The following is a 72089-nucleotide window of genomic DNA, read 5'->3' on the forward strand; positions in this document are numbered from 1 at the left end:
TAGTTGTCGATTATTCACTTTTAAGCCGACTTTGGTGGCTATGACATGACCTAGGACCATAAGATTTTGCATGAAAGGAGGACTAGCAGCCGCGTTGCACGGGAGAATGTGAAAAGTGTTCATATGTAGTAAAAACCTGAGACATCCGTCCGTTTTCGTCATTAGTTATCGAATCGATTTAAAGCCAGATCGTCACATTGGTCTCTTTTCTCTCTGAAACGGTTACACTTATCGTCTGGAAAGCTATGACGCGTGCTGCGGTATGCGGAGACACTAAAAGCTCCATAGTAGAACACAGAAGAAGCTTCTAAGTTGAAGTAATAGCCAGTAAGAAGTAGTACAATTCAAGTTTTAGTTGTCGATTATTCACATTTTAGCCGGCTTTGGTGGCTTGGACATGACCTAGGACCTTAAGATTTTCCATGAAAGGAGGACTAGCAATCGCGTTGCACGGGAGAATGTGAAAGGTGTTCATATGTAGTAAAAACCTATGAAATCCGTCCGTTTTCGCCATTTGTTCTCGAATCGCCTTAAAGCCAGATCGTCACATTGGCCGCTCTTCTCTCTGAAACAGTTACATTTATTGTCTACAAAGCTATGTCGCGTGCTGCGGTATGCGGAAACACTAAAAGCACCATAGTAGAACACAGAAGAAGCTTCTATGTTGAAGTAATAGCCAGTAAGAAGTAGCACAATTGAATTTTTAATTGTCGATTATTCACTTTTTTGCCGGCTTTGGTAGCTTGGACATGACCTAGGACCTTAAGATTTTGCATGAAAGGAGGACTAGCAGCCGCGTTGCACGGGAGAATGTGAAAAGTGTTCATAAGTAGTAAAATCCTGAGAAATCCGTCCATTTTCGTCATTTGTTATCGAATTGACTTCAAGCCAGATCGTCACATTTTCCATTCTTCTCTCTCAAACGGTTACATTTATCGTCTGCAAAGCTATGTCGCGTGCTGCGATATGCCGAAACACTAAAAGCACCATAGTAGAACACAGAAGGAGCTTCTAAGTCTAAGTAATAGCCAGTAAGAAGTAGTACAATTCAAGTTTTAGTTGTCGATTATTCACTTTTTAGCCGGCTTTGGTGGCTTGGACACGCGGTGGAACCTTAAGATTTTGCATGAAAGGAAGACTAGCAGCCGCGTTGCACGGGAGAATGTGAAAAGTGTTCATATTAGTAAAAACCTGAGAAATCCGTCCGTTTTCGTCATTTGTTATGGAATCGACTTAAAACCAGATCGTCTCATTGGCCCCTTTCCTCTCTGAGACGGTTACATTTATCGTCTGCAAAGCTATGTCGCGTGCTGCGGTATGCGGAGACACTAAAAGCACCATAGTAGAACACAGAAGAAGCTTCTAAGTTGAAGTAATAGCCAGTAAGATGTAGTACAATTCAAGTTTTAGTTGTCGATTATTCACTTTTTAGCCGGCTTTGGTGGCTTGGACATGACCTAGGACCTTAAGATTTTGCATGAAAGGAGGACTAGCAGCCGCGTTGCACGGGAGAATGTGAAAAGTGTACATATGTTGGAAAAACCTGAGAAATCCGTCCCTTTTCGTCATTTGTTATCGAATCGACTTCAAGCCAGATCGTCACATTGGCCGCTCTTCTCTCTGAAACGGTTACATTTATCGTCTGCAACGCTATGTCGCGTGCTGCGGTATGCCGAAACACTAAAAGCACCATAGTAGAACCCAGAAGAAGCTTCTAAGTTGAAGTAATAGCCAGTAAGAAGTAGTACAATTCAAGTTTTAGTTGTCGATTATTCACTTTTTAGCCGGCTTTGGTGGCTTGGACATGAGGTTGAACCTTAAGATTTTGCATGAAAGGACGACTAGGAGCCGCGTTGCACGGGAGAATGTGAAAAGTGCTCATATGTAGTAAAAACCTGAGAAATCAGTCCGTTTTCGTCATTTGTTATCGAATCGACTTAAAGCCAGATCGTCACATTGGCCGCTCTTCTCTCTGAAACGGTTACACTTAACGTCTGCAAAGCTATGTCGCGTGCTGCGATATGCGGAAACACTAAAAGCACCATAGTACAACACAGAAGAAGCCTCTAAGTTGAAGTAATAGCCAGTAAGAAGTAGTACAATTCAAGTTTTAGTTGTCGATTATTCACTTTTTAGCCGGCTTTGGTGGCTTGGACATGACCTAGTACCTTAGGATTTTGCATTAAAGGAGGACTAGCAGCCGCGTTGGACGGTAGAATGTGAAAAGTGTTCATATGCAGTAAAAACCTGAGAAATCCGTCCGTTTTCTTCATTTGTTATCGAATCGACTTAAAGCCAGATCGTCATATTGGCCATTCTTCTCTCTCAAACGGTTACATTTATCGTCTGCAAAGCTATGTCGCGTGCTACGGTATGCCAAAACACTAAAAGCACCATAGTAGAACACAGAAGGAGCTTCTAAGTTGAAGTAATAGCCAGTAAGAAGTAGTACAATTCAAGTTTTAGTTGTCGATTATTCACTTTTTAGCCGCCTTGGTGGCTTGGACATGACCTAGGACCTTAAGATTTTGCATGAAAGGAGGACTAGCAGCCGCGTTGCACGGGAGAATGTGAAAAGTGGTCATATGTAGTAAAAACCTGAGAAATACGTCCGTTTTCGTCATTTGCTATCGAATCGACTTAAAGCCAGATCGTCACATTGGTCTCTTTTCTCTCTGAAACGGTTACACTTATCGTCTGGATAGTTATGTCGCGTGCTGCGGTATGCGGAGACACTAAAAGCTCCATAGTAGAACAGAGAAGAAGCTTCTAAGTTGAAGTAATAGCCAGTAAGAAGTAGTACAATTCAAGTTTTAGTTGTCGATTATTCACTTTTTAGCCAGCTTTGGTGGCTTGGACATGACCTAGTACCTTAAGATTTTCCATGAAAGGAGGACTAGCAGCCGCGTTGTAGGGGAGAATGTGAAAGGTGTTCATATGTAGTAAAAACCTAAGAAATCCGTCCGTTTTCGCCATTTGTTATCGAATCGCCTTAAAGCCAGATCGTCGCATTGGCCGCTCTTCTCTCTGAAACGGTTACATTTATTGTCTACAAAGCTATGTCGCGTGCTGCGGTATGCGGAAACACTAAAAGCACCATAGTAGAACACAGAAGAAGCTTCTATGTTGAAGTAATAGCCAGTAAGAAGTAGTACAATTGAATTTTTAATTGTCGATTATTCACTTTTTTGCCGGCTTTGGTAGCTTGGACATGACCTAGGACCTTAAGATTTTGCATGAAAGGAGGACTAGGAGCCGCGTTGCACGGGAGAATGTGAAAAGTGCTCATATGTAGTAAAAACCTGAGAAATCAGTCCGTTTTCGTCATTTGTTATCGAATTGACTTCAAGCCAGATCGTCACATTTTCCATTCTTCTCTCTCAAACGGTTACATTTATCGTCTGCAAAGCTATGTCGCGTGCTGCGATATGCCGAAACACTAAAAGCACCATAGTAGAACACAGAAGGAGCTTCTAAGTCTAAGTAATAGCCAGTAAGAAGTAGTACAATTCAAGTTTTAGTTGTCGATTATTCACTTTTTAGCCGGCTTTGGTGGCTTGGACACGCGGTGGAACCTTAAGATTTTGCATGAAAGGAAGACTAGCAGCCGCGTTGCACGGGAGAATGTGAAAAGTGTTCATATTAGTAAAAACCTGAGAAATCCGTCCGTTTTCGTCATTTGTTATGGAATCGACTTAAAACCAGATCGTCTCATTGGCCCCTTTTCTCTCTGAGACGGTTACATTTATCGTCTGCAAAGCTATGTCGCGTGCTGCGGTATGCGGAGACACTAAAAGCACCATAGTAGAACACAGAAGAAGCTTCTAAGTTGAAGTAATAGCCAGTAAGATGTAGTACAATTCAAGTTTTAGTTGTCGATTATTCACTTTTTAGCCGGCTTTGGTGGCTTGGACATGACCTAGGACCTTAAGATTTTGCATGAAAGGAGGACTAGCAGCCGCGTTGCACGGGAGAATGTGAAAAGTGTACATATGTTGGAAAAACCTGAGAAATCCGTCCCTTTTCGTCATTTGTTATCGAATCGACTTCAAGCCACATCGTCACATTGGCCGCTCTTCTCTCTGAAACGGTTACATTTATCGTCTGCAACGCTATGTCGCGTGCTGCGGTATGCCGAAACACTAAAAGCACCATAGTAGAACCCAGAAGAAGCTTCTAAGTTGAAGTAATAGCCAGTAAGAAGTAGTACAATTCAAGTTTTAGTTGTCGATTATTCACTTTTTAGCCGGCTATGGTGGCTTGGACATGAGGTTGAACCTTAAGATTTTGCATGAAAGGACGACTAGGAGCCGCGTTGCACGGGAGAATGTGAAAAGTGCTCATATGTAGTAAAAACCTGAGAAATCAGTCCGTTTTCGTCATTTGTTATCGAATCGACTTAAAGCCAGATCGTCACATTGGCCGCTCTTCTCTCTGAAACGGTTACACTTAACGTCTGCAAAGCTATGTCGCGTGCTGCGATATGCGGAAACACTAAAAGCACCATAGTACAACACAGAAGAAGCCTCTAAGTTGAAGTAATAGCCAGTAAGAAGTAGTACAATTCAAGTTTTAGTTGTCGATTATTCACTTTTTAGCCGGCTTTGGTGGCTTGGACATGACCTAGTACCTTAGGATTTTGCATTAAAGGAGGACTAGCAGCCGCGTTGGACGGTAGAATGTGAAAAGTGTTCATATGCAGTAAAAACCTGAGAAATCCGTCCGTTTTCTTCATTTGTTATCGAATCGACTTAAAGCCAGATCGTCATATTGGCCATTCTTCTCTCTCAAACGGTTACATTTATCGTCTGCAAAGCTATGTCGCGTGCTACGGTATGCCAAAACACTAAAAGCACCATAGTAGAACACAGAAGGAGCTTCTAAGTTGAAGTAATAGCCAGTAAGAAGTAGTACAATTCAAGTTTTAGTTGTCGATTATTCACTTTTTAGCCGCCTTGGTGGCTTGGACATGACCTAGGACCTTAAGATTTTGCATGAAAGGAGGACTAGCAGCCGCGTTGCACGGGAGAATGTGAAAAGTGGTCATATGTAGTAAAAACCTGAGAAATACGTCCGTTTTCGTCATTTGCTATCGAATCGACTTAAAGCCAGATCGTCACATTGGTCTCTTTTCTCTCTGAAACGGTTACACTTATCGTCTGGATAGTTATGTCGCGTGCTGCGGTATGCGGAGACACTAAAAGCTCCATAGTAGAACAGAGAAGAAGCTTCTAAGTTGAAGTAATAGCCAGTAAGAAGTAGTACAATTCAAGTTTTAGTTGTCGATTATTCACTTTTTAGCCAGCTTTGGTGGCTTGGACATGACCTAGTACCTTAAGATTTTCCATGAAAGGAGGACTAGCAGCCGCGTTGTAGGGGAGAATGTGAAAGGTGTTCATATGTAGTAAAAACCTAAGAAATCCGTCCGTTTTCGCCATTTGTTATCGAATCGCCTTAAAGCCAGATCGTCGCATTGGCCGCTCTTCTCTCTGAAACGGTTACATTTATCGTCTACAAAGCTATGTCGCGTGCTGCGGTATGCGGAAACACTAAAAGCACCATAGCAGAACACAGAAGAAGCTTCTATGTTCAAGTAATAGTCAGTAAGAAGTAGTACAATTGAAGTTTTAATTGACGATTATTCACTTTTTTGCCGGCTTTGGTGGCTTGGACATGACCTAGGACCTTAAGATTTTGCATGAAAGGAGGACCAGCAGCCGCGTTGCACACGAGAATGTGAAAAGTGTTCATAAGTAGTAAAATCCTGATAAATCCGTCCATTTTCGTCATTTGTTATCGAATTGACTTCAAGCCAGATCGTCACATTTTCCATTCTTCTCTCTCAAACGGTTAAATTTAGGGTCTGCAAAGCTATGTCGCGTGCTGCGATATGCCGAAACACTAAAAGCACCATAGTAGAACACAGAAGGAGCTTCTAAGTTGAAGTAATAGCCAGTAAGAAGTAGTACAATTCAAGTTTTAGTTGTCGATTATTCACTTTTTAGCCGCCTTGGTGGCTTGGACATGACCTAGGACCTTAAGATTTTGCATGAACGGAGGACTAGCAGCCGCGTTGCACGGGAGAATGTGAAAAGTGGTCATATGTAGTAAAAACCTGAGAAATACGTCCGTTTTCGTCATTTGCTATCGAATCGACTTAAAGCCAGATCGTCACATTGGCCGCTTTTCTCTCTGAGACGGTTACATTTATTGTCTGCAAAGCTATGTCGCGTACTGCGGTATGCGGAGACACTAAAAGCACCATAGTAGAACATAGAAGAAGCTTCTAAGTTGAAGTAATATTCAGTAAGAAGTAGTACAATTCAAGTTTTAGTTATCGATTATTCACTTTTTAGCCGGCTTTGGTGGCTTGGACATGACCTAGGGCCTTCAGATTTTGCATGAAAAGAGGTCTAGCAGCCGCGTTGCATGGGAGAATGTGAAAAGTGTTCATATGTAGTAAAAACCTGAGAAATCCGTCCGTTTTCGTCATTTGTTATCGAATCGACTTAAGCCAGATCGTCACATTGGCCGCTTTTCTCTCTGAGACGGTTACATTTATCGCCTGCAAAGCTGTGTCGCGTGCTGCGGTGTGTGGAGACACTAAAAGCACCATAGTAGAACACAGAAGAAGCTTCTAAGTTGAAGTAATAGCCAGTAAGAAGTAGTACAATTCAAGTTTTAGTTAACGATTATTCACTTTTTAGCCGGCCTTGGTGGCTTGGACATGACCTAGGACCTTAAGATTTTGCATGAAAGGAGGACTAGCAGCCGCGTTGCACGGGAGAATGTGAAAAGTGTTCATATGTAGTAAAACCCTGAGAAATCCGTCCGTTTTTGTCATTTGTTATCGAATCGACTTAAAGCCAGATCGTCACATTTTCCGCTTTACTCTCTGAGACGGTTACATTTGTTGTCTTCAAAGCTATGTCGCGTGCTGCGGTATGCGGAGACACTAAAAGCACCATAGTACAACACAGAAGAAGCTTCTAAGTTGAAGTAATAGCCAGTAAGAAGTAGTACTATTCAAGTTTTAGTTGTCGAATATTCACTTTTTAGCCGGCTTTGGTGGCTTGGACATGGCCTAGGACCTTAAGATTTTGCATGCAAGGAGTACTTGCAGCCGCGTTGCACGGGAGAATGTGAAAAGTGTTCATATGTAGTAAAAACCTGAGAAATCCGTCCGTTTTCGTCATTTCTTATCGAATCGACTTAAAGCCAGATCGTCACATTGGCCGTTCTTCTCTCTGAAACGGTTACATTTATCGTCTGCAAAGCTATGTCGCGTGCTGCGGTATGCGGAAACACTAAAAGCACCATAGTAGAACACAGAAGAGGCTTCTAAGTTGAAGAAACAGCCAGTAAGATGTAGTACAATTCAAGTTTTAAATATCGATTATTCACTTTTTAGCCGGCTTTGGTGGCTTCGACATGACCTAGGACCTTAAGATTTTGCATGAAAGGAGGACTAGCAGCCGCGTTGCATGGGAGAATGTGAAAAGTTTTCATATGTAGTAAAAACCACAGAAATCCGTCCGTTTTCGTCATTTGTTATCGAATCGACTTAAAGCCAGATCGTCACATAGGCCGCTTTTCTCTCTGAGACGGTTACATTTATCGTCTGCAAAGCTTATTCGCGTGCTGCGGTATGCGGAGACTCTAAAAGCACCATAGTAGAACACAGAAGAAGCTTCTAAATTGAAGCAATAGCCAGTAAGAAGTAGTACAATACAAGTTTTAGTGTTCGATCATTCACTTTTTAGCCGGCTTTGGTGGCTTGGACATGACCTAGGTCCTTAAGATTTTGCATGAAAGGAGGACTAGCAGCCGCGTTGTATGGGAGAATGTTAAAAGTGTTCATATGTAGTAAAACCCTGAGAAATCCGTCCGTTTTCGTCATTTGTTATCGAATCGACTTAAAGCCAGATCGTCTCATTTTCCGCTTTACTCTCTGAGACGGTTACATTTGTTGTCTTCAAAGCTATGTCGCGAGCTGCAGTATGCGGAGACACTAAAAGCACCATAGTAGAACACAGAAGAAGCTTCTAAGTTGAAGTAATAGCCATTAAGAAGTTGTACAATTCAAGTTTTAGTTGTCGATTATACACTTTTTAGCCGGCTTTGGTGGCTTGGACATGACCTAGGACCTTAAGATTTTGCATGAAAGGAGGACTAGCAGCCGCGTTGCATGGGAGAATGTGAAAAGTGTTCATATGTGGTAAAAACCTGAGAAATCCGTCCGTTTTCGTCATTTGTTATCGAATCGACTTAAAGCCAGATCGTCAAATTGGCCGCTTTACTCTCTGAGACGGTTACATTTATCGTCTGCAAAACTATGTTTCATGCTGCGGTATGCGGAGACACTAAAAGCACCATAGGAGAACACAGAAGAAGCTTCTGAGTTGAAGTAATAGCCAGTAAGAAGTAGTACAATTGAAGTTTTAGTTGTCGATTATTCACTTTTTAGCCGGCTTTGGTGGCTTGGACATGATCTGGGACCTTAAGATTTTGCATGAAAGGAGGAATGGCAGCCGCGTTGCACGGGAGAATGTGAAAAGTGTTCATATGTAGTAAAAACCTGAGAAATCCGTCCGTTTTCGTCATTTGTTATCGAATCGACTTAAAGCCAGATCGTCACATTGGCCGCTTTTCTCTCTGAAACGGTTACATTTATCGTCTGCAACGCTATGTCGCGTGCTGCGGTGTGCGGAGACACTAAAAGCACCATAGTAGAACACAGAAGAAGCTTCTATGTTGAAGTAATAGCCAGTAAGAAGTAGTAGAATTCAAGTTTTAGTTGTCGATTATTCACTTTTTAGCCGGCTTTGGTGGCTTGGACATTAGGTGGAACCTTAAGATTTTGCATGAAAGGAAGACTAGCAGCCGCGTTGCACGGGAGAATGTGAAAAGTGTTCATATGTAGTAAAAACCTGAGAAATCCGTCCGTTTTCGTAATTTGTTATCGAATCGACTTAAAGCCAGATCGTCACATTGGCCGCTCTACTCTCTGAAACGGTTACATTTATCGTCTGCAAAGCTATGTCGCGTGCTGCTGTATGCGGAAACACAAAAAGCACCATAGTAGAACACAGAAGAAACTTCTAAGTTGAAGTAATAGCCAGTAAGAAGTAGTACAATTCAAGTTTTTGTTGTCGATTATTCACTTTTTAGCCGGCTTTGGTGGCTTGGACATGACCTAGGACCATACGATTTTGCATGAAAGGAGGACTAGCAGCCGCGTTGCACGGGAGAATGTGAAATGTGTTCATATGTAATAAAAACCTGAGAAATCCGTCCGTTTTCGTCATTTGTTATCGAATCGACTTAAAGCCATATCGTCAGATTGGCCGCTTTTCTCTCTGAGACGGTTACACTTATCGTCTGCAAAGCTATGTCGCGTGCTGCGGTATGCGGAGACACTAAAAGCACCATAGTAGAACACAGAAGGAGCTTCTAAGTTGAAGCAATAGCCAGTAAGAAGTAGTACAATTCAAGTTTTAGTTGTCGATTATTCACTTTTTAGCCGGCTTTGGTGGATTGGACATTACCTAGGACGTTAAGATTTTGCATGAAGGAGGACTGGCAGCCGCGTTGCACAAGAAAATGTGAAATGTGTTCATATGTGGTAAAAACCTGAGAAATCCGTCCGCTTTCGTCATTTGTTATCGAATCGACTTAAAGCCAGATCGTCACATTGGCCGCTTTTCTCTCTGAGACGGTTACATTTATCGTCTGCAAAGCTAAGTCGCGTGCTGCGGTATGCGGAGACACTAAAAGCACCATAGTAGAACACAGAAGATGCTTATAAGTTGAAGCAATAGCCAGTAAGAAGTAGTACAATTCAAGTTGTAGTTGTCGATTATTCACTTTTTAGCCGGCTTTGGTGGCTTGGACACCACCTAGGACCTTAAGATTTTGCATGAAAGGAGGACTTGCAGCTGCGTTGCACGGGAGAATGTGAAAAGTGTTCATATGTAGTAAAAACCTGAGAAATCCGTCCGTTTTTGTCATTTGTTATCGAATCGACCTAAAGCCAGATCGTCACGTTGGCCGCTCTTCTCTCTGAAACGGTTACATTTATCGTCTGCAAAGCTATGACGCGTGCTGCAGTATGCGGAAACACTAAAAGCACCATAGTAGAACACAGAAGAAGCTTCTAAGTTGAAGTAATAGCCAGTAAGAGGTAGTACAATTCAAGTTTTGGATGTCGATTATTCACTTTTTTGCCGGCTTTGGTGGCTATGACATGACCTAGGACCATAAGATTTTGCATGAAAGGAGGACTAGCAGCCGCGTTGTATGGGAGAATGTGAAAAGTGTTCATATGTAGTAAAAACCTGAGAATTCCGTCCGTTTTCGTCATTTGTTATCGAATCGACTTAAAGCCAGATCGTCACATTGGCAGCCTTTCTCTCTGAGACGGTTACATTTATCGTCTGCAAAGCTATGTCGCGTGCTGCGCTATGCGGAAACACTAAAAGCACCATAGTAGAACACAGAAGAAGCTTCTAAGTTGAAGAGACAGCCAGTAAGATGTAGTACAATTCAAGTTTTAACTATCGATTATTCACTTTTTAGCCGGCTTTGGTGGCTTCGATATGACCTAGGACCTTAAGATTTTGCATGAAAGGAGGACTAGCAGCCGCGTTGTATGGGAGAATGTGAAAAGTGTTCATATGTAGTAAAAACCTGAGAAATCAGTCCGTTTTCGTCATTTGTTATCGAATCGACTTAAAGCCAGATCGTCACATTGGCCGAATTTCTCTCTGAGACAGTTACATTTATCGTCTGCAAAGCTATGTCGCGTGCTGCGGTATGCGGAGACACTTAAAGCACCATAGAAGAACATAGAAGAAGCTTCTAAGTTGAAGTAATAGCCAGTAAGAAGTAGTACAATTCAAGTTTTAGCTGTCGTTTATTCACTTTTTAGCCGGCTATGGTGGCTTGGACATGACCTAGGACCTTAAGATTTTGCATGAAAGGAGTACTTGCAGCCGCGTTGCACGTGAGAATGTGAAATGTGTTCATATGTAGTAAAAACCTGATAAATCCGTCCGTTTTCGTCATTTGTTATCGAATAGACTTAAAGCTAGATCGTCACATTGGCCGCCCTTCCCTCTGAAACGGTTACATTTATCGTCTACAAAGCTATGTCGCGTGCTGCGGTATGCGGAAACACTAAAAGCACCATAGTAGAACACAGAAGAAGCTTCTATGTTGAAGTAATAGCCAGTAAGACGCTGTACAATTGAAGTTTTAGTTGTCGATTATTCACTCTTTAGCCGGCTTTGGTGGCTTGGACATGACCAAGGACCTTAAGATTTTGCATGAAAGGAGGACTAGCAGCCGCGTTCCATGGGATACTGTGAAAAGTGTTCATATGTAGTAAAAACCTTAGAAATCCGTCCGTTTTCGTCATTTGTTATCGAATCGACTTGAAGCCAGATCGTCACATTGGCCGCTTTTCTCTCTGAGACGGTTACATTTATCGTCTGCCAAGGTATGTCGCGTGCTGCGGTATGCGGAGACACTAAAAGCACCATAATAGAACACAGAAGAAGCTTCTAAGTTGAAGTAATAGCCAGTAAGACGTAGTACAATTCAAGTTTTAGTTATCGATTATTCACTTTTTAGCCGGCTTTGGTGGCTTTTACATGACCTAGGACCTTACGATTTTGCATGAAAGGAAGTCTAGCAGCCACGTTGCATGGGAGAATGTGTAAAGTGTTCATATGTAGTAAAAACCTGAGGAAACCGTCCGTTTTCGTCATTTGTTATCGAATCGACTTAAAGCCAGATCGTCACATTGGCCGTTCTTCTCTCTGAAACGGTTACATTTATCGTCTGCAATGCTATGTCGCGTGCTGCGGTATGCGGAAACACTAAAAGCACCATAGTAGAAAACAGAAGAAGCTTCTAAGTTGAAGAAACAGCCAGTAAGATGTAGTACAATTCAAGTTTTAATTATCGATTATTCACTTTTTAGCCGGCTTTGGTGGCTTGGATATGACCTAGGACCTTAAGATTTTGCATGAAAGGAGGACTAGCAGCCGCGTTGCACGGGAGAATGTGAAAAGTGTTCATATGTAGTAAAAAACTGAGAAAACCGTCCGTTTCCGTCATTTGTTATCGAATCGACTTAAAGCCAGATCGTCACATTGGCCGCTTTTCTCTCTGAGATGGTTACATTTATCGTCTGCAAAGCTAAGTCGCGTGCTGCGGTATGCGGAGACACTAAAAGCACCATAGTAGAACACAGAGGAAGCTTCTAAGTTGAAGCAATAGCCAGTAAGAAGTAGTACAATTCAAGTTGTAGTTGTCGATTATTCACTTTTTAGCCGGCTTTGGTGGCTTGGACACCACCTAGGACCTTAAGATTTTGCATGAAAGGAGAACTTGCAGCTGCGTTGCACGGGAGAATGTGAAAAGTGTTCATATGTAGTAAAAACCTGAGAAATCCATCCGTTTTTGTCATTTGTTATCGAATCGACTTAAAGCCAGATCGTCACGTTGGCCGCTCTTCTCTCTGAAACGGTTACATTTATCGTCTGCAAAGCTATGACGCGTGCTGCAGTATGCGGAAACACTAAAAGCACCATAGTAGAACACAGAAGAAGCTTCTAAGTTGAAGTAATAGCCAGTAAGAGGTAGTACAATTCAAGTTTTGGATGTCGATTATTCACTTTTTTGCCGGCTTTGGTGGCTATGACATGACCTAGGACCATAAGATTTTGCATGAAAGGAGGACTAGCAGCCGCGTTGTATGGGAGAATCTGAAAAGTGTTCATATGTAGTAAAAACCTGAGAAATCAGTCCGTTTTCGTCATTTGTTATCGAATCGACTTAAAGCCAGATCGTCACATTTTCCGCTTTACTCTCTGAGACGGTTACATTTGTTGTCTTCAAAGCTATGTCGCGTGCTGCGGTATGCGGAGACACTAAAAGCACCATAGTACAACACAGAAGAAGCTTCTAAGTTGAAGTAATAGCCAGTAAGAAGTAGTACTATTCAAGTTTTAGTTGTCGAATATTCACTTTTTAGCCGGCTTTGGTGGCTTGGACATGGCCTAGGACCTTAAGATTTTGCATGCAAGGAGTACTTGCAGCCGCGTTGCACGGGAGAATGTGAAAAGTGTTCATATGTAGTAAAAACCTGAGAAATCCGTCCGTTTTCGTCATTTCTTATCGAATCGACTTAAAGCCAGATCGTCACATTGGCCGTTCTTCTCTCTGAAACGGTTACATTTATCGTCTGCAAAGCTATGTCGCGTGCTGCGGTATGCGGAAACACTAAAAGCACCATAGTAGAACACAGAAGAGGCTTCTAAGTTGAAGAAACAGCCAGTAAGATGTAGTACAATTCAAGTTTTAAATATCGATTATTCACTTTTTAGCCGGCTTTGGTGGCTTCGACATGACCTAGGACCTTAAGATTTTGCATGAAAGGAGGACTCGCAGCCGCGTTGCATGGGAGAATGTGAAAAGTGTTCATATGTAGTAAAAACCACAGAAATCCGTCCGTTTTCGTCATTTGTTATCGAATCGACTTAAAGCCAGATCGTCACATAGGCCGCTTTTCTCTCTGAGACGGTTACATTTATCGTCTGCAAAGCTTATTCGCGTGCTGCGGTATGCGGAGACTCTAAAAGCACCATAGTAGAACACAGAAGAAGCTTCTAAATTGAAGCAATAGCCAGTAAGAAGTAGTACAATACAAGTTTTAGTTGTCGATTATTCACTTTTTAGCCGGCTTTGGTGGCTTGGACATGACCTAGGTCCTTAAGATTTTGCATGAAAGGAGGACTAGCAGCCGCGTTGTATGGGAGAATGTTAAAAGTGTTCATATGTAGTAAAACCCTGAGAAATCCGTCCGTTTTCGTCATTTGTTATCGAATCGACTTAAAGCCAGATCGTCACATTTTCCGCTTTACTCTCTGAGACGGTTACATTTGTTGTCTTCAAAGCTATGTCGCGAGCTGCAGTATGCGGAGACACTAAAAGCACCATAGTAGAACACAGAAGAAGCTTCTAAGTTGAAGTAATAGCCATTAAGAAGTTGTACAATTCAAGTTTTAGTTGTCGATTATACACTTTTTAGCCGGCTTTGGTGGCTTGGACATGACCTAGGACCTTAAGATTTTGCATGAAAGGAGGACTAGCAGCCGCGTTGCATGGGAGAATGTGAAAAGTGTTCATATGTAGTAAAAACCTGAGAAATCCGTCCGTTTTCGTCATTTGTTATCGAATCGACTTAAAGCCAGATCGTCAAATTGGCCGCTTTACTCTCTGAGACGGTTACATTTATCGTCTGCAAAACTATGTTTCATGCTGCGGTATGCGGAGACACTAAAAGCACCATAGGAGAACACAGAAGAAGCTTCTGAGTTGAAGTAATAGCCAGTAAGAAGTAGTACAATTGAAGTTTTAGTTGTCGATTATTCACTTTTAGCCGGCTTTGGTGGCTTGGACATGATCTGGGACCTTAAGATTTTGCATGAAAGGAGGAATGGCAGCCGCGTTGCACGGGAGAATGTGAAAAGTGTTCATATGTAGTAAAAACCTGAGAAATCCGTCCGTTTTCGTCATTTGTTATCGAATCGACTTAAAGCCAGATCGTCACATTGGCCGCTTTTCTCTCTGAAACGGTTACATTTATCGTCTGCAACGCTATGTCGCGTGCTGCGGTGTGCGGAGACACTAAAAGCACCATAGTAGAACACAGAAGAAGCTTCTATGTTGAAGTAATAGCCAGTAAGAAGTAGTAGAATTCAAGTTTTAGTTGTCGATTATACACTTTTTAGCCGGCTTTGGTGGCTTGGACATTAGGTGGAACCTTAAGATTTTGCATGAAAGGAAGACTAGCAGCCGCGTTGCACGGGAGAATGTGAAAAGTGTTCATATGTAGTAAAAACCTGAGAAATCCGTCCGTTTTCGTAATTTGTTATCGAATCGACTTAAAGCCAGATCGTCACATTGGCCGCTCTACTCTCTGAAACGGTTACATTTATCGTCTGCAAAGCTATGTCGCGTGCTGCTGTATGCGGAAACACAAAAAGCACCATAGTAGAACACAGAAGAAACTTCTAAGTTGAAGTAATAGCCAGTAAGAAGTAGTACAATTCAAGTTTTTGTTGTCGATTATTCACTTTTTAGCCGGCTTTGGTGGCTTGGGCATGACCTAGGACCATACGATTTTGCATGAAAGGAGGACTAGCAGCCGCGTTGCACGGGAGAATGTGAAATGTGTTCATATGTAATAAAAACCTGAGAAATCCGTCCGTTTTCGTCATTTGTTATCGAATCGACTTAAAGCCATATCGTCAGATTGGCCGCTTTTGTCTCTGAGACGGTTACACTTATCGTCTGCAAAGCTATGTCGCGTGCTGCGGTATGCGGAGACACTAAAAGCACCATAGTAGAACACAGAAGGAGCTTCTAAGTTGAAGCAATAGCCAGTAAGAAGTAGTACAATTCAAGTTTTAGTTGTCGATTATTCACTTTTTAGCCGGCTTTGGTGGATTGGACATTACCTAGGACGTTAAGATTTTGCATGAAGGAGGACTGGCAGCCGCGTTGCACAAGAAAATGTGAAATGTGTTCATATGTGGTAAAAACCTGAGAAATCCGTCCGCTTTCGTCATTTGTTATCGAATCGACTTAAAGCCAGATCGTCACATTGGCCGCTTTTCTCTCTGAGACGGTTACATTTATCGTCTGCAAAGCTAAGTCGCGTGCTGCGGTATGCGGAGACACTAAAAGCACCATACTAGAACACAGAAGAAGCTTCTAAGTTGAAGCAATAGCCAGTAAGAAGTAGTACAATTCAAGTTGTAGTTGTCGATTATTCACTTTTTAGCCGGCTTTGGTGGCTTGGACACCACCTAGGACCTTAAGATTTTGCATGAAAGGAGGACTTGCAGCTGCGTTGCACGGGAGAATGTGAAAAGTGTTCATATGTAGTAAAAACCTGAGAAATCCGTCCGTTTTTGTCATTTGTTATCGAATCGACCTAAAGCCAGATCGTCACGTTGGCCGCTCTTCTCTCTGAAACGGTTACATTTATCGTCTGCAAAGCTATGACGCGTGCTGCAGTATGCGGAAACACTAAAAGCACCATAGTAGAACACAGAAGAAGCTTCTAAGTTGAAGTAATAGCCAGTAAGAGGTAGTACAATTCAAGTTTTGGATGTCGATTATTCACTTTTTTGCCGGCTTTGGTGGCTATGACATGACCTAGGACCATAAGATTTTGCATGAAAGGAGGACTAGCAGCCGCGTTGTATGGGAGAATGTGAAAAGTGTTCATATGTAGTAAAAACCTGAGAATTCCGTCCGTTTTCGTCATTTGTTATCGAATCGACTTAAAGCCAGATCGTCACATTGGCAGCCTTTCTCTCTGAGACGGTTACATTTATCGTCTGCAAAGCTATGTCGCGTGCTGCGCTATGCGGAAACACTAAAAGCACCATAGTAGAACACAGAAGAAGCTTCTAAGTTGAAGAGACAGCCAGTAAGATGTAGTACAATTCAAGTTTTAACTATCGATTATTCACTTTTTAGCCGGCTTTGGTGGCTTGGATATGACCTAGGACCTTAAGATTTTGCATGAAAGGAGGACTAGCAGCCGCGTTGTATGGGAGAATGTGAAAAGTGTTCATATGTAGTAAAAACCTGAGAAATCAGTCCGTTTTCGTCATTTGTTATCGAATCGACTTAAAGCCAGATCGTCACATTGGCCGAATTTCTCTCTGAGACAGTTACATTTATCGTCTGCAAAGCTATGTCGCGTGCTGCGGTATGCGGAGACACTTAAAGCACCATAGAAGAACACAGAAGAAGCTTCTAAGTTGAAGTAATAGCCAGTAAGAAGTAGTACAATTTAAGTTTTAGCTGTCGTTTATTCACTTTTTAGCCGGCTATGGTGGCTTGGACATGACCTAGGACCTTAAGATTTTGCATGAAAGGAGTACTTGCAGCCGCGTTGCACGTGAGAATGTGAAATGTGTTCATATGTAGTAAAAACCTGATAAATCCGTCCGTTTTCGTCATTTGTTATCGGATAGACTTAAAGCTAGATCGTCACATTGGCCGCCCTTCCCTCTGAAACGGTTACATTTATCGTCTACAAAGCTATGTCGCGTGCTGCGGTATGCGGAAACACTAAAAGCACCATAGTAGAACACAGAAGAAGCTTCTATGTTGAAGTAATAGCCAGTAAGACGCTGTACAATTGAAGTTTTAGTTGTCGATTATTCACTCTTTAGCCGGCTTTGGTGGCTTGGACATGACCAAGGACCTTAAGATTTTGCATGAAAGGAGGACTAGCAGCCGCGTTCCATGGGATACTGTGAAAAGTGTTCATATGTAGTAAAAACCTTAGAAATCCGTCCGTTTTCGTCATTTGTTATCGAATCGACTTGAAGCCAGATCGTCACATTGGCCGCTTTTCTCTCTGAGACGGTTACATTTATCGTCTGCCAAGGTATGTCGCGTGCTGCGGTATGCGGAGACACTAAAAGCACCATAGTAGAACACAGAAGAAGCTTCTAAGTTGAAGTAATAGCCAGTAAGACGTAGTACAATTCAAGTTTTAGTTATCGATTATTCACTTTTTAGCCGGCTTTGGTGGCTTTTACATGACCTAGGACCTTACGATTTTGCATGAAAGGAAGTCTAGCAGCCACGTTGCATGGGAGAATGTGTAAAGTGTTCATATGTAGTAAAAACCTGAGGAAACCGTCCGTTTTCGTCATTTGTTATCGAATCGACTTAAAGCCAGATCGTCACATTGGCCGTTCTTCTCTCTGAAACGGTTACATTTATCGTCTGCAATGCTATGTCGCGTGCTGCGGTATGCGGAAACACTAAAAGCACCATAGTAGAAAACAGAAGAAGCTTCTAAGTTGAAGAAACAGCCAGTAAGATGTAGTACAATTCAAGTTTTAATTATCGATTATTCACTTTTTAGCCGGCTTTGGTGGCTTGGATATGACCTAGGACCTTAAGATTTTGCATGAAAGGAGGACTAGCAGCCGCGTTGCACGGGAGAATGTGAAAAGTGTTCATATGTAGTAAAAACCTGAGAAAACCGTCCGTTTCCGTCATTTGTTATCGAATCGACTTAAAGCCAGATCGTCACATTGGCCGCTTTTCTCTCTGAGATGGTTACATTTATCGTCTGCAAAGCTAAGTCGCGTGCTGCGGTATGCGGAGACACTAAAAGCACCATAGTAGAACACAGAGGAAGCTTCTAAGTTGAAGCAATAGCCAGTAAGAAGTAGTACAATTCAAGTTGTAGTTGTCGATTATTCACTTTTTAGCCGGCTTTGGTGGCTTGGACACCACCTAGGACCTTAAGATTTTGCATGAAAGGAGAACTTGCAGCTGCGTTGCACGGGAGAATGTGAAAAGTGTTCATATGTAGTAAAAACCTGAGAAATCCATCCGTTTTTGTCATTTGTTATCGAATCGACTTAAAGCCAGATCGTCACGTTGGCCGCTCTTCTCTCTGAAACGGTTACATTTATCGTCTGCAAAGCTATGACGCGTGCTGCAGTATGCGGAAACACTAAAAGCACCATAGTAGAACACAGAAGAAGCTTCTAAGTTGAAGTAATAGCCAGTAAGAGGTAGTACAATTCAAGTTTTGGATGTCGATTATTCACTTTTTTGCCGGCTTTGGTGGCTATGACATGACCTAGGACCATAAGATTTTGCATGAAAGGAGGACTAGCAGCCGCGTTGTATGGGAGAATCTGAAAAGTGTTCATATGTAGTAAAAACTTGAGAAATCAGTCCGTTTTCGTCATTTGTTATCGAATCGACTTAAAGCCAGATCGTCACATTGGCCGCCTTTCTCTCTGAGACGGTTACATTTATCGTCTGCAAAGCTATGTCGCGTGCTGCGCTATGCGGAAACACTAAAAGCACCATAGTAGAACACAGAAGAAGCTTCTAAGTTGAAGAGACAGCCAGTAAGATGTAGTACAATTCAAGTTTTAACTATCGATTATTCACTTTTTAGCCGGCTTTGGTGGCTTGGATATGACCTAGGACCTTAAGATTTTGCATGAAAGGAGGACTAGCAGCCGCGTTGTATGGGAGAATGTGAAAAGTGTTCATATGTAGTAAAAACCTGAGAAATCAGTCCGTTTTCGTCATTTGTTATCGAATCGACTTAAAGCCAGATCGTCACATTGGCCGAATTTCTCTCTGAGACAGTTACATTTATCGTCTGCAAAGCTATGTCGCGTGCTGCGGTATGCGGAGACACTTAAAGCACCATAGTAGAACACAGAAGAAGCTTCTAAGTTGAAGTAATAGCCAGTAAGAAGTAGTACAATTTAAGTTTTAGCTCTCGATTACTCACTTTTTAGCCGGCTATGGTGGCTTGGACATGACCTAGGACCTTAAGATTTTGCATGAAAGGAGTACTTGCAGCCGCGTTGCACGGGAGGATGTGAAATGTGTTCATATGTAGTAAAAACCTGATAAATCCGTCCGTTTTCGTCATTTGTTATCGAATCGACTTAAAGCTAGATCGTCACATTGGCCGCCCTTCTCCCTGAAACGGTTACCTTTATCGTCTACAAAGCTATGTCGCGTGCTGCGGTATGCGGAAACACTAAAAGCACCATAGTAGAACACAGAAGAAGCTTCTATGTTGAAGTAATAGCCAGTAAGACGCTGTACAATTGAAGTTTTAGTTGTCGATTATTCACTCTTTAGCCGGCTTTGGTGGCTTGGACATGACCAAGGACCTTAAGATTTTGCATGAAAAGAGGACTAGCAGCCGCGTTCCATGGGATACTGTGAAAAGTGTTCATATGTAGTAAAAACCTTAGAAATCCGTCCGTTTTCGTCATTTGTTATCGAATCGACTTAAAGCAAGATCAACACATTGGCAGCTTTTCTCTCTGAGACGGTTACATTTATCGTCTGCAAAGCTATGTCGCGTGCTGCGGTGTGCGGAGACACTAAAAGCACCATAGTAGAACACAGAAGAAGCTTCTAAGTTGAAGTAATAGCCAGTAAGAAGTAGAACAATTCAAGTTTTAGTTGTCGATTATTCACTTTTTAGCCGGCTTTGGTGGCTTGGACATGAACTAGGACCTTAAGATTTTGCATGAAAGGAGTACTTGCAGCCGCGTTGCACGGGAGAATGTGAAATATGTTCATATGTAGTAAAAACCTGAGAAATCCGTCCTTTTTCGTCATTTGTTATCGAATCGACTTGAAGCCAGATCGTCACATTGGCCGCTTTTCTCTCTGAGACGGTTACATTTATCGTCTGCCAAGGTATGTCGCGTGCTGCGGTATGCGGAGACACTAAAAGCACCATAGTAGAACACAGAAGAAGCTTCTAAGTTGAAGTAATAGCCAGTAAGACGTAGTACAATTCAAGTTTTAGTTGTCGATCATTCACTTTTTAGCTGGCTTTGGTGGCTTCGACATGACCTAGGACCTTACGATTTTGCAAGATAGGAGGACTAGCAGCCGCGTTGCATGGGAGAATGTGAAAAGTGTTCATATGTAGTAAAAACCACAGAAATCCGTCCGTTTTCGTCATTTGTTATCGAATCGACTTAAAGCCAGATCGTCACATTGGCCGCTTTTCTCTATGAGACTGTTACATTTATCGTCTGCAAAGCTATGTAGCGTGCTGCCGTCTGCGGAGACCCTAAAAGCACCATAGGAGAACGCAGAAGAAGCTTCTAAGTTGAAGTAATAGCCAGTAAGAAGTAGTACAATTGAAGTTTTAATTGTCGATTATTCACTTTTTAGCCGGCTATGGTGGCTCGGACATGACCTAGGACATTAAGATTTTGCATGAAAGGAGGACTAGCAGCCGCGTTGCACTGGAGAATGTGAAAAGTGTTCATATGTGGTAAAATCCTGAGAAATCCGTCCGTTTTCGTCATTTGTTATCGATTCGACTTAAAGCCAGATCGTCACATTGGCCGCTCTTTTCTCTGAAACGGTTACATTTATCGTCTACAGAGCTGTGTCGCGTGCTGCGGTATGCGGAAACACTAAAAGCACCATAGTAGAGCACAGAAGAAGCTTCTAAGTTGAAGTAATAGCCAGTAAGAAGTAGTACAATTGAAGTTTTAGTTGTCGAACATTCACTTTTTAGCTGGCTTTGGTGGCTTCGACATGACCTAGGACCTTAAGATTTTGCATGAAAGGAGGACTAGCAGCCGCGTTACATGGGAGAATGTGAAAAGTGTTCATATGTAGTAAAAACCTGAGAAATCCGTCCGTTTTCGTCGTTTGTTATCGAATCGACTTAAAGCCAGATCGTCACATTGGCCGCTTTTCTCTCTGAGACGGTTACATTTATCGTCTGCAAAGCTATGTCGCGTGCTGCGGTGTGCGGAGACACTAAAAGCACCATAGTAGAACACAGAAGAAGCTTCTAAGTTGAGGTAGTAGCCAGTAAGAAGTAGTAGAATTCAAGTTTTAGTTGTCGATTATTCACTTTTTAGCCGGCTTTGGTGGCTTTTACATGACCTAGGACCTTAAGATTTTGCATGAAAGGAGGTCTAGCAGCCGCGTTGCATGGGAGAATGTGAAAAGTGTTCATATGTAGTAAAAACCTGAGAAATCCGTCCGTTTTCGTCATTTGTTATCGAATCGCCTTAAAGCCAGATCGTCACATTGGCCGCTCTACTCTCTGAAACGGTTACACTCATCGTCTGCAAAGCTATGTCGCGTGCTGCGGTATGCCGAAACACTAAAAGCACCATAGTAGGACACAGAAGAAGCTTCTAAGTTGAAGTAATAGCCAGTAAGAAATAGTACAATTTAAGTTTTAGTTGTCGATTATTCTCATTTTAGCCCGCTTTGGTGGCTTGGACATGACCTAGGACCTTAAGATTTTGCATGAAAGGAGGACTAGCAGCCGCGTTGGACGGGAGAATGTGAAAAGTGTTCATATGTAGTAAAAACCTGAGAAATCCGTCCGTATACGTCATTTGTTATCGAATCGACTTGAAGCCAGATCGTCACATTGGCCGCTCTTCTCTCTGAAACGGTTACATTTATCGTCTGCAAAGCTATGTCGCGTGCTGCGGTATGTTGAAACAATAAAAGCACCATAGTAGAACACAGAAGAAGCTTCTAAGTTGAAGTAATAGCCAGTAAGAAGTACTACAATTCAAGTTTTAGTTGTCGATTATTCACTTTTTAGCCGGCTTTGGTGGCTTGGACATGACCTAGGACCTTAAGATTTTGCATGAAAGGAGTACTTGCAGCCGCGTTGCACGGGAGAATGTGAAATGTGTTCATATATAGTAAAAACCTGAGAAATCCGTCCGTTTTCGTCATTTGTTATCGAATCGACTTAAAGCCAGATCGTCACATTGGCCGATCCACTCTCTGCAACGGTTCATTTATCGTCTGCAAAGCTATGTCGCGCGCTGCAGTATGCGGAAACGCTAAAAGCACCATAGTAGAACACAGAAGAAGCTTCTAAGTTGAAGTAATAGCCAGTAAGAGGTAGTACAATTCAAGTTTTAGTTGTCGATTATTCACTTTTTAGCCGGCTTTGGTGGCTTGGACATGACCTAGGATGTTAAGATTTTGCATGAAAGGAGGACTGGCAGCCGCGTTGCACGGGAGAATGTGAGAAGTGTTCATATGTAGTAAAAACCTGAGAAATCCGTCCGTTTTCGTCATCTGTGATCGAATCGCCTTAAAGCCAGATCGTCACATTGGCCGCTCTACTCTCTGAAACGCTTACACTTATCGTCTGCAAAGCTATGTCGCGTGCTGCGGTATGCCGAAACACTAAAAGCACCATAGTAGAACACAGAAGAAGCTTCTAAGTTGAAGTAGTAGCCAGTAAGAAGTAGTACAATTTAAGTTTTAGTTGTCGATTATTCACATTTTAGCCGGCTTTGGTGGCTTGGACATGACCTAGGACCTTAAGATTTTGCATGAAAGGAGGACTAGCAGCCGCGTTGGACGGGAGAATGTGAAAAGTGTTCATATGTAGTAAAAACCTGAGAAATCCGTCCGTTTTCGTCATTTGTTATCGAATCGACTTAAAGCCAGATCGTCACATTGGCCGCTCTTCTCTCTGAAACGGTTACATTTATCGTCTGCAAAGCTATGTCGCGTGCTGCGGTATGCGGAAACACTAAAAGCACCATAGTAGAACACAGAAGAAGCTTCTCAGTTGAAGTAATAGCCAGTAAGAAGTAGTACGATTCAAGTTTTAGTTATCGATTATTCACTTTTTAGCCGGCTTTGGTGGCTTTTACATGACCTAGGACCTTAAGATTTTGCATGAAAGGAGGTCTAGCAGCCGCGTTGCATGGGAGAATGTGAAAAGTGTTCATATGTAGTAAAAAACCTGAGAAATCCGTCCGTTTTCGTCATTTGTTATCGAATCGACTTAAAGCCAGATCGTCACATTGGCCGCTTTTCTCTCTGAGACGGTTACATTTATCGTCTGCAAAGCTATGTCGCGTGCTGCGGTATGCGGAGACACTAAAAGCGCCATAGTAGAACAAAGAAGAAGTTTCTAAGTTGAAGTAATAGCCAGTAAGAAGTAGTACAATTCAAGTTTTAGTTGTCGATTATTCACTTTTTAGTCGGCTTTGGTGGCTTGGACATGACCTAGGACCTTACGTATTTGCATGAAAGGAGTACTTGCTGCCGCGTTGCACGGGAGAATGTGAAATGTGTTCATATGTAGTAAAAACCTGAGATATCCGTCCGTTTTCGTCATTTGTTATCGAATCGACTTAAAGCCAGATCGTCACATTGGCCGCTTTTCTCTCTGAGACGGTTACATTTATCATCTGCAAAGCTATGTCGCGTGCTGCGGTATGCGGAGACACTGAAAGTACCATAGTAGAACACAGAAGAAGCTTCTAAGTTGAAGTAATTGCCAGTAAGAAGTTATACGATTCAAGTTTTAGTAGTCGATTATTCACATTTTAGCCGGCTTTGGTGGCTTGGACATGATCTAGGACGTTAAGATTTTGCATGAAAGGAGGACTAGCAGCCGCGTTGCACGGGAGAATGTGAAAAGTGTTCATATGTAGTAAAAAATTGCGAAATCCATCCGTTTTCGTCATTTGTTATCGAATTGATTTAAAGCCAGATCGTCACAGTGGCCGCTCTTCTCTCTGAAACGGTTACATTTATTGCCTGCAAAGCTATGTCGCGTGCTGCGGTGTGCGGAGACACTAAAAGCACCATAGTAGAACACAGAAGAAGCTTCTAAGTTGAAGTAATAGTTAGTAAGAAGTAGTACAATTCAAGTTTTAGTTATCGATTATTCACTTTTCAGCCGGCTTTGGTGGCTTGGACTTGACCTAGGACCTTAAGATTTTGCATGAAAGGAGGTCTAGCAGCCGCGTTGCATGGGAGAATGTGAAAAGTGTTCATATGTAGTAAAAACCTGAGTAACCCGTCCGTTTTCGTCATTTGTTATCGAATCGACTTAAAGCCAGATCGTCACATTGGCCGCTTTTCTCTCTGAGACGGTTACATTTATCGTCTGCAAAGCTACGTCGCATGCTGCGGTGTGCGGAGACTCTAAAAGCACCATAATAGAACACAGAAGAAGCTTCCAAGTTGGAGTAATAGCCAGTAAGAAGTAGTACAATTCAAGTTTTAGTTGTCGATTATTCACATTTTAGCCGGCTTTGGTGGCTTGGACATGACCTAGGACCTTAAGATTTTGCATGAAAGGAGGACTAGCAGACGCGTTGCATGGGAGAATGTGAAAAGTGTTTATATGTAGAAAAACCTGAGAAATCCGTCCGTTTTCGTCATTTGTTATCGAATCGACTTAAAGCCAGATCGTCACATTGGCCGCTCTTCTCTCTGAAACGCTTAAATTTATCGTCTACAAAGCCATGTCGCGTGCTGCGGTATGCGGAAACACTAAAAGCACCATAGTAGAACAGAGAAGAAGCTTCTAAGTTGAAGTAATAGCCAGTAAGAAGTAGTACAATTCAAGTTTTAGTTATCGATTATTCACTTTTTAGCCGGCTTTGGTGGCTTTTACATGACCTAGGACCTTAAGATTTTGCATGAAAGGAGGACTAGCAGCCGCGTTGCACGGGAGAATGTAAAAAGTGTTCATATGTAGTAAAAACCTGAGAAACCCGTCCGTTTTCGTCATTTGTTATCGAAACGACTTAAAGCCAGATCGTCACATTGGCCGCTTTTCTCTCTGAGAAGGTTACATTTATTGTCTGCATAGCTATGTCGCGTGCTGCGGTATGCGGAGACACTAAAAGCACCATAGTAGAACGCAGAAGAAGCTTCTAAGTTGAAGTAATAGCCAGTAAGAAGTAATACAATTCAAGTTTTAGTTGTCGATTATTCACATTTTAGCCGGCTTTGGTAGCTTGGACATGACCTAGCACCTTAAGATTTTGCATGAAAGGAGGACTAGCAGCCGCGTTGCTCGGGAGAATGTGAAAACTGTTCATATGTAGTAAAAACCTGAGAAATCCGTCAGTTTTCGTCATTTGTTATCGAATCGACTTAAAGCCAGATCGTCAATTTGGCCGCTTTTCTTTCTGAGACGGTTACATTTGTCGTCTGCAAAGCTATGTCGCATGCTGCGGTCTGCGGAGACACTAAAAGCACCATAGGAGAACACAGAAGAAGCTTTTAAGTTGAAGTAAAAGAAAGTAAGAAGTAGCACAATTGTAGTTTTAGTTGTCGTTTATTCACTTTTTAGCCGGCTTTGGTGGCCTGGACATGACCTAGGACCTTAAGATTTTGCATGAAAGGAGGACTAGCAGCCGAGTTGCATGGCAGAATGTGAAAAGTGTTCATATGTAGTAAAAACCTAGGAAATCCGTCCGTTTTCGTCATTTGTTATAGAATCGACTTAAAGCCAGATCGTCACATTGGCCGCCTTTCTCACTGAGAAGGTTACATTTATCATCTGCAAAACTATGTCGCGTGCTGCGGTATGCGGAGACACTAAAAGCACCATAGTAGAACGCAGAAGAAGCTTCTAAGTTGAAGTAATAGCCAGTAAGAAGTAATACAATTCAAGTTTTAGTTGTCGATTATTCACATTTTAGCCGGCTTTGGTGGCTTGGACATGACCTAGCACCTTAAGATTTTGCATGAAAGGAGGACTAGCAGCCGCGTTGCTCGGGAGAATGTGAAAACTGTTCATATGTAGTAAAAACCTGAGAAATCCGTCAGTTTTCGTCATTTGTTATCGAATCGACTTAAAGCCAGATCGTCAATTTGGCCGCTTTTCTCTCTGAGACGGTTACATTTATCGTCTGCAAAGCTATGTCGCATGCTGCGGTATGCGGAGACACTAAAAGCACCATAGTAGAATACAGAAGAAGCTTCTAAGTTGTAGTAATAGCCAGTAAGAGGTAGTGCAATTCAAGTTTTAGTTATCGATTATTCACTTTTTAGCCGGCTTTGGCGGCTTTTACATGACCTAGGACCTTAAGATTTTGCATGAAAGGAGGTCTAGCAGCCGCGTTGTATGGGAGAATGTGAAAAGTGTTCATATGTAGTAAAAACCTGAGAAACCCGTCCGTTTTCGTCATTTTTTATCGAATCGACTTAAAGCCAGATCGTCACATTGGCCGCTTTTCTCTCTGAGACGGTTACATTTATCGTCTGCAAAGCTATGTCGCGTGCTGCGGACTGCGGAGACACTAAAAGCACCATAGGAGAACACAGAAGAAGCTTTTAAGTTGAAGTAAAAGAAAGTAAGAAGTAGCACAATTGAAGTTTTAGTTGTCGTTTATTCACTTTTTAGCCGGCTTTGGTGGCCTGGACATGACCTAGGACCTTAAGATTTTGCATGAAAGGAGGACTAGCAGCCGAGTTGCATGGCAGAATGTGAGAAGTGTTCATATGTAGTAAAAACCTAGGAAATCCGTCCGTTTTCGTCATTTGTTATCGAATCGACTTAAAGCCAGATCGTCACATTGGCCGCCTTTCTCTCTGAGAAGGTTACATTTATTGTCTGCAAAGCTATGTCGCGTGCTGCAGTATGCGGAGACACTAAAAGCACCATAGAAGAACACAGATGATGCTTCTAAGTTGAAGTAATAGCCAGTAAGAAGTAGTACAATTAAAGTTTTAGTTGTCGATTATTCACTTTTTAGCCGGCTTTGGTGGCTTGGACATCACCTAGGACGTTAAGATTATGCATGAAAGGAGGACTTGCAGCCGCGTTGCACGGGAGAATGTGAAAAGTGTTCATATGTGGTAAAAACCTGAGAAATGCTTGCGTTTTCGTCATTTGTTATCGAATCGACTTAAAGCCAGATCGTCACATTGGCCGCTTTTCTCTCTGAGACGGTTACATTTATCGTCTGCAAAGCTATGTCGTGTGCTGCGGTATGCGGAGACACTAAAAGCACCATAGTAGAACACAGAAGAAGCTTCTAAGTTGAAGTAATAGCCAGTAAGGAGTAGTACAATTGAAGTTTTAGTTGTCGATTATTAACTTTTTAGCCGGCTTTGGTGGCTTGGACATGACCTAGGACCTTAAGATTTTGCATGAAAGGAGGACTAGCAGCCGCGTTGCACGGGAGAATGTGAAAAGTGTTCATATGTGGTAAAAACCTGGGAAATGCGTTCGTTTTCGTCATTTGTTATGGAATCGACTTAAAGGCAGATCGTCACATTGGCCGCTTTTCTCTCTGAGACGGTTACATTTATCGTCTGCAACGCAATGTCGCGTGCTGCGGTATGCGGAGACACTAAAAGCACCATAGTAGAACACAGAAGAAGCTTCTAAGTTGAAGTAATAGCCAGTAAGAAGTAATACAATTCTAGTTTTAGTTGTCGATTATTCACATTTTAGCCGGCTTTGGTGGCTTGGACATGACCTAGGACCTTAAGATTTTGCATGAAAGGAGGACTAGCAGCCGCGTTGCACGGGAGAATGTGAAAAGTGTTCATATGTATCAAAAACCTGAGAACTCCGTCAGTTTTCGTCATTTGGTATCGAATCGACTTAAAGCCAGATCGTCACATTGGCTGCTCTTCTCTCTGAAACGGTTACATTTATCGTCTACAAAGCTATGTCGCGTGCTGCGTTATGCAGAAACACTAAAAGCATCATAGTAGAACACAGAAGAAGCTTCTATGTTGAAGTAATAGCCAGTAAGAAGTAGTACAATTGAAGTTTTAGTTGTCGATTATTCACTTTTTAGCCGGCTTTGGTGGCTTGGACATGAGGTGGAACCATAAGATTTTGCATGAAAGGAAGACTAGCAGTCACGTTGCACGGGAGAATGTGAAAAGTGTTCATATGTAGTAAAAACCTGAGAAATCCGTCAGTTTTCGTCATTTTTTATCGAATCGACTTAAAGCCAGATCGTCACATTGGCTGCTTTTCTCTCTGAGACTGTTACATTTATCGTCTGCAAAGCTATGTCGCGTGCTGCAGTCTGCAGAAACACTAAAAGCACCATAGTAGAACACAGAAGAAGCTTCTAAGTTGAAGTAATAGCCAGTAAGAAGTAGTACAATTCAACTTTTAGTTGTCGATTATTCACTTTTTAGATGACTTTGGTGGCTTGGACATGACCTAGGACCATAAGATTTTGCATGAAAGGAGGACTGGCAGCCGCGTTGCACGGGAGAATGTGAAAAGTGTTCATATGTAGTAAAAACCTGAGAAACCCGTCCGTTTTCGTCATTTGTTATCGAATCGACTTAAAGCCAGATCGTCACATTGGCCGCTTTTCTCTCTGAGAAGGTTACATTTATTGTCTGCATAGCTATGTCGCGTGCTGCGGTATGCGGAGACATTAAAAGCACCATAGTAGAACACAGAAGAAGCTTCTAAGTTGAAGTAATAGCCAGTAAGAAGTAGTACAATTCAAGTTTTAGTTGTCGATTATTCACTTTTTAGCCGGCTTTGGTGGCTTGGACATGACCAAGGACCTTAAGAATTTGCATGACAGTAGTACTTGCAGCCGCGTTGCACGGGAGAATGTGAAATGTGTTCATATGTAGTAAAAACCTGAGAAATCCGTCCGTTTTCGTCATTTGTTATCGAATCGACTTAAAGCCAGATCGTCACATTGGCCGCCTTTCTCTCTGAGAAGGTTACATTTATTGTCTGCAAAGCTATGTCGCGTGCTGCGGTATGCGGAGACACTAAAAGCACCATAGAAGAACACAGAAGATGCTTCTAAGTTGAAGTAATAGCCAGTAAGAAGTAGTACAATTCAAGTTTTAGTTGGTGATTATTCACTTTTTAGCCGGCTTTGGTGGCTTGGACATGACCTAGGACGTTAAGATTTTGCATGAAAGGAGGACTAGCATCCGCGTTGCATAGGAGAATGTGAAATGTGTTCATATGTAGTAAAAACCTGAGAAATCCGTCCGTTTTCGTCATTTGTTATCGAATCGACTTGAAGCCAGATCGTCAAATTGGCCGCTTTTCTCTCTGAGACGGTTACATTTATCGTCTGCAAAGCTATGTCGCGTGCTGCGGTATGCGGAGACACTAAACGCACCATAGTAGAACACAGAAGAAGCTTCTAAGTTGAAGTAATAGCCAGTAATAAGTAGTACAATTCAAGTTTTAGTTGTCGATTATTCACTTTTTAGCCGGCATTGGTAGCTCGGACATCACCTAGGACGTTAAGATTTTGAATGAAAGGAGGACTGGCAGCCGCGTTGCACGGGGGAATATAAAAAGTGGTCATATGTAGTAAAAACCTGAGAAATCCGTCCGTTTTCGTCATTTGTTATCGAATCGACTTAAAGCCAGATCGTCACCTAACCGCTCTTCTCTCTGAAACGGTTACACTTATCGTCTGCAAATCTATGTCGCCTGCTGTGGTATGCGGAGACACTAAAAGCACCATAGTAGAACACTGAAGAAGCTTCTAAGTTGAAGCAATAGCCAGTAAGAAGTAGTACAATTGAAGTTTTAGTTGTCGATTATTCACTTTTTAGCCGGCTTTGGTGGCTTGGACATGACCTAGGATAATAAGATTTTGCATGAAAGGAGGACTAACAGCCACGTTGCACGGGAGAATGTGAAAAGTGTTCATATGTAGTAAAAACCTGAGAAATCCGTCCGTTTTCGTCATTTGTTATCGAATCGTCTTAAAGCCAGATCGTCACATTGGCCGCTTTTCTCTCTGAGACGGTTACATTTATCGTCTGCAAAGCTATGTCGCGTGCTGCGGTATGCGGAGACACTAAAAGCACCATAGTAGAACACTGAAGAAGCTTCTAAGTTGAAGCAATAGCCAGAAAGAAGTAGTACAATTGAAGTTTTAGTTGTCGATTATTCACTTTTTAGCCGGCTTTGGTGGCTTGGACATGACCTAGGACCATAAGATTTTGCATGAAAGGAGGACTAACAGCCGCGTTGCACGGGAGAATGTGAAAAGTGTTCATATGTAGTAAAAACCTGAGAAATCCGTCCGTTTTCGTCATTTGTTATCGAGTCGACTTAAAGGCAGATCGTCACACTGGCCCCTTTTCTCTCTGAGACGGTTACATTTATCGTCTGCAACGCTATGTCGCGTGCTGCGGTATGCGGAGACACTAAAAGCACCATAGTAGAACACAGAAGAAGCTTCTAAGTTGAAGTAATAGCCAGTAAGAAGTAATACAATTCAAGTTTTAGTTGTCGATTATTCACATTTTAGCAGGCTTTGGTGGCTTGGACATGACCTAGGACCTTAAGATATTGCATGAAAGGAGGACTAGCAGCCGCGTTGCACGGGAGAATGTGAAAAGTGTTCATATGTAGTAAAAACCTGAGAAATCCGTCCGTTTTCGTCATTTGTTATCGAATCGACTTTAAGCCAGATCGTCACATTGGCCGCTCTTCTCTCTGAAACGGTTACATTTATCGTCTACAAAGCTATGTCGCGTGCTGCGTTATGCGGAAACACTAAAAGCACCATAATAGAACACAGAAGAAGCTTCTATGTAGAAGTAATAGATAGTAAGAAGTAGTACAATTGAAGTTTTAGTTGTCGATTATTCACTTTTTAGCCGGCTTTGGTGGCTTGGATATGAGGTGGAACCATAAGATTTTGCATGAAAGGAAGACTAGCAGCCACGTTGCACGGGAGAATGTGAAAAGTGGTCATATGTAGTAAAAACCTGAAAAATGCGTCCGTTTTCGTCATTTGTTATCGAATCGAATTAAAGCCACATAGTCACATTGGCTGCTTTTCTCTCTGAGACTGTTACATTTATCGTCTGCAAAGCTATGTCGCGTGCTGCGGTCTGCGGAGACACTAAAAGCACCATAGGAGAACACAGAAGAAGCTTCTAAGTTGAAGTAATAGCCAGTAAGAAAAAGTACAATATAAGTTTTAGTTGTCGATTATTCACATTTTAGCCGGCTTTGGTGGCTTGGACATGACCTAGGACCATAAGATTTTGCATGAAAGGAGGACTAGTTGCCGCGTTGCATGGGAGAAAGTGAAAAGAGTTCATATGTAGTAAAAACCTGAGAAATCCGTCCGTTTTCGTCATTTGTTATCGAATCGACTTAAAGCCAGTTCGTCACATTGGCCGCTTTTCTCTCTGAGACGGTTACATTTATCGTCTGCAAAGCTATGTCGCGTGCTGCGGTATGCGGAGACACTAAAAGCACCATAGTAGAACACAGAAGAAGCTTCTAAGTTGAAGTAATAGCCAGTAAGAAGTAGTACAATTCAAGTTTTAGTTGTCGATTATTCACTTTTTAGCCGGCTTTGGTGGCTTGGACATGACCTAGGACCATAAGATTTTGCATGAAAGGAGGACTAGCAGCCGCGTTGCACGGGAGAATGTGAAAAGTGTTCATATGTGGTAAAAACCTGATATATCCGTCCGTTTTCGTCATTTGTTATCGAATCGACTTAAAGGCAGATCGTCACATTGGCCGCTTTTCTCTCTGAGACGGTTACATTTATCGGCCGCAACGCTATGTCGCGTGCTGCGGTATGCGGAGACACTAAAAGCACCATAGTAGAACACAGAAGAAGCTTCTAAGTTGAAGTAATAGCCAGTAAGAAGAAATACAATTCAAGTTTTAGTTGTCGATTATTCACATTTTAGCCGGCTTTGGTGGCTTGGACATGACCTAGGACCTTAACATTTTGCCTGAAAGGAGGACTAGCAGCCGCGTTGCACGGGAGAATGTGAAAAGTGTTCATATGTAGTAAAAACCTGAGAAATCCGTCCGTTTTCGTCATTTGTTATCGAATCGACTTAAAGCCAGATCGTCACATTGGCCGCTCTTCTCTCTGAAACGGTTACATTTATCGTCTGCAAAGCTATGTAGCGTGCTGCGGTATGCGGAGACACTAAAAGCACCATAGTAGAACACAGAAGAAACTTCAAAGTTGAAGTAATAGCCAGTAAGAAGTAGTACAATTCAAGTTTTAGTTGTCGATTATTCACTTTTTAGCCGGCTTTGGTGGCTTGGATATGACCTAGGACCATAAGATTTTGCATGAAAGGAGGACTAGCAGACGCGTTGCACGGGAGAATGTGAAAAGTGTTCATATGTAGTAAAAACCTGAGAAATCCGTCCGTTTTCGTCATTTGTTATCGAATCGACTTAAAGCCACATAGTCACATTGGCCGCTCTACTCTCTGAAACGGTTACATTTATCGTCTGCAAAGCTATGTCGCGTGCTGCAGTATGCGGAAACACTAAAAGCACCATAGTAGAACACTGAAGAAGCTTCTATGTTGAAGTAATAGCCAGTAAGAAGTAGTGCAATTGAAGCTTTAGTTGTCGATTATTCACATTTTAGCCGGCTTTGGTGGCTTGGACATGAGGTGGAACCATAAAATTTTGCATGAAAGGAAGACTAGCAGCCACGTTGCACCGGAGAATGTGAAAAGTGTTCATATGTAGTAAAAACCTGAGAAATCCATCGTTTTCGTCAGTTGTTATCAAATCGTCTTAAAGCCAGATCGTCACATTGGCTGCTTTTCTCTCTGAGACGGTTACATTTATCGTCTGCAAATCTATGTCGCCTGCTGTGGTATGCGGAGACACTAAAAGCACCATAGTAGAACACTGAAGAAGCTTCTAAGTTGAAGCAATAGCCAGTAAGAAGTAGTACAATTGAAGTTTTAGTTGTCGATTATTCACTTTTTAGCCGGCTTTGGTGGCTTGGACATGACCTAGGATAATAAGATTTTGCATGAAAGGAGGACTAACAGCCGCGTTGCACGGGAGAATGTGAAAAGTGTTCATATGTAGTAAAAACCTGAGAAATCCGTCCGTTTTCGTCATTTGTTATCGAATCGTCTTAAAGCCAGATCGTCACATTGGCCGCTTTTCTCTCTGAGACGGTTACATTTATCGTCTGCAAAGCTATGTCGCGTGCTGCGGTATGCGGAGACACTAAAAGCACCATAGTAGAACACTGAAGAAGCTTCTAAGTTGAAGCAATAGCCAGAAAGAAGTAGTACAATTGAAGTTTTAGTTGTCGATTATTCACTTTTTAGCCGGCTTTGGTGGCTTGGACATGACTTAAGACCATAAGATTTTGCATGAAAGGAGGACTAACAGCCGCGTTGCACGGGAGAATGTGAAAAGTGTTCATATGTAGTAAAAACCTGAGAAATCCGTCCGTTTTCGTCATTTGTTATCGAATCGACTTAAAGCCAGATCGTCACATTGGCCGCTTTTCTCTCTGGGACGGTTACATTTATCGTCTGCAAAGCTATGTCGCGTGCTGCGGTATGCGGAGACACTAAAAGCACCATAGTAGAACACAGAAGAAACTTCAAAGTTGAATCAATAGCCAGTAAGAAGTAGTACAATTCAAGTTTTAGTTGTCGATTATTCACTTTTTAGCCGGCTTTGGTGGCTTGGATATGACCTAGGACCATAAGATTTTACATGAAAGGAGGACTAGCAGACGCGTTGCACGGGAGAATGTGAAAAGTGTTCATATGTAGTAAAAACCTGAGAAATCCGTCCGTTTTCGTCATTTGTTATCGAATCGACTTAAAGCCACATAGTCACATTGGCCGCTCTACTCTCTGAAACGGTTACATTTATCGTCTGCAAAGCTATGTCGCGTGCTGCAGTATGCGGAAACACTAAAAGCACCATAGTAGAACACAGAAGAAGCTTCTAAGTTGAAGTAATAGCCAGTAAGAAGTATTTCAATTCAAATTTAGTTGTCGATTATTCACTATTTAGCCGGCGTTGGTGGCTTGGACATGACCTAGGACCTCAAGATTTTGCATGAAAGGAGGACTAGCAGCCGCGTTGCACGGGAGAATGTGAAAAGTGTTCATATGTAGTAAAAACCTGAAAAATGCGTCCGTTTTCGTCATTTGTTATCGAATCGAATTAAAGCCACATAGTCACATTGGCTCCTTTTCTCTCTGAGACTGTTACATTTATCGTCTGCAAAGCTATGTCGCGTGCTGCGGTCTGCGGAGACACTAAAAGCACCATAGGAGAACACAGAAGAAGCTTCTAAGTTGAAGTAATAGCCAGTAAGAAGTAGTGCAATTTAAGTTTTAGTTGTCGATTATTCACATTTTAGCCGGCTTTGGTGGCTTGGACATGACCTAGGACCATAAGATTTTGCATGAAAGGAGGACTAGCGTCCGCGTTGCACGGGAGAATGTGAGAAGTGTTCATATGTAGTAAAAGCCTGAGAAATCCGTCCGTTTTCGTCATTTGTTATCGAATCGACTTAAAGCCAGATCGTCACATTGGCCCCTCTTCTCTCTGAAACGGTTACATTTATCGTCTGCAAAGCTATGTCGCGTGCTGAAGTATGCGGAAACCCTAAAAGCACCATAGTAGAACACAGAAGAAGCTTCTAAGTTGAAGTAATAGCCAGTAAGAAGTATTTCAATTCAAATTTAGTTGTCGATTATTCACTTTTTAGCCGGCTTTGGTGGCTTGGACATGACCTAGGACCTTAAGATTTTGCATGAAAGGAGGACTAGCAGCCGCGTTGCACGGGAGAATGTGAAAAGTGTTCATATGTAGTAAAAACCTGAGAAATCCGTCCGTTTTCGTCATTTGTTATCGAATCGACTTAAAGCCAGATCGTCACATTGGCCCCTCTTCTCTCTGGAACGGTTACATTTATCGTCTGCAAAGCTATGTCGCGTGCTGCGGTATGCGGAAACACTAAAAGCACCATAGTAGAACACAGAAGAAGCTTCTATGTTGATGTGATAGCCAGTAAGAAGTAGTACAATTAAAGTTTTAGTTGTCGATTATTCACTTTTTAGCCGGCTTTGGTGGCTTTTACATGACCTAGGACCTTAAGATTTTGCATGAAAGGAGGTCTAGCAGCCGCGTTGCACGGGAGAATGTGAAAAGTGTTCATATGTAGTAAAAACCTGAGAAATCCGTCCGTTTTCGTCATTTGTTATCGAATCGACTTAAAGCCAGATCGTCACATTGGCCGCTTTTCTCTCTGAGACTGTTACATTTATCTTCTGCAAAGCTATGTCACGTGCTCCGGTCTGCGGAGACACTAAAAGCACCATAGGAGAACACAGAAGAAGCTTCTAAGTTGAAGTAATAGAAAGTAAGAAGTAGTACAATTGAAGTTTTAGTTGTCGATTATTCACTTTTTAGCCGGCTTTGGTGGCTTGGACATGACCTAGGACCTTAAGATTTTGCATGAAAGGAGGACTAGCAGCCGCGTTGCATGGCAGAATGTGAAAAGTGTTCATATGTGGTAAAAACCAGAGAAATGCGTCCGTTTTCGTCATTTGTTATCGAATTGACTTGAAGCCAGATCGTCACATTGGCCGCTTTTTTTTCTGAGACGGTTACATTTATCGTCTGCAAAGCTATGTCGCGTGCTGCGGTATGCGGAGACACTAAAACCACCATAGTAGAACACAGAAGAAGCTTCTAAGTTGAAGTAATAGCCAGTAAGAAGTAGTAAAATTGAAGTTTTAGTTGTCGAATATTCACTTTTTAGCCGGCTTTGGTGGCTTGGACATGACCTGGGACCATAAGATTTTACATGACTAGAGGACTGGCAGCCGCGATGCACGGGAGAATGTGAAAAGTGTTCATATGTGGTAAAAACCTGATATATCCGTCCGTTTTCGTCATTTGTTATCGAATCGACTTAAAGCCAGATCGTCACATTGGCCCCTCTTCTCTCTGAAACGGTTACATTTATCGTCTGCAAAGCTATGTCGCGTGCTGCAGTATACGGAAACCCTAAAAGCACCATAGTAGAACACAGAAGAAGCTTCTAAGTTGAAGTAATAGCCAGTAAGAAGTATTTCAATTCAAATTTAGTTGTCGATTATTCACTTTTTAGCCGGCTTTGGTGGCTTGGACATGACCTAGGACCTTAAGATTTTGCATGAAAGGAGGACTAGCAGCCGCGTTGCACGGGAGAATGTGAAAAGTGTTCATATGTAGTAAAAACCTGAGAAATCCGTCCGTTTTCGTCATTTGTTATCGAATCGACTTAAAGCCAGATCGTCACATTGGCCCCTCTTCTCTCTGGAACGGTTACATTTATCGTCTGCAAAGCTATGTCGCGTGCTGCGGTATGCGGAAACACTAAAAGCACCATAGTAGAACACAGAAGAAGCTTCTATGTTGATGTGATAGCCAGTAAGAAGTAGTACAATTAAAGTTTTAGTTGTCGATTATTCACTTTTTAGCCGGCTTTGGTGGCTTTTACATGACCTAGGACCTTAAGATTTTGCATGAAAGGAGGTCTAGCAGCCGCGTTGCACGGGAGAATGTGAAAAGTGTTCATATGTAGTAAAAACCTGAGAAATCCGTCCGTTTTCGTCATTTGTTATCGAATCGACTTAAAGCCAGATCGTCACATTGGCCGCTTTTCTCTCTGAGACTGTTACATTTATCTTCTGCAAAGCTATGTCACGTGCTCCGGTCTGCGGAGACACTAAAAGCACCATAGGAGAACACAGAAGAAGCTTCTAAGTTGAAGTAATAGAAAGTAAGAAGTAGTACAATTGAAGTTTTAGTTGTCGATTATTCACTTTTTAGCCGGCTTTGGTGGCTTGGACATGACCTAGGACCTTAAGATTTTGCATGAAAGGAGGACTAGCAGCCGCGTTGCATGGCAGAATGTGAAAAGTGTTCATATGTGGTAAAAACCAGAGAAATGCGTCCGTTTTCGTCATTTGTTATCGAATTGACTTGAAGCCAGAACGTCACATTGGCCGCTTTTTTTTCTGAGACGGTTACATTTATCGTCTGCAAAGCTATGTCGCGTGCTGCGGTATGCGGAGACACTAAAAGCACCATAGTAGAACACAGAAGAAGCTTCTAAGTTGAAGTAATAGCCAGTAAGAAGTAGTAAAATTGAAGTTTTAGTTGTCGAATATTCACTTTTTAGCCGGCTTTGGTGGCTTGGACATGACCTGGGACCATAAGATTTTACATGAAAAGAGGACTGGCAGCCGCGATGCACGGGAGAATGTGAAAGGTGTTCATATGTGGTAAAAACCTGATATATCCGTCCGTTTTCGTCATTTGTTATCGAATCGACTTAAAGGCAGATCGTCACATTGGCCGCTTTTCTCTCTGAGACGGTTACATTTATTGTCTGCAAAGCTATGTCGCGTGCTGCGGTATGCGGAGACACTAAGAGCTCCATAGTAGAACACAGAAGAAGCTTCTAAGTTGAAGTAATAGCCAGTAAGAAGTAGTACCATTCAAGTTTTAGTTGTCGATTATTCACTTTTTAGCCGGCTTTGGTGGCTTGGACATGACCTAGTACCTTACGATTTTCCATGAAAGGAGGACTAGCAGCCGCGTTGCACGGGAGAATGTGAAAGGTGCTCATATGTATTAAAAACCTGAGAAATCCGTCCGTTTTCGCCATTTGTTATCGAATCGTCTTAAAGCCAGATCGTCACATTGGCCGCTCTTCTCTCTGAAACGGTTACTTTTATCGTCTACAAAGCTATGTCGCGTGCTGCGGTATGCGGAAACACTAAAAGCACCATAGTAGAACACAGAAGAAGCTTCTATGTTGAAGTAATAGCCAGTAAGAAGTAGTACAATTGAAGTTTTAGTTGTCGATTATTCACTTTTTTGCCGGCTTTGGTTTCTTCGACATGACCTAGTACCTTAAGATTTTGCATGAAAGGAGGACTAGCAGCCGCGTTGCATGGGAGAATGTGAAAAGTGTTCATAAGTAGTAAAAACCTGAGAAATCCGTCCATTTTCGTCATTTGTTATCGAATCGACTTAAAGCCAGATCGTCACATTGGCTGCTCTTCTCTCTGAAACGGTTACATTTATCGTCTGCAAAGCTATGTCGCGTGCTGCGGTATGCGGAGACACTAAAAGCACCATAGTAGAACACAGAAGAAGCTTCTAAGTTGAAGCAATAGCCAGTAAGAAGTAGTACAATACAAGTTTTAGTTGTTGATTATTCACTTTTTAGCCGGCTTTGGTGGCTTGGACATGAGGTGGAACCATAAAATTTTGCATGAAAGGAAGACTAGCAGCCACGTTGCACCGGAGAATGTGAAAAGTGTTCACATGTAGTAAAAACCTGAGGAATCCGTCCGTTTTCGTCATTTGTTATCGAAACGACTTAAAGGCAGATCGTCACATTGGCCGCTTTTCTCTCTGACACGGTTACATTTATCGTCTGCAACGCTATGTCGCGTGCTGCGGTATGCGGAGACACTAAAAGCGCCATAGTAGAACACAGAAGGAGCTTCTAAGTTGAAGTAATAGCCAGTAAGAAGTAATACAATTCAAGTTTTAGTTGTCGATTATTCACATTTTAGCCGGCTTTCGTGGCTTGGACATGACCTAGGACCTTAAGATTTTGCATGAAAGGAGGACTAGCAGCCGCGTTGCACGGGAGAATGTGAAAAGTGTTCATATGTAGTAAAAACCTGAGAAATCCGTCCGTTTTCGTCATTTGTTATCGAATCGACTTAAAGCCAGATCGTCACATTGGCCGCTCTTCCGTCTGAAACGGTTACATTTATCGTCTACAAAGCTATGTCGCGTGCTGCGTTATGCGGAAACACTAAAAGCACCATAGTATAACACTGAAGAAGCTTCTATGTTGAAGTAACAGCCAGTAAGAAGTAGTACAAATGACGTTTTAGTTGTCGATTATTCACTTTTTAGCCGGCTTTGGTTGCTTGGACATGAGGTGGAACCATAAAATTTTGCATGAAAGGAAGACTAGCAGCCACGTTGCACCGGAGAATGTGAAAAGTGTTCATATGTAGTAAAAACCTGAGAAATCCGTCCGTTTTCTTCATTTGTTATCGAATCGTCTTAAAGCCAGATCGTCACATTGGATGCTATTCTTTCTGAGACGGTTACATTTATCGTCTGCAAAGCTATGTCGCGTGCTGCGGTATGCGGAGACACTAAAAGCACCATAGTAGAACACAGAAGAAGCTTCTAAGTTGAAGTAATAGCCAGTAAGAAGTAGTAAAATTGAAGTTTTAGTTGTCGAATATTCACTTTTTAGCCGGCTTTGGTGGCTTGGACATGACCTGGGACCATAAGATTTTACATGAAAAGAGGACTGGCAGCCGCGATGCACGGGAGAATGTGAAAGGTGTTCATATGTGGTAAAAACCTGATATATCCGTCCGTTTTCGTCATTTGTTATCGAATCGACTTAAAGGCAGATCGTCACATTGGCCGCTTTTCTCTCTGAGACGGTTACATTTATTGTCTGCAAAGCTATGTCGCGTGCTGCGGTATGCGGAGACACTAAGAGCTCCATAGTAGAACACAGAAGAAGCTTCTAAGTTGAAGTAATAGCCAGTAAGAAGTAGTACCATTCAAGTTTTAGTTGTCGATTATTCACTTTTTAGCCGGCTTTGGTGGCTTGGACATGACCTAGTACCTTACGATTTTCCATGAAAGGAGGACTAGCAGCCGCGTTGCACGGGAGAATGTGAAAGGTGCTCATATGTATTAAAAACCTGAGAAATCCGTCCGTTTTCGCCATTTGTTATCGAATCGTCTTAAAGCCAGATCGTCACATTGGCCGCTCTTCTCTCTGAAACGGTTACTTTTATCGTCTACAAAGCTATGTCGCGTGCTGCGGTATGCGGAAACACTAAAAGCACCATAGTAGAACACAGAAGAAGCTTCTATGTTGAAGTAATAGCCAGTAAGAAGTAGTACAATTGAAGTTTTAGTTGTCGATTATTCACTTTTTTGCCGGCTTTGGTTTCTTCGACATGACCTAGTACCTTAAGATTTTGCATGAAAGGAGGACTAGCAGCCGCGTTGCATGGGAGAATGTGAAAAGTGTTCATAAGTAGTAAAAACCTGAGAAATCCGTCCATTTTCGTCATTTGTTATCGAATCGACTTAAAGCCAGATCGTCACATTGGCTGCTCTTCTCTCTGAAACGGTTACATTTATCGTCTGCAAAGCTATGTCGCGTGCTGCGGTATGCGGAGACACTAAAAGCACCATAGTAGAACACAGAAGAAGCTTCTAAGTTGAAGCAATAGCCAGTAAGAAGTAGTACAATACAAGTTTTAGTTGTTGATTATTCACTTTTTAGCCGGCTTTGGTGGCTTGGACATGAGGTGGAACCATAAAATTTTGCATGAAAGGAAGACTAGCAGCCACGTTGCACCGGAGAATGTGAAAAGTGTTCACATGTAGTAAAAACCTGAGGAATCCGTCCGTTTTCGTCATTTGTTATCGAAACGACTTAAAGGCAGATCGTCACATTGGCCGCTTTTCTCTCTGACACGGTTACATTTATCGTCTGCAACGCTATGTCGCGTGCTGCGGTATGCGGAGACACTAAAAGCGCCATAGTAGAACACAGAAGGAGCTTCTAAGTTGAAGTAATAGCCAGTAAGAAGTAATACAATTCAAGTTTTAGTTGTCGATTATTCACATTTTAGCCGGCTTTCGTGGCTTGGACATGACCTAGGACCTTAAGATTTTGCATGAAAGGAGGACTAGCAGCCGCGTTGCACGGGATAATGTGAAAAGTGTTCATATGTATTAAAAACCTGAGAAATCCGTCCGTTTTCGTCATTTGTTATCGAATCGTCTTAAAGCCAGATCGTCACATTGGCCGCTTTTCTCTCTGAGAAGGTTGCATTTATCGTCTGCAAAGCTATGTCGCGTGCAGCGGTATGCGGAGACACTAAAAGCACCATAGTAGAACACTGAAGAAGCTTCTAAGTTGAAGCAATAGCCGTCCGTTTTCGTCATTTGTTATCGAATCGACTTAAAGCCAGATCGTCACATTGGCCGCTTTTCTCTCTCAGACGGTTACATTTCTCGTCTGCAACGCTATGTCGCGTGCTGCGGTATGCGGAGACACTAAAAGCACCATAGTAGAACACAGAAGAAGCTTCTAAGTTGAAGTAATAGCCAGTAACAAGTAATACAATTCAAGTTTTAGTTGTCGATTATTCACATTTTAGCCGGCTTTGGTGGCTTGGACATGACCTAGGACCTTAAGATTTTGCATGAAAGGAGGACTAGCAGCCGCGTTGCACGGGAGAATGTGAAAAGTGTTCATATGTAGCAAAAACGTGAGAAATCCGTCAGTTTTCGTCATTTGGTATCGAATCGACTTAAAGCCAGATCGTCACATTGGCCGCTCTTCTCTCTGAGACGGTTACATTTATCGTCTACAAAGCTATGTCGCGTGCTGCGTTATGCGGAAACACTAAAAGCACCATAATAGAACACAGAAGAAGCTTCTATGTTGAAGTAATAGATAGTAAGAAGTAGTACAATTGAAGTTTTAGTTGTCGATTATTCACTTTTTAGCCGGCTTTGGTGGCTTGGATATGAGATGGAACCATAAGATTTTGCTTGAAAGGAAGACTAGCAGCCACGTTGCACGGGAGAATGTGAAAAGTGGTCATATGTAGTAAAAACCTGAAAAATGCGTCCGTTTTCGTCATTTGTTATCGAATCGACTTAAAGCCAGATCGTCACATTGGCTGCTTTTCTCTCTGAGACTGTTACATTTATCGTCTGCAAAGCTATGTCGCGTGCTGCGGTCTGCGGAGACACTAAAAGCACCATAGGAGAACACAAAAGAAGCTTATAAGTTGAAGTAATAGCCAGTAAGAAGTAGTAAAATTTAAGTTTTAGTTGTCGATTATTCACATTTTAGCCGGCTTTGGTGGCTTGGACATGACCTAGGACCATAAGATTTTGCATGAAAGGAGGACTAGTTGCGGCGTTGCATGGGAGAAAGTGAAAAGAGTTCATATGTAGTAAAAACCTGAGAAATCCGTCCGTTTTCGTCATTTGTTATCGAATCGACTTAAAGCCAGTTCGTCACATTGGCCGCTTTTCTCTCTGAGACGGTTACATTTATCGTCTGCAAAGCTATGTCGCGTGCTGCGGTATGCGGAGACACTAAAAGCACCATAGTAGAACACAGAAGAAGCTTCTAAGTTGAAGTAATAGCCAGTAAGAAGTAGTACAATTGAAGTTTTAGTTGTCGATTATTCACTTTTTAGCCGGCTTTGGTGGCTTGGACATGACCTAGGACCATAAGATTTTGCATGAAAGGAGGACTAGCAGCCGCGTTGCACGGGAGAATGTGAAAAGTGTTCATATGTAGTAAAAACCTGAGAAATCCGTCCGTTTTCGTCATTTGTTATCGAATCGACTTAAAGCCAGATCGTCACATTGGCCCCTCTTCTCTCTGAAACGGTTGCATTTATCGTCTGCAAAGCTATGTCGCGTGCTGCGGTATGCGGAGACACTAAAAGCACCATAGTAGAACACAGAAGAAGCTTCTATGTTGAAGTAATAGCCAGTAAGAAGTAGTACAATTAAAGTTTTAGTTGTCGATTATTCACTTTTTAGCCGGCTTTTTTGGCTTTTACATGACCTAGGACCTTAAGATTTTGTATGAAAGGAGGTCTAGCAGCCGCGTTGCACGGGAGAATGTGAAAAGTGTTCATATGTAGTAAAAACCTGAGAAATCCGTCCGTTTTCGTCATTTGTTATTTAATCGACTTAAAGCCAGATCGTCACATTGGCCGCTCTTCTCTCTGAAACGGTTACATTTATCGTCTACAAAGCTATGTCGCGTGCTGCGTTATGTGGAAACACTAAAAGCACCATAGTAGAACACTGAAGAAGCTTCTATGTTGAAGTAATAGCCAGTAAGAAGTAGTACAATTGAAGTTTTAGTTGTCGATTATTCACTTTTTAGCCGGCTTTGGTGGCTTGGACATGAGGTGGAACCATAAAATTTTGCATGAAAGGAAGACTAGCAGCCACGTTGCAGCGGAGAATGTGAAAAGTGTTCATATGTAGTAAAAACCTGAGAGATCCATCGTTTTCGTCATTTGTTATCAAATCGTCTTAAAGCCAGATCGTCACATTGGCTGCTTTTCTCGCTGAGACGGTTACATTTATCGTCTGCAAATCTATGTCGCCATCTGCGGTATGCGGAGACACTAAAAGCACCATAGTAGAACACTGAAGAAGCTTCTAAGTTGAAGCAATAGCCAGTAAGAAGTAGTACAATTCAAGTTTTAGTTGTCGATTATTCACTTTTTAGCCGGCTTTGGTGGCTTGGACATGACCTAGGACCATAAGATTTTGCATGAAAGGAGGACTAACAGCCGCGTTGCACGGGAGAATGTGAAAAGTGTTCATATGTAGTAAAAACCTGAGAAATCCGTCCGTTTTCGTCATTTGTTATCGAATCGACTTAAAGCCAGATCGTCACATTGGCCGCTTTTCTCTCTGGGACGGTTACATTTATCGTCTGCAAAGCTATGTCGCGTGCTGCGTTATGCGGAAACACTAAAAGCACCATAATAGAACACAGAAGAAGCTTCTATGTTGAAGTAATAGATAGTAAGAAGTAGTACAATTGAAGTTTTAGTTGTCGATTATTCACTTTTTAGCCGGCTTTGGTGGCTTGGACATGACCTAGGACCATAAGATTTTGCATGAAAGGAGGACTAGTTGCCGCGTTGCATGGGAGAAAGTGAAAAGAGTTCATATGTAGTAAAAACCTGAGAAATCCGTCCGTTTTCGTCATTTGTTATCGAATCGACTTAAAGCCAGTTCGTCACATTGGCCGCTTTTCTCTCTGAGACGGTTACATTTATCGTCTGCAAAGCTATGTCGCGTGCTGCGGTATGCGGAGACACTAAAAGCACCATAGTAGAACACAGAAGAAGCTTCTAAGTTGAAGTAATAGCCAGTAAGAAGTAGTACAATTCAAGTATTAGTTGTCGATTATTCACTTTTTAGCCGGCTTTGGTGGCTTGGACATGACCTAGGACCATAAGATTTTGCATGAAAGGAGGACTAGCAGACGCGTTGCACGGGAGAATGTGAAAAGTGTTCATATGTAGTAAAAACCTGAGAAATCCGTCCGTTTTTGTCATTTGTTATCGAATCGACTTAAAGCCAGATCGTCACATTGGCCTCTCTTCTCTCTGAAACGGTTACAGTTATCGTCTGCAAAGCTATGTCGCGTGCTGCAGTATGCGGAAACCCTAAAAGCACCATAGTAGAACACAGAAGAAGCTTCTAAGTAGAAGTAATAGCCAGTAAGAAGTATTTCAATTCAAATTTAGTTGTCGATTATTCACTTTTTAGCCGGCTTTGGTGGCTTGGACATGACCTAGGACCTTAAGATTTTGCATGAAAGGAGGACTAGCAGCCGCGTTGCACGGGAGAATGTTAAAAGTGTTCATATGTAGTAAAAACCTGAGAAATCCGTCCGTTTTCGTCATTTGTTATCGAATCGACTTAAAGCCAGATCGTCACATTGTCCCCTCTTCTCTCTGAAACGGTTACATTTATCGTCTGCAAAGCTATGTCGCGTGCTGCGGTATGCGGAAACACTAAAAGCACCATAGTAGAACACAGAAGAAGCTTCTATGTTGATGTAATAGCCAGTAAGAAGTAGTACAATTAAAGTTTTAGTTGTCGATTATTCACTTTTTAGCCGGCTTTGGTGGTTTTACATGACCTAGGACCATAAGATTTTGTATGAAAGGAGGTCTAGCAGCCGCGTAGCACGGGAGAATGTGAAAAGTGTTCATATGTAGTAAAAACCTGAGAAATCCGTCCGTTTTCGTCATTTGTTATCGAATCGACTTAAAGCCAGATCGTCACATTGGCCGCTTTTCTCTCTGAGACTGTTACATATATCGTCTGCAAAGCTATGTCACGTGCTGCGGTCTGCGGAGACACTAAAAGCACCATAGGAGAACACAGAAGAAGCTTCTAAGTTGAAGTAATAGAAAGTAAGAAGTAGTACAATTGAAGTTTTAGTTGTCGATTATTCACTTTTTAGCCGGCTTTGGTGGCTTGGACCTGACCTAGGACCTTAAGATTTTGCATGAAAGGAGGACTAGCAGCCGCGTTGCATGGCAGAATGCGAAAAGTGTTCATATGTGGTAAAAACCTGAGAAATGCGTCCGTTTTCGTCATTTGTTATCGAATTGACTTAAAGCCAGATCGTCACATTGGCCGCTTTTCTCTCTGAGACGGTTACATTTATCGTCTGCAAAGCTATGTCGCGTGCTGCGGTATGCGGAGACACTAAAAGCACCATAGTAGAACACAGAAGAAGCTTCTAAGTTGAAGTAATAGCCAGTAAGAAGTAGTACAATTGAAGTTTTAGTTGTCGATTATTCACTTTTTAGCCGGCTTTGGTGGCTTGGACATGACCTGGGACCATAAGATTTTACATGAAAAGAGGACTGGCAGCAGCGTTGCACGGGAGAATGTGAAAAGTGTTCATATGTGGTAAAAACCTGATAAATCCGTCCGTTTTCGTCATTTGTTATCGAATCGACTTAAAGCCAGATCGTCACATTGGCCGCTTTTCTCTCTGAGACTGTTACATATATCGTCTGCAAAGCTATGTCACGTGCTGCGGTCTGCGGAGACACTAAAAGCACCATAGGAGAACACAGAAGAAGCTTCTAAGTTGAAGTAATAGAAAGTAAGAAGTAGTACAATTGAAGTTTTAGTTCTCGATTATTCACTTTTTAGCCCGCTTTGGTGGCTTGGACATGCCCTAGGACCTTAAGGTTTTGCATGAAAGGAGGACTAGCAGCCGCGTTGCATGGCAGAATGTGAAAAGTGTTCATATGTGGTAAAAACCTGAGAAATGCGTATGTTTTCGTCATTTGTTATCGAATTGACTTAAAGCCAGATCGTCACATTGGCCGCTTTTCTCTCTGAGACGGTTACATTTATCGTCTGCAAAGCTATGTTGCGTGCTGCGATCGGCGGAGACACTAAAAGCACCATAGTAGAACACAGAAGAAGCTTCTAAGTTAAAGTAATAGCCAGTAAGAAGAAATACAATTCAAGTTTTAGTTGTCGATTTTTCACATTTTAGCCGGCTTTGGTGGCTTGGACATGACCTAGGACCTTAACATTTTGCATGAAAGGAGGACTAGCAGCCGCGTTGCACGGGAGAATGTGAAAAGTGTTCATATGTAGTCAAAACCTGAGAAATCCGTCCGTTTTCGTCACCTCTTATCGAATCGACTTTAAGCCAGATCGTCACATTGGCCGATTTTCTCTCTGAGACGGTCACATTTACCGTCTGCAAAGCTATGTCGCGTGCTGCGGTATGCGGAGACACTAAAAGCACCATAGTAGAACACTGAAGAAGCTTCTAAGTTGAAGCAATAGCCAGAAAGAAGTAGTACAATTGAAGTTTTAGTTGTCGATTATTCACTTTTTAGCCGGCTTTGGTGGCTTGGACATGACCTAGGACCATAAGATTTTGCATGAAAGGAGGACTAACAGCCGCGTTGCACGGGAGAATGTGAAAAGTGTTCATATGTAGTAAAAACCTGAGAAATCCGTCCGTTTTCGTCATTTGTTAACGAATCGACTTAAAGCCAGATCGTCACATTGGCCGCTTTTCTCTCTGGGACGGTTACATTTATCGTCTGCAAAGCTATGTCGCGTGCTGCGATATGCGGAGGCACTGAAAGCACCGTAGTATAACACAGAAGAAACTTCAAAGTTGAAGTAATAGCCAGTAAGAAGTAGTACAATTCAAGTTTTAGTTGTCGATTATTCACTTTTTAGCGGGCTTTGGTGGCTTGGATATGACCTAGGACCATAAGATTTTGCATGAAAGGAGGACTAGCAGACGCGTTGCACGGGAGAATGTGAAAGTGTTCATATGTAGTAAAAACCTGAGAAATCCGTCCGTTTTCGTCATTTGTTATCGAATCGACTTAAAGCCACATAGTCACATTGGCCGCTCTACTCTCTGAAACGGTTACATTTATCGTCTGCAAAGCTATGTCGCGTGCTGCAGTATGCGGAAACACTAAAAGCACCATAGTAGAACACTGAAGAAGCTTCTAAGTTGAAGTAATAGCCAGTAAGAAGTATTTCAATTCAAATTTAGTTGTCGATTATTCACTATTTAGCCGGCTTTGGTGGCTTGGACATGACCTAGGTCCTTAAGATTTTGCATGAAAGGAGGACTAGCAGCCGTGTTGCACGGGAGAATGTGAAAAGTGTTCATATGTAGTAAAAACCTGATAAATCCGTCCGTTTTCGTCATTTGTTATCGAATCGACTTAAAGCCAGATCGTCACATTGTCCCCTCTTCTTTCTGAAACGGTTACATTTATCGTCTGCAAAGCTATGTCGCGTGCTGCGGTATGCGGAAACACTAAAAGCACCATAGTAGAACACAGAAGAAACTTCTATGTTGAAGTAATAGCCAGTAAGAAGTAGTACAATTAAAGTTTTAGTTGTCGATTATTCACTTTTTAGCCGGCTTTGGTGGCTTTTACATGACCTAGGACCTTAAGATTTTGTATGAAAGGAGGTCTAGCAGCCACGTCGCGCGGGAGAATGTGAAAAGTGTTCATATGTAGTAAAAACCTGAGAAATCCGTCCGTTTTCGTCATTTCTTATCGAATCGACTTAAAGCCAGATCGTCACATTGGCCGCCTTACTCTCTGAGACTGTTACATATTTCGTCTGCAAAGCTATGTCACGTGCTCCGGTCTGCGGAGACACTAAAAGCACCATAGGAGAACACAGAAGAAGCTTCTAAGTTGAAGTAATAGAAAGTAAGAAGTAGTACAATTGAAGTTTTAGTTGTCGATTATTCACTTTTTAGCCGGCTTTGGTGGCTTGGACATGACCTAGGACCTTAAGATTTTGCATGAAAGGAGGACTAGCAGCCGCGTTGCATGGCAGAATGCGAAATGTGTTCATATGTGGTAAAAACCTGAGAAATGCGTCCGTTTTCGTCATTTGTTATCGAATTGACTTAAAGCCAGATCGTCACATTGGCCGCTTTTCTCTCTGAGACGGTTACATTTATCGTCTGCAAAGCTATGTCGCGTGCTGCGGTATGCGGAGACACTAAAAGCACCATAGTAGAACACAGAAGAAGCTTCTAAGTTGAAGTAATAGCCAGTAAGAAGTAGTACAATTGAAGTTTTAGTTGTCGATTATTCACTTTTTAGCCGGCTTTGGTGGCTTGGACATGACCTGGGACCATAAGATTTTACATGAAAAGAGGACTGGCAGCAGCGTTGCACGGGAGAATGTGAAAAGTGTTCATATGTGGTAAAAACCTGATAAATCCGTCCGTTTTCGTCATTTGTTATCGAATCGACTTAAAGCCAGATCTTCACATTGGCCGCTTTTCTCTCTGAGACTGTTACATATATCATCTGCAAAGCTATTTCACGTGCTGCGGTCTGCGGAGACACTAAAAGCACCATAGGAGAACACAGAAGAAGCTTCTAAGTTGAAGTAATAGAAAGTAAGAAGTAGTACAATTGAAGTTTTAGTTGTCGATTATTCACTTTCTAGCCGGCTTTGGTGGCTTGGACATGACCTAGGACCTTAAGATTTTGCATGAAAGGAGGACTAGCAGCCGCGTTGCATGGCAGAATGTGAAAAGTGTTCATATGTGGTAAAAACCTGAGAAATGCGTCCGTTTTCGTCATTTGTTATCGAATTGACTTAAAGCCAGATCGTCACATTGGCCGCTTTTCTCTCTGAGACGGTTACATTTATCGTCTGCAAAGCTATGTCGCGTGCTGCGATCTGCTTAGACACTAAAAGCACCATAGTAGAACACAGAAGAAGCTTCTAAGTTAAAGTAATAGCCAGTAAGAAGAAATACAATTCAAGTTTTAGTTGTCGATTATTCACATTTTAGCCGGCTTTGGTGGCTTGGACATGACCTAGGACCTTAACATTTTGCATGAAAGGAGGACTAGCAGCCGCGTTGCACGGGAGAATGTGAAAAGTGTTCATATGTAGTCAAAACCTGAGAAATCCGTCCGTTTTCGTCACCTCTTATCGAATCGACTTTAAGCCAGATCGTCACATTGACCGCTTTTCTCTCTGAGACGGTCACATTTATCGTCTGCAAAGCTATGTCGCGTGCTGCGGTATGCGGAGACACTAAAAGCACCATAGTAGAACACTGAAGAAGCTTCTAAGTTGAAGCAATAGCCAGAAAGAAGTAGTACAATTGAAGTTTTAGTTGTCGATTATTCACTTTTTAGCCGGCTTTGGTGGCTTGGACATGACCTAGGACCATAAGATTTTGCATGAAAGGAGGACTAACAGCCGCGTTGCACGGGAGAATGTGAAAAGTGTTCATATGTAGTAAAAACCTGAGAAATCCGTCCGTTTTCGTCATTTGTTATCGAACCGACTTAAAGCCAGATCGCCACATTGGCCGCTTTTCTCTCTGAGACGGTTACATTTATCGTCTGCAAAGCTATGTCGCGTGCTGCAGTATGCGGAAACACTAAAAGCACCATAGTAGAACACTGAAGAAGCTTCTATGTTGAAGTAATAGCCAGTAAGAAGTAGTGCAATTGAAGTTTTAGTTGTCGATTATTCACTTTTTAGCCGGCTTTGATGGCTTGGACATGAGGTGGAACCATAAAATTTTGCAGGAAAGGAAGACTAGCAGCCACGTTGCACCGGAGAATGTGAAAAGTGTTCATATGTAGTAAAAACCTGAGAAATCCATCGTTTTCGTCATTTGTTATCAAATCGTCTTAAAGCCAGATCCTCACATTGGCTGCTTTTCTCTCTGAGACGGTTACAATTATCGTCTGCAAATCTATGTCGCCTGCTGCGGTATGCGGAGACACTAAAAGCACCATAGTAGAACACTGAAGAAGCTTCTAAGTTGAAGCAATAGCCAGTAAGAAGTAGTACAATTGAAGTTTTAGTTGTCGATTATTCACTTTTTAGCCGGCTTTGGTGGCTTGGACATGACCTAGGACCATAAGATTTTGCATGAAAGGAGGACTAACAGCCGCGTTGCACGGGAGAATGTGAAAAGTGTTCATATGTAGTAAAAACCTGAGAAATCCGTCCGTTTTCGTCATTTGTTATCGAATCGACTTAAAGCCAGATCGTCACATTGGCCGCTTTTCTCTCTGAGACGGTTACATTTATCGTCTGCAAAGCTATGTCGCGTGCTGCGGTATGCGGAGACACTAAAAGCACCATAGTAGAACACTGAAGAAGCTTCTAAGTTGAAGCAATAGCCAGAAAGAAGTATTACAATTGAAGTTTTAATTGTCGATTATTCACTTTTTAGCCGGCTTTGGTGGCTTGGACATGACCTAGGACCATAAGATTTTGCATGAAAGGAGGACTAACAGCCGCGTTGCACGGGAGAATGTGAAAAGTGTTGATATGTAGTAAAATCCTGAGAAATCCGTCCGTTTTCGTCATTTGTTATCGAATCGACTTAAAGCCAGATCGTCACATTGGCCGCTTTTCTCTCTGGGACGGTTACATCTATCGTCTGCAAAGCTATGTCGCGTGCTGCGGTATGCGGAGACACTAAAAGCACCATAGTTGAACACAGAAGAAACTTCAAAGTTGAATCAATAGCCAGTATGAAGTAGTACAATTCAAGTTTTAGTTGTCGATTATTCACTTTTTAGCCGGCTTTGGTGGCTTGGATATGACCTAGGACCATAAGATTTTGCATGAAAGGAGGACTAGCAGACGCGTTGCACGGGAGAATGTGAAAAGTGTTCATATGTAGTAAAAACCTTAGAAATCCGTCCGTTTTCGTCATTTGTTATCGAATCGACTTAAAGCCACATAGTCACATTGGCCGCTCTACTCTCTGAAACGGTTACATTTATCGTCTGCAAAGCTATGTCGCGTGCTGCAGTATGCGGAAACACTAAAAGCACCATAGTAGAACACAGAAGAAGCTTCTAAGTTGAAGTAATAGCCAGTAAGAAGTATTTCAATTCAAATTTAGTTGTCGATTATTCACTTTTTAGCCGGCATTGGTAGCTCGGACATCACCTAGGACGTTAAGATTTTGCATGAAAGGAGGACTGGCAGCCGCGTTGCACGGGGGAATATAAAAAGTGTTCATATGTAGTAAAAACCTGAGAAATCCGTCCGTTTTCGTCATTTGTTATCGAATCGACTTAAAGTCAGATCGTCACATTGGCCCCTCTTCTCTCTGAAACGGTTACATTTATCGTCTACAAAGCTATGTCGCGTGCTGCGGTATGCGGAAACACTAAAAGCACCATAGTAGAACACAGAAGAAGCTTCTAAGTTGAAGTAATAGCCAGTAAGAAGTAGTACAATTCATGTTTTAGTTGTCGATTATTCACTTTTTAGCCGGCTTTGGTGGCTTTGACATGACAAGGGACCTTAAGATTTTACATGAAAGGAGGACTGGCAGCCGCGTTGCACGGGAGAATTTGAAAAGTGTTCATATGTGGTAAAAACCTGATAAATCCGTCCGTTATCGTCATTTGTTATCGAATCGACTTAAAGCCAGATCGTCACATTGGCCGCTTTTCTCTCTGGGACGGTTACATTTATCGTCTGCAAAGCTATGTCGCGTGCTGCGGTATGCGGAGACACTAAAAGCACCATAGTAGAACACAGAAGAAGCTTCTAAGTTGAAGTAATAGCCAGTAAGAAGTAGTATAATTCAAGTATTAGTTGTCGATTATTCACTTTTTAGCCGGCTTTGGTGGCTTGGACATGACCTAGGACCATAAGATTTTGCATGAAAGGAGGACTAGCAGCCGCGTTGCACGGGAGAATGTGAAAAGTGTTCATATGTAGTAAAAACCTGAGAAATCCGTCCGTTTTTGTCATTTGTTATCGAATCGACTTAAAGCCAGATCGTCACATTGGCCTCTCTTCTCTCTGAAACGGTTACAGTTATCGTCTGCAAAGCTATGTCGCGTGCTGCAGTATGCGGAAACCCTAAAAGCACCATAGTAGAACACAGAAGAAGCTTCTAAGTTGAAGTAATAGCCAGTAAGCAGTATTTCAATTCAAATTTAGTTGTCGATTATTCACTTTTTAGCCGGCTTTGGTGGCTTGGACATGACCTAGGACCTTAAGATTTTGCATGAAAGGAGGACTAGCAGCCGCGTTGCACGGGAGAATGTGAAAAGTGTTCATATGTAGTAAAAACCTGAGAAATCCGTCCGATTTCGTCATTTGTTATCGAATCGACTTAAAGCCAGATCGTCACATTGTCCCCTCTTCTTTCTGAAACGGTTACATTTATCGTCTGCAAAGCTATGTCGCGTTCTGCGGTATGCGGAAACACTAAAAGCACCATAGTAGAACACAGAAGAAGCTTCTATGTTGAAGTAATAGCCAGTAAGAAGTAGTACAATTAAAGTTTTAGTTGTCGATTATTCACTTTTTAGCCGGCTTTGGTGGCTTTTACATGACCTAGGACCTTAAGATTTTGTATGAAAGGAGGTCTAGCAGCCGCGTTGCACGGGAGAATGTGAAAAGTGTTCATATGTAGTAAAAACCTGAGAAATCCGTCCGTTTTCGTCATTTCTTATCGAATCGACTTAAAGCCAGATCGTCACATTGGCCGCTTTTCTCTATGAGACTGTTACATATTTCGTCTGCAAAGCTATGTCACGTGCTCCGGTCTGCGGAGACACTAAAAGCACCATAGGAGAACACAGAAGAAGCTTCTAAGTTGAAGTAATAGAAAGTAAGAAGTAGTACAATTGAAGTTTTAGTTGTCGATTATTCACTTTTTAGCCGGCTTTGGTGGCTTGGACATGACCTAGGACCTTAAGATTTTGCATGAAAGGAGGACTAGCAGCCGCGTTGCATGGCAGAATGTGAAAAGTGTTCATATGTGGTAAAAACCTGAGAAATGCGTCCGTTTTCGTCATTTGTTATCGAATTGACTTAAAGCCAGATCGTCACATTGGCCGCTTTTCTCTCTGAGACGGTTACATTTATCGTCTACAAAGCTATGTCGCGTGCTGCGATCTGCGGAGACACTAAAAGCAAAATAGTAGAACACAGAAGAAGCTTCTAAGTTAAAGTAATAGCCAGTAAGAAGAAATACAATTCAAGTTTTAGTTGTCGATTATTCACATTTTAGCCGGCTTTGGTGGCTTGGACATGACCTAGGACCTTAACATTTTGCATGAAAGGAGGACTAGCAGCCGCGTTGCACGGGAGAATGTGAAAAGTGTTCATATGTAGTCAAAACCTGAGAAATCCGTCCGTTTTCGTCACCTCTTATCGAATCGACTTTAAGCCAGATCGTCACATTGGCCGCTTTTCTCTCTGAGACGGTCACATTTATCGTCTGCAAAGCTATGTCGCGTACTGCGGTATGCGGAGACACTAAAAGCACCATAGTAGAACACTGAAGAAGCTTCTAAGTTGAAGCAATAGCCAGAAAGAAGTAGTACAATTGAAGTTTTAGTTGTCGATTATTCACTTTTTAGCCGGCTTTGGTGGCTTGGACATGACCTAGGACCATAAGATTTTGCATGAAAGGAGGACTAACAGCCGCGTTGCACGGGAGAATGTGAAAAGTGTTCATATGTAGTAAAAACCTGAGAAATCCGTCCGTTTTCGTCATTTGTTATCGAATTGACTTAAAGCCAGATCGCCACATTGGCCGCTTTTCTCTCTGAGACGGTTACATTTATCGTCTGCAAAGCTATGTCGCGTGCTGCAGTATGCGGAAACACTAAAAGCACCATAGTAGAACACTGAAGAAGCTTCTAAGTTGAAGTAATAGCCAGTAAGAAGTATTTCAATTCAAATTTAGTTGTCGATTATTCACTATTTAGCCGGCTTTGGTGGCTTGGACATGACCTAGGACCTTAAGATTTTGCATGAAAGGAGGACTAGCAGACGCGTTGCACGGGAGAATGTGAAAAGTGTTCATATGTAGTAAAAACCTGAGAAATCCGTCCGTTTTCGTCATATGTCATCGAATCGACTTAAAGCCACATAGTCACATTGGCCGCTCTACTCTCTGAAACGGTTACATTTATCGTCTGCAAAGCTATGTCGCGTGCTGCAGTATGCGGAAACACTAAAAGCACCATAGTAGAACACTGAAGAAGCTTCTATGTTGAAGTAATAGCCAGTAAGAAGTAGTGCAATTGAAGTTTTAGTTGTCGATTATTCACTTTTTAGCCGGCTTTGGTGGCTTGGACATGAGGTGGAACCATAAAATTTTGCAGGAAAGGAAGACTAGCAGCCACGTTGCACCGGAGAATGTGAAAAGTGTTCATATGTAGTAAAAACCTGAGAAATCCATCGTTTTCGTCATTTGTTATCAAATCGTCTTAAAGCCAGATCCTCACATTGGCTGCTTTTCTCTCTGAGACGGTTACAATTATCGTCTGCAAATCTATGTCGCCTGCTGCGGTATGCGGAGACACTAAAAGCACCATAGTAGAACACTGAAGAAGCTTCTAAGTTGAAGCAATAGCCAGTAAGAAGTAGTACAATTGAAGTTTTAGTTGTCGATTATTCACTTTTTAGCCGGATTTGGTGGCTTGGACATGACCTAGGACCATAAGATTTTGCATGAAAGGAGGACTAACAGCCGCGTTGCACGGGAGAATGTGAAAAGTGTTCATATGTAGTAAAAACCTGAGAAATCCGTCCGTTTTCGTCATTTGTTATCGAATCGACTTAAAGCCAGATCGCCACATTGGCCGCTTTTCTCTCTGAGACGGTTACATTTATCGTCTGCAAAGCTATGTCGCGTGCTGCGGTATGCGGAGACACTAAAAGCACCATAGTATAACACAGAAGAAACTTCAAAGTTGAAGTAATAGCCAGTACGAAGTAGTACAATTCAAGTTTTAGTTGTCGATTATTCACTTTTTAGCGGGCTTTGGTGGCTTGGATATGACCTAGGACCATAAGATTTTGCATGAAAGGAGGACTAGCAGACGCGTTGCACGGGAGAATGTGAAAAGTGTTCATATGTAGTAAAAACCTGAGAAATCCGTCCGTTTTCGTCATTTGTTATCGAATCGACTTAAAGCCACATAGTCACATTGGCCGCTCTACTCTCTGAAACGGTTACATTTATCGTCTGCAAAGCTATGTCGCGTGCTGCAGTATGCGGAAACACTAAAAGCACCATAGTAGAACACTGAAGAAGCTTCTAAGTTCAAGTAATAGCCAGTAAGAAGTATTTCAATTCAAATTTAGTTGTCGATTATTCACTATTTAGCCGGCTTTGGTGGCTTGGACATGACCTAGGACCTTAAGATTTTGCATGAAAGGAGGACTAGCAGACGCGTTGCACGGGAGAATGTGAAAAGTGTTCATATGTAGTAAAAACCTGAGAAATCCGTCCGTTTTCGTCATTTGTTATCGAATCGACTTAAAGCCACATAGTCACATTGGCCGCTCTACTCTCTGAAACGGTTACATTTATCGTCTGCAAAGCTATGTCGCGTGCTGCAGTATGCGGAAACACTAAAAGCACCATAGTAGAACACTGAAGAAGCTTCTATGTTGAAGTAATAGCCAGTAAGAAGTAGTGCAATTGAAGTTTTAGTTGTCGATTATTCACTTTTTAGCCGGCTTTGGTGGCTTGGACATGAGGTGGAACCATAAAATTTTGCAGGAAAGGAAGACTAGCAGCCACGTTGCACCGGAGAATGTGAAAAGTGTTCATATGTAGTAAAAACCTGAGAAATCCATCGTTTTCGTCATTTGTTATCAAATCGTCTTAAAGCCAGATCCTCACATTGGCTGCTTTTCTCTCTGAGACGGTTACAATTATCGTCTGCAACTCTATGTCGCCTGCTGCGGTATGCGGAGACACTAAAAGCACCATAGTAGAACACTGAAGAAGCTTCTAAGTTGAAGCAATAGCCAGAAAGAAGTAGTACAATTGAAGTTTTAGTTGTCGATTATTCACTTTTTAGCCATCTTTGGTGGCTTGGACATGACCTAGGACCATAAGATTTTGCATGAAAGGAGGACTAACAGCCGCGTTGCACGGGAGAATGTGAAAAGTGTTCATATGTAGTAAAAACCTGAGAAATCCGTCCGTTTTCGTCATTTGTTATCGAATCGACTTAAAGCCACATAGTCACATTGGCCGCTCTACTCTCTGAAACGGTTACATTTATCGTCTGCAAAGCTATGTCGCGTGCTGCAGTATGCGGAAACACTAAAAGCACCATAGTAGAACACAGAAGAAGCTTCTAAGTTGAAGTAATAGCCAGTAAGAAGTATTTCAATTCAAATTTAGTTGTCGATTATTCACTTTTTAGCCGGCATTGGTAGCTCGGACATCACCTAGGACGTTAACATTTTGCATGAAAGGAGGACTGGCAGCCGCGTTGCACGGGAGAATGTGAAAAGTGTTCATATGTAGTAAAAACCTGAGAAATCCGTCCGTTTTCGTCATTTGTTATCGAATCGACTTAAAGTCAGATCGTCACATTGGCCCCTCTTCTCTCTGAAACGGTTACATTTATCGTCTACAAAGCTATGTCGCGTGCTGCGGTATGCGGAAACACTAAAAGCACCATAGTAGAACACAGAAGAAGCTTCTAAGTTGAAGTAATAGCCAGTAAGAAGTAGTACAATTCATGTTTTAGTTGTCGATTATTCACTTTTTAGCCGGCTTTGGTGGCTTGGACATGACCTGGGACCTTACGATTTTGCATGAAAGGAGGACTAGCAGCCGCGTTGCATGGGAGAATGTGAAAAGTGTTCATGTGTAGTAAAAACCTGAGAAATCCGTCCGTTTTCGTTATTTGTTATCGAATCGACTTAAAGCCAGATCGTCACATTTGCCGCCTTTCTCTCTGAGAAGGTTACACTTATTGTCTGCAAAGCTATGTCGCGTGCTGCAGTATGCGGAGACACTAAAAGCACCATAGAAGAACATAGAAGATGCTTCTAAGTTGAAGTAATAGCCAGTAAGAAGTAGTACAATTGAAGTTTTAGTTGTCGATTATTCACTTTTTAGCCGGCTTTGGTGGCTTTGACATGACAAGGGACCTTAAGATTTTACATGAAAGGAGGACTGGCAGCCGCGTTGCACGGGAGAATGTGAAAAGTGTTCATATGTGGTAAAAACCTGAGAAATCCGTCCGTTATCGTCATTTGTTATCGAATCGACTTAAAGCCAGATCGTCACATTGGCCGCTTTTCTCTCTGGGACGGTTACATTTATCGTCTGCAAAGCTATGTCGCGTGCTGCGGTATGCGGAGACACTAAAAGCACCATAGTATAACACAGAAGAAACTTCAAAGTTGAAGTAATAGCCAGTACGAAGTAGTACAATTCAAGTTTTAGTTGTCGATTATTCACTTTTTAGCGGGCTTTGGTGGCTTGGATATGACCTAGGACCATAAGATTTTGCATGAAAGGAGGACTAGCAGACGCGTTGCACGGGAGAATGTGAAAAGTGTTCATATGTAGTAAAAACCTGAGAAATCCGTCCGTTTTCGTCATTTGTTATCGAATCGATTTAAAGCCACATAGTCACATTGGCCGCTCTACTCTCTGAAACGGTTACATTTATCGTCTGCAAAGCTATGTCGCGTGCTGCAGTATGCGGAAACACTAAAAGCACCATAGTAGAACACTGAAGAAGCTTCTAAGTTCAAGTAATAGCCAGTAAGAAGTATTTCAATTCAAATTTAGTTGTCGATTATTCACTATTTAGCCGGCTTTGGTGGCTTGGACATGACCTAGGACCTTAAGATTTTGCATGAAAGGAGGACTAGCAGACGCGTTGCACGGGAGATTGTGAAAAGTGTTCATATGTAGTAAAAACCTGAGAAATCCGTCCGTTTTCGTCATTTGTTATCGAATCGACTTAAAGCCACATAGTCACATTGGCCGCTCTACTCTCTGAAACGGTTACATTTATCGTCTGCAAAGCTATGTCGCGTGCTGCAGTATGCGGAAACACTAAAAGCACCATAGTAGAACACTGAAGAAGCTTCTATGTTGAAGTAATAGCCAGTAAGAAGTAGTGCAATTGAAGTTTTAGTTGTCGATTATTCACTTTTTAGCCGGCTTTGGTGGCTTGGACATGAGGTGGAACCATAAAATTTTGCAGGAAAGGAAGACTAGCAGCCACGTTGCACCGGAGAAAGTGAAAAGTGTTCATATGTAGTAAAAACCTGAGAAATCCATCGTTTTCGTCATTTGTTATCAAATCGTCTTAAAGCCAGATCCTCACATTGGCTGCTTTTCTCTCTGAGACGGTTACAATTATCGTCTGCAACTCTATGTCGCCTGCTGCGGTATGCGGAGACACTAAAAGCACCATAGTAGAACACTGAAGAAGCTTCTAAGTTGAAGCAATAGCCAGAAAGAAGTAGTACAATTGAAGTTTTAGTTGTCGATTATTCACTTTTTAGCCGGCTTTGGTGGCTTGGACATGACCTAGGACTATAAGATTTTGCATGAAAGGAGGACTAACAGCCGCGTTGCACGGGAGAATGTGAAAAGTGTTCATATGTAGTAAAAACCTGAGAAATCCGTCCGTTTTCGTCATTTGTTATCGAATCGACTTAAAGCCACATAGTCACATTGGCCGCTCTACTCTCTGAAACGGTTACATTTATCGTCTGCAAAGCTATGTCGCGTGCTGCAGTATGCGGAAACACTAAAAGCACCATAGTAGAACACAGAAGAAGCTTCTAAGTTGAAGTAATAGCCAGTAAGAAGTATTTCAATTCAAATTTAGTTGTCGATTATTCACTTTTTAGCCGGCATTGGTAGCTCGGACATCACCTAGGACGTTAACATTTTGCATGAAAGGAGGACTGGCAGCCGCGTTGCACGGGAGAATGTGAAAAGTGTTCATATGTAGTAAAAACCTGAGAAATCCGTCCGTTTTCGTCATTTGTTATCGAATCGACTTAAAGTCAGATCGTCACATTGGCCCCTCTTCTCTCTGAAACGGTTACATTTATCGTCTACAAAGCTATGTCGCGTGCTGCGGTATGCGGAAACACTAAAAGCACCATAGTAGAACACAGAAGAAGCTTCTAAGTTGAAGTAATAGCCAGTAAGAAGTAGTACAATTCATGTTTTAGTTGTGGATTATTCACTTTTTAGCCGGCTTTGGTGGCTTGGACATGACCTGGGACCTTACGATTTTGCATGAAAGGAGGACTAGCAGCCGCGTTGCATGGGAGAATGTGAAAAGTGTTCATGTGTAGTAAAAACCTGAGAAATCCGTCCGTTTTCGTTATTTGTTATCGAATCGACTTAAAGCCAGATCGTCACATTTGCCGCCTTTCTCTCTGAGAAGGTTACACTTATTGTCTGCAAAGCTATGTCGCGTGCTGCAGTATGCGGAGACACTAAAAGCACCATAGAAGAACATAGAAGATGCTTCTAAGTTGAAGTAATAGCCAGTAAGAAGTAGTACAATTGAAGTTTTAGTTGTCGATTATTCACTTTTTAGCCGGCTTTGGTGGCTTTGACATGACAAGGGACCTTAAGATTTTACATGAAAGGAGGACTGGCAGCCGCGTTGCACGGGAGAATGTGAAAAGTGTTCATATGTGGTAAAAACCTGAGAAATCCGTCCGTTATCGTCATTTGTTATCGAATCGACTTAAAGCCAGATCGTCACATTGGCCGCTTTTCTCTCTGGGACGGTTACATTTATCGTCTGCAAAGCTATGTCGCGTACTGCGGTATGCGGAGACACTAAAAGCACCATAGTATAACACAGAAGAAACTTCAAAGTTGAAGTAATAGCCAGTAAGAAGTAGTACAATTCAAGTTTTAGTTCTCGATTATTCACTTTTTAGCCGGCTTTGGTGGCTTGGATATGACCTAGGACCATAAGATTTTGCATGAAAGGAGGACTAGCAGACGCGTTGCACGGGAGAATGTGAAAAGTGTTCATATGTAGTAAAAACCTGAGAAATCCGTCCGTCTTCGTCATTTGTTATCGAATCGACTTAAAGCCACATAGTCACATTGGCCGCTCTACTCTCTGAAACGGTTACATTTATCGTCTGCAAAGCTATGTCGCGTGCTGCAGTATGCGGAAACACTAAAAGAACCATAGTAGAACACTGAAGAAGCTTCTAAGTTGAAGTAATAGCCAGTAAGAAGTATTTCAATTCAAATTTAGTTGTCGATTATTCACTATTTAGCCGACTTTGGTGGCTTGGACATGACCTAGGACCTTAAGATTTTGCATGAAAGGAGGACTAACAGCCGCGTTGCATGGGAGAATGTGAAAAGTGTTCATATGTAGTAAAAACCTGAGAAATCCGTCCGTTTTCGTCATTTGTTATCGAATCGACTTAAAGCCACTTAGTCACATTGGCCGCTCTACTCTCTGAAACGGTTACATTTATCGTCTGCAAAGCTATGTCGCGTGCTGCAGTATGCGGAAACACTAAAAGCACCATAGTAGAACACTGAAGAAGCTTCTATGTTGAAGTAATAGCCAGTAAGAAGTAGTGCAATTGAAGTTTTAGTTGTCGATTATTCACTTTTTACCCGGCTTTGGTGGCTTGGACATGACCTAGGACCATAAGATTTTGCATGAAAGGAGGACTAACAGCCGCGTTGCACGGGAGAATGTGAAAAGTGTTCATATGTAGTAAAAACCTGAGAAATCCGTCCGTTTTCTTCATTTGTTATCGAATCGACTTAAAGCCAGATCGTCACATTGGCCGCTTTTCTCTCTGGGACGGTTACATTTATCGTCTGCAAAACTATGTCGCCTGCTGCGGTATGCGGAGACACTAAAAGCACCATAGTAGAACACTGAAGAAGCTTCTAAGTTGAAGCAACAGCCAGTAAGAAGTAGTACAATTGAAGTTTTAGTTGTCGATTATTCACTTTTTACCCGGCTTTGGTGGCTTGGACATGACCTAGGACCATAAGATTTTGCATGAAAGGAGGACTAACAGCCGCGTTGCACGGGAGAATGTGAAAAGTGTTCATATGTAGTAAAAACCTGAGAAATCCGTCCGTTTTCTTCATTTGTGATCGAATCGACTTAAAGCCAGATCGTCACATTGGCCGCTTTTCTCTCTGGGACGGTTACATTTATCGTCTGCAAAGCTATGTCGCGTGCTGCGGTATGCGGAGACACTAAAAGCACCATAGTATAACACAGAAGAAACTTCAAAGTTGAAGTAATAGCCAGTAAGAAGTAGTACAATTGAAGTTTTAGTTGTCGATTATTCACTTTTTAGCCGGCTTTGGTGGCTTGGATATGACCTAGGACCTTAAGATTTTGCATGAAAGGAGGACTAGCAGACGCGTTGCACGGGAGAATGTGAAAAGTGTTCATATGTAGTAAAAACCTGAGAAATCCGTCCGTTTTCGTCATTTGTTATCGAATCGACTTAAAGCCACATAGTCACATTGGCCGCTCTACTCTCTGAAACGGTTACATTTATCGTCTGCAAAGCTATGTCGCGTGCTGCAGTATGCGGAAACACTAAAAGCACCATAGTAGAACACTGAAGAAGCTTCTAAGTTGAAGTAATAGCCAGTAAGAAGTATTTCAATTCAAATTTAGTTGTCGATTATTCACTATTTAGCCGGCTTTGGTGGCTTGGACATGACCTAGGACCTTAAGATTTTGCATGAAAGGAGGACTAGCAGACGCGTTACACGGGAGAATGTGAAAAGTGTTCATATGTAGTAAAAACCTGAGAAATCCATCGTTTTCGTCATTTGTTATCAAATCGTCTTAAAGCCAGATCGTCACATTGGCTTCTTTTCTCTCTGAGACGGTTACATTTATCGTCTGCAAATCTATGTCGCCTGCTGCGGTATGCGGAGACACTAAAAGCACCATAGTAGAACACTGAAGAAGCTTTTAAGTTGCAGTAATAGCCAGTAAGAAGTATTTCAATTCAAATTTAGTTGTCGATTATTCACTTTTTAGCCGGCATTGGTAGCTCGGACATCACCTAGGACGTTAACATTTTGCATGAAAGGAGGACTGGCAGCTGCGTTGCACGGGGGAATATAAAAAGTGTTCATATGTACTAAAAACCTGAGAAATCCGTCCGTTTTCGTCATTTGTTATCGAATCGACTTAAAGTCAGATCGTCACATTGGCCCCTCTTCTCTCTGAAACGGTTACATTTATCGTCTACAAAGCTATGTCGCGTGCTGCGGTATGCGGAAACACTAAAAGCACCATAGTAGAACACAGAAGAAGCTTCTAAGTTGAAGTAATAGCCAGTAAGAAGTAGTACAATTCAAGTTTTAGTTCTCGATTATTCACTTTTTAGCCGGCTTTGGTGGCTTGGACATGACCTGGGACCTTAAGATTTTACATGAAAGGAGGACTGGCAGCCGCGTTGCACGGGAGAATGTGAAAAGTGTTCATATGTGGTAAAAACCTGATAAATCCGTATGTTATCGTCATTTGTTATCGAATCGACGTAAAGCCAGATCGTCACATTGGCCGCTCTACTCTCTGAAACGGTTACATTTATCGTCTGCAAAGCTATGTCGCGTGCTGCAGTATGCGGAAACACTAAAAGCACCATAGTAGAACACTGAAGAAGCTTCTAAGTTGAAGTAATAGCCAGTAAGAAGTATTTCAATTCAAATTTAGTTGTCGATTATTCACTATTTAGCCGGCTTTGGTGGCTTGGACATGACCTAGGACCTTAAGATTTTGCATGAAAGGAGGACTAACAGCCGCGTTGCATGGGAGAATGTGAAAAGTGTTCATATGTAGTAAAAACCTGAGAAATCCGTCCGTTTTCGTCATTTGTTATCGAATCGACTTAAAGCCACTTAGTCACATTGGCCGCTCTACTCTCTGAAACGGTTACATTTATCGTCTGCAAAGCTATGTCGCGTGCTGCAGTATGCGGAAACACTAAAAGCACCATAGTAGAACACTGAAGAAGCTTCTATGTTGAAGTAATAGCCAGTAAGAAGTAGTGCAATTGAAGTTTTAGTTGTCGATTATTCACTTTTTAGCCGGCTTTGGTGGCTTGGACATGAGGTGGAACCATAAAATTTTGCATGAAAGGAAGACTAGCAGCCACGTTGCACCGGAGAATTTGAAAAGTGTTCATATGTAGTAAAAACCTGAGAAATCCATCGTTTTCGTCATTTGTTATCAAATCGTCTTAAAGCCAGATCGTCACATTGGCTTCTTTTCTCTCTGAGACGGTTACATTTATCGTCTGCAAATCTATGTCGCCTGCTGCGGTATGCGGAGACACTAAAAGCACCATAGTAGAACACTGAAGAAGCTTCTAAGTTGAAGCAATAGCCAGTAAGAAGTAGTACAATTGAAGTTTTAGTTGTCGATTATTCACTTTTTAGCCGGCTTTGGTGGCTTGGACATGACCTAGGACCATAAGATTTTGCATGAAAGGAGGACTAACAGCCGCGTTGCACGGGAGAATGTGAAAAGTGTTCATATGTAGTCAAAACCTGAGAAATCCGTCCGTTTTCGTCATTTGTTATCGAATCGACTTAAAGCCAGATCGTCACATTGGCCGCTTTTCTCTCTGAGACGGTTACATTTATCGTCTGCAAAGCTATGTCGCGTGCTGCGGTATGCGGAGACACTAAAAGCACCATAGTAGAACACTGAAGAAGCTTCTAAGTTGAAGCAATAGCCAGAAAGAAGTAGTACAATTGAAGTTTTAGTTGTCGATTATTCACTTTTTAGCCGGCTTTGGTGGCTTGGACATGACCTAGGACCATAAGATTTTGCATGAAAGGAGGACTAACAGCCGCGTTGCATGGGAGAATGTGAAAAGAGTTCATATGTAGTAAAAACCTGAGAAATCCGTCCGTTTTCGTCCTTTGTTATCGAATCGACTTAAAGCCAGATCGTCACATTGGCCGCTTTTCCCTCTGGGACGGTTACATTTATCGTCTGCAAAGCTATGTCGCGTGCTGCGGTATGCGGAGACACTAAAAGCACCATAGTAGAACACAGAAGAAACTTTAAAGTTGAATCAATAGCCAGTAAGAAGTAGTACAATTGAAGTTTTAGTTGTCGATTATTCACTTTTTAGCCGGCTTTGGTGGCTTGGATATGACCTAGGACCATAAGATTTTGCATGAAAGGAGGACTAGCAGACGCGTTGCACGGTAGAATGTGAAAAGTGTTCATATGTAGTAAAAACCTTAGAAATCCGTCCGTTTTCGTCATTTGTTACCGAATCGACTTAAAGCCACATAGTCACATTGGCCGCTCTACTCTCTGAAACGGTTACATTTATCGTCTGCAAAGCTATGTCGCGTGCTGCAGTATGCGGAAACACTAAAAGCACCATAGTAGAGCACAGAAGAAGCTTCTAAGTTGAAGTAATAGCCAGTAAGAAGTATTTCAATTCAAATTTAGTTGTCGATTATCACTATTTAGCCGGATTTGGTGGCTTGGACATGACCTAGGATCTTAAGATTTTGCATGAAAGGAGGACTAGCAGCCGCGTTGCACGGGAGAATGTGAAAAGTGTTCATATGTAGTAAAAACCTGAGAAATCCGTCCGTTTTCGTCATTTGTTATCGAATCGACTTAAAGTCAGATCGTCACATTGGCCCCTCTTCTCTCTGAAACGGTTACATTTATCGTCTACAAAGCTATGTCGCATGCTGCGGTATGCGGAAACACTAAAAGCACCATAGTAGAACACAGAAGAAGCTTCTAAGTTGAAGTAATAGCCAGTAAGAAGTAGTACAATTCATGTTTTAGTTGTCGATTATTCACTTTTTAGCCGGCTTTGGTGGCTTGGACATGACCTAGGACCATAAGATTTTGCATGAAAGGAGGACTAACAGCCGCGTTTCACGGGAGAATGTGAAATGTGTTCATATGTAGTAAAAACCTGAGAAATCCGTCCGTTTTCGTCATTTGTTATCGAATCGACTTAAAGCCAGATCGTCACATTTGCCGCTCTTCTCTCTGAAACGGTTACATTTATAGTCTGCAAAGCTATGTCGCGTGCTGCGATCTGCGGAGACACTAAAAGCACCATAGGAGAACACAGAAGAAGCTTCTAAGTTGAAGTAATAGCCAGTAAGAAGTAGTACAATTGAAGTTTTAGTTGTCGATTATTCACTTTTTATCTGGCTTTGGTGGCTTCGACATGACCTGGGACCTTACGATTTTGCATGAAAGGAGGACTAGCAGCCATGTTGCATGGGAGAGTGTGAAAAGTGTTCATGTGTAGTAAAAACCTGAGAAATCCGTCCGTTTTCGTCATTTGTTATCGAATCGACTTAAAGCCAGATCGTCACATTTGCCGCCTTTCTCTCTGAGAAGGTTACACTTAAAGTCTGCAAAGCTATGTCGCGTGCTGCGGTATGCGGAGACACTAAAAGCACCATAGTATAACACAGAAGAAACTTCAAAGTTGAAGTAATAGCCAGTAAGAAGTATTTCAATTCAAATTTAGTTGTCGATTATTCACTATTTAGCCGGCTTTGGTGGCTTGGACATGACCTAGGACCATAAGATTTTGCATGAAAGGAGGACTAGCAGACGCGTTGCACGGGAGAATGTGAAAAGTGTTCATATGTAGTAAAAACCTGAGAAATCCGTCCGTTTTCGTCATTTGTTATCGAATCGACTTAAAGCCACATAGTCACATTGGCCGCTCTACTCTCTGAAACGGTTACATTTATCGTCTGCAAAGCTATGTCGCGTGCTGCAGTATGCGGAAACACTAAAAGCACCATAGTAGAACACTGAAGAAGCTTCTATGTTGAAGTAATAGCCAGTAAGAAGTAGTGCAATTGAACTTTTAGTTGTCGATTATTCACTTTTTAGCCGGCTTTGGTGGCTTGGACATGAGGTGGAACTATAAAATTTTGCATGAAAGGAAGACTAGCAGCCACGTTGCACCGGAGAATGTGAAAAGTGTTCATATGTAGTAAAAACCTGAGAAATCCATCGTTTTCGTCATTTGTTATCAAATCGTCTTAAAGCCAGATCGTCACATTGGCTGCTTTTCTCTCTGAGACGGTTACATTTATCGTCTGCAAATCTATGTCGCCTGCTGCGGTATGCGGAGACACTAAAAGCACCATAGTAGAACACTGAAGAAGCTTCTAAGTTGAAGCAACAGCCAGTAAGAAGTAGTACAATTGAAGTTTTAGTTGTCGATTATTCACTTTTTAGCCGGCATTGGTGGCTTGTACATGACCTAGGACCATAAGATTTTGCATGAAAGGAGGACTAACAGCCGCGTTGCACGGGAGAATGTGAAAAGTGTTCATATGTAGTAAAAACCTGAGAAATCCGTCTGTTTTCGTCATTTGTTATCGAATCGACTTAAAGCCAGATCGTCACATTGGCCGCTTTTCTCTCTGAGACGGTTACATTTATCGTCTGCAAAGCTATGTCGCGTGCTGCGGTATGCGGAGACACTAAAAGCACCATAGTAGAACACTGAAGAAGCTTCTAAGTTGAAGCAATAGCCAGAAAGAAGTAGTACAATTGAAGTTTTAGTTGTCGATTATTCACTTTCTAGCCGGCTTTGGTGGCTTGGACATGACCTAGGACCATAAGATTTTGCATGAAAGGAGGACTAACAGCCGCGTTGCACGGGAGAATGTGAAAAGTGTTCATATGTAGTAAAAACCTGAGAAATCCGTCCGTTTTCGTCATTTGTTATCGAATCGACTTAAAGCCAGATCGTCACATTGGCCGCTTTTCTCTCTGGGACGGTTACATTTATCGTCTGCAAAGCTATGTCGCGTGCTGCGGTATGCGGAGACACTAAAAGCACCATAGTAGAACACAGAAGAAACTTTAAAGTTGAATCAATAGCCAGTAAGAAGTAGTACAATTCAAGTTTTAGTTGTCGATTATTCACTTTTTAGCCGGCTTTGGTGGCTTGGATATGACCTAGGACCATAAGATTTTGCATGAAAGGAGGACTAGCAGACGCGTTGCACGGGAGAATGTGAAAAGTGTTCATATGTAGTAAAAACCTTAGAAATCCGTCCGTTTTCGTCATTTGTTATCGAATCGACTTAAAGCCAGATCGTCACATTTGCCGCTCTTCTCTCTGAAACGGTTACATTTATCGTCTGCAAAGCTATGTCGCGTGCTGCGATCTGCGGAGACACTAATGCACCATAGGAGAACACAGAAGAAGCTTCTAAGTTGAAGTAATAGCCAGTAAGAAGTAGTACAATTGAAGTTTTAGTTGTCGATTATTCACTTTTTAGCCGGCTTTGGTGGCTTGGACATGACCTGGGACCTTACGATTTTGCATGAAAGGAGGACTAGCAGCCGCGTTGCATGGGAGAATGTGAAAAGTGTTCATGTGTAGTAAAAACCTGAGAAAAGGGTCCGTTTTCGTCATTTGTTATCGAATCGACTTAAAGCCAGATCGTCACATTTGCCGCCTTTCTCTCTGAGAAGGTTACACTTATTGTCTGCAAAGCTATGTCGCGTGCTGCAGTATGCGGAGACACTAAAAGCACCATAGAAGAACACAGAAGATGCTTCTAAGTTGAAGTAATAGCCAGTAAGATGTAGTACAATTGAAGTTTTAGTTGTCGATTATTCACTTTTTAGCCGGCTTTGGTGGCTTGGACATGACAAGGGACCTTAAGATTTTACATGAAAGGAGGACTGGCAGCCGCGTTGCACGGGAGAATGTGAAAAGTGTTCATATGTGGTAAAAACCTGATAAATCCGTCCGTTTTCGTCATTTGTTATCGAATCGACTTAAAGGCAGATCGTCACATTGGCCGCTTTTCTCTCTGAGGCGGTTACATTTATCGTCTGCTTCGCTATGTCAGGTGCTGCGGTATGCGGAGACACTAAAAGCAGCATAGTAGAACACAGAAGAAGTTTCTAAGTTGAAGTAATAGCCAGTAAGAAGTAATACAATTCAAGTTTTAGTTGTCGATTATTCACTTTCTAGCCGGCTTTGGTGGCTTGGACATGACCTAGGACCTTAAGATTTTGCATGAAAGGAGGACTAGCAGCCGCGTTGCACGGGAGAATGTGAAAAGTGTTCATATGTAGAAAAAATCTGAGAAATCCATCGTTTTCGTCATTTGTTATCAAATCGTCTTAAAGCCAGATCGTCACATTGGCTGCTTTTCTCTCTGAGACGGTTACATTTATCGTCTGCAAATCTATGTCGCCTGCTGCGGTATGCGGAAACACTAAAAGCACCATAGTAGAACACTGAAGAAGCTTCTATGTTGAAGTAATAGCCAGTAAGAAGTAGTGCAATTGAAGTTTTAGTTGTCGGTTATTCATATTTTAGCCGGCTTTGGTGGCCTGGACATGAGGTGGAACCATAAAATTTTGCATGAAAAGAACACTAGCAGCCACGTGGCACCGGAGAATGTGAAAAGTGTTCATATGTAGTAAAAACCTGAGAAATAAATCGTTTTCGTCATTTGTTATCAAATCGTCTTAAAGCCAGATCGTCACATTGGCTGCTTTTCTCTCTGTGACGGTTACATTTATCGTCTGCAAATCTATGTCGCCTGCTGCGGTATGCGGAGACACTAAAAGCACCATAGTAGAACACTGAAGAAGCTTCTAAGTTGAAGCAATAGCCAGTAAGAAGTAGTACAATTGAAGTTTTAGTTGTCGATTATTCACTTTTTAGCCGGCTTTGGTGGCTTGGACATGACCTAGGACCATAAGATTTTGCATGAAAGGAGGACTAACAGCCGCGTTGCACGGGAGAATGTGAAAAGTGTTCATATGTAGTAAAAACCTGAGAAATCCGTCCGTTTTCGTCATTTGTTATCGAATCGTCTTAAAGCCAGATCGTCACATTGGCTGCTTTTCTCTCTGAGACGGTTACATTTATCGTCTGCAAAGCTATGTCGCGTGCTGCGGTATGCGGAGACACTAAAAGCACCATAGTAGAACACTGAAGAAGCTTCTAAGTTGAAGCAATAGCCAGAAAGAAGTAGTACAATTGAAGTTTTAGTTGTCGATTATTCACTTTTTAGCCGGCTTTGGTGGCTTGGACATGACCTAGGACCATAAGATTTTGCATGAAAGGAGGACTAACAGCCGCGTTGCACGGGAGAATGTGAAAAGTGTTCATATGTAGTAAAAACCTGAGAAATCCGTCCGTTTTCGTCATTTGTTATCGAATCGACTTAAAGCCAGATCGTCACATTGGCCGCTTTTCTCTCTGGGACGGTTACATTTATCGTCTGCAAAGCTATGTCGCGTGCTGCGGTATGCGGAGACACTAAAAGCACCATAGTAGAACACAGAAGAAACTTTAAAGTTGAATCAATAGCCAGTAAGAAGTAGTACAATTCAAGTTTTAGTTGTCGATTATTCACTTTTTAGCCGGCTTTGGTGGCTTGGATATGACCTAGGACCATAAGATTTTGCATGAAAGGAGGACTAGCAGACGCGTTGCACGGGAGAATGTGAAAAGTGTTCATATGTAGTAAAAACCTTAGAAATCCGTCCGTTTTCGTCATTTGTTATCGAATCGACTTAAAGCCAGATCGTCACATTTGCCGCTCTTCTCTCTGAAACGGTTACATTTATCGTCTGCAAAGCTATGTCGCGTGCTGCGATCTGCGGAGACACTAATGCACCATAGGAGAACACAGAAGAAGCTTCTAAGTTGAAGTAATAGCCAGTAAGAAGTAGTACAATTGAAGTTTTAGTTGTCGATTATTCACTTTTTAGCCGGCTTTGGTGGCTTGGACATGACCTGGGACCTTACGATTTTGCATGAAAGGAGGACTAGCAGCCGCGTTGCATGGGAGAATGTGAAAAGTGTTCATGTGTAGTAAAAACCTGAGAAAAGGGTCCGTTTTCGTCATTTGTTATCGAATCGACTTAAAGCCAGATCGTCACATTTGCCGCCTTTCTCTCTGAGAAGGTTACACTTATTGTCTGCAAAGCTATGTCGCGTGCTGCAGTATGCGGAGACACTAAAAGCACCATAGAAGAACACAGAAGATGCTTCTAAGTTGAAGTAATAGCCAGTAAGATGTAGTACAATTGAAGTTTTAGTTGTCGATTATTCACTTTTTAGCCGGCTTTGGTGGCTTGGACATGACAAGGGACCTTAAGATTTTACATGAAAGGAGGACTGGCAGCCGCGTTGCACGGGAGAATGTGAAAAGTGTTCATATGTGGTAAAAACCTGATAAATCCGTCCGTTTTCGTCATTTGTTATCGAATCGACTTAAAGGCAGATCGTCACATTGGCCGCTTTTCTCTCTGAGGCGGTTACATTTATCGTCTGCTTCGCTATGTCACGTGCTGCGGTATGCGGAGACACTAAAAGCAGCATAGTAGAACACAGAAGAAGTTTCTAAGTTGAAGTAATAGCCAGTAAGAAGTAATACAATTCAAGTTTTAGTTGTCGATTATTCACTTTCTAGCCGGCTTTGGTGGCTTGGACATGACCTAGGACCTTAAGATTTTGCATGAAAGGAGGACTAGCAGCCGCGTTGCACGGGAGAATGTGAAAAGTGTTCATATGTAGAAAAAATCTGAGAAATCCATCGTTTTCGTCATTTGTTATCAAATCGTCTTAAAGCCAGATCGTCACATTGGCTGCTTTTCTCTCTGAGACGGTTACATTTATCGTCTGCAAATTTATGTCGCCTGCTGCGGTATGCGGAAACACTAAAAGCACCATAGTAGAACACTGAAGAAGCTTCTATGTTGAAGTAATAGCCAGTAAGAAGTAGTGCAATTGAAGTTTTAGTTGTCGGTTATTCATATTTTAGCCGGCTTTGGTGGCCTGGACATGAGGTGGAACCATAAAATTTTGCATGAAAAGAACACTAGCAGCCACGTGGCACCGGAGAATGTGAAAAGTGTTCATATGTAGTAAAAACCTGAGAAATAAATCGTTTTCGTCATTTGTTATCAAATCGTCTTAAAGCCAGATCGTCACATTGGCTGCTTTTCTCTCTGTGACGGTTACATTTATCGTCTGCAAATCTATGTCGCCTGCTGCGGTATGCGGAGACACTAAAAGCACCATAGTAGAACACTGAAGAAGCTTCTAAGTTGAAGCAATAGCCAGTAAGAAGTAGTACAATTGAAGTTTTAGTTGTCGATTATTCACTTTTTAGCCGGCTTTGGTGGCTTGGACATGACCTAGGACCATAAGATTTTGCATGAAAGGAGGACTAACAGCCGCGTTGCACGGGAGAATGTGAAAAGTGTTCATATGTAGTAAAAACCTGAGAAATCCGTCCGTTTTCGTCATTTGTTATCGAATCGTCTTAAAGCCAGATCGTCACATTGGCTGCTTTTCTCTCTGAGACGGTTACATTTATCGTCTGCAAAGCTATGTCGCGTGCTGCGGTATGCGGACACACTAAAAGCACCATAGTAGAACACTGAAGAAGCTTCTAAGTTGAAGCAATAGCCAGAAAGAAGTAGTACAATTGAAGTTTTAGTTGTCGATTATTCACTTTTTAGCCGGCTTTGGTGGCTTGGACATGACCTAGGACCATAAGATTTTGCATGAAAGGAGGACTAACAGCCGCGTTGCACGGGAGAATGTGAAAAGTGTTCATATGTAGTAAAAACCTGAGAAATCCGTCCGTTTTCGTCATTTGTTATCGAATCGACTTAAAGCCAGATCGTCACATTGGCCGCTTTTCTCTCTGGGACGGTTACATTTATCGTCTGCAAAGCTATGTCGCGTGCTGCGGTATGCGGAGACACTAAAAGCACCATAGTAGAACACAGAAGAAACTTCAAAGATGAATCAATAGCCAGTAAGAAGTAGTACAATTCAAGTTTTAGTTGTCGATTATTCACTTTTTAGCCGGCTTTGGTGGCTTGGATATGACCTGGGACCATAAGATTTTGCATGAAAGGAGGACTAGCAGACGCGTTGCACGGGAGAATGTGAAAAGTGTTCATATGTAGTAAAAACCTGAGAAATCCGT

This window comes from Schistocerca gregaria, unplaced genomic scaffold (genome assembly GCF_023897955.1).
Source record: "Schistocerca gregaria isolate iqSchGreg1 unplaced genomic scaffold, iqSchGreg1.2 ptg000265l, whole genome shotgun sequence".
Classification (NCBI taxonomy): Eukaryota; Metazoa; Arthropoda; class Insecta; order Orthoptera; family Acrididae; genus Schistocerca; species Schistocerca gregaria.